This window comes from Columba livia, chromosome 1, assembly GCF_036013475.1.
Source record: "Columba livia isolate bColLiv1 breed racing homer chromosome 1, bColLiv1.pat.W.v2, whole genome shotgun sequence".
NCBI lineage: Eukaryota > Metazoa > Chordata > Aves > Columbiformes > Columbidae > Columba > Columba livia.
In genome coordinates this window covers 35,197,272-35,269,360 of record NC_088602.1, presented here as the reverse complement: position 1 = coordinate 35,269,360, position 72,089 = coordinate 35,197,272, and the positions used below count along the sequence as shown (strand labels likewise).

At 36.8% G+C, this 72,089-nt stretch overlaps 1 long non-coding RNA gene across 1 annotated transcript; it reads right to left on the bottom strand.

Annotated features, from left to right (window-relative positions):
* Positions 1-35,971: 35,971 nt before the first annotated feature.
* On the bottom strand, positions 35,972-59,942 carry LOC110358354 (uncharacterized). Its single transcript, XR_010470929.1, has 3 exons — positions 59,888-59,942; positions 56,811-56,866; positions 35,972-39,804 (listed from the first exon to the last, which is right to left on the bottom strand). It is a non-coding gene; the product is annotated as an uncharacterized LOC110358354 (long non-coding RNA).
* Positions 59,943-72,089: the final 12,147 nt, after the last annotated feature.

Genomic DNA, 72,089 nt, shown 5'->3' with positions numbered 1-72,089 from the left:
TGGCTACAATGATGTTTTCAGTAGACTTTTAGCTTCCCTCTTTTTCTCTGTGTGTGATAATTATATGCCACCCACAATCAAAGAAGAGAAAGGCAGTCCAAAGTTCACTTCTTAAATTTACAAAGCAGAAGTGAGAGAAGCTTTTTATAGTAAAAACCTGATAAAAATTATTTCAGCTATGCATCATTTTCCTCCAGTTGCATATTTGTCATATTATCACATAAATTTCCATTATTTGCTGTTCAAGGCATTTGGCTAATCACTGAGGCACTCTGTCACTCTGGATGTAGGTCCCTTACAACATGCTGGTTAGGCAGCATCTTTCCAGACCTGGTTTGTGGATCCAGAATGGTGTTTCTTGAAGAACTCCGGAATTTTTTTCACAGTAAGAGAAACATTAGTTTTCCAGTTGGAGATTTACTAACCTCCTCTTTAGAAGGTTTTACCTCCTTATATATTTGTCCCCAAAATTATGCAGTCCCTTTGAGCTACATTCCTGTCACCCTCAGGAAATAATCCAGCCATGTTCTGCTTGAGCACAAGTTGATTTGAAGTAATCTCTAGTGGAGAAGTGGGAAGGTGCTTTACTTGGACTGCCAGCTGCATTTTGGACAAAGGAAAAAGGGGATGCTGTCAAAATGCACCTGTGGCATGCCAGGCAGTAGAGACTTACATGGCTGTTGTGCTTCAGCATTCAACAAACACAACACTAACAGAGCTGGGTTTCATGCAAGGGAGTAAATCATTGAACCTGAAGTTACTTTTCCTTTTTACAGAAAGAGAAGCAGCTTGCCCAGACCTCAGCATCTGGCCAATTACCAGTCTCAGCAGAAAACTTTTATCTTTCTAGCCTTCTTTTCATTCGTATTGACCTTATGGTTGAAGTGTTTGCCAGTTTCAGAATATACTGAAATAGGCTGTGGCTATTATCAGTACTGTACACTTTATTTACATACCAGGGTACAATTTCAATGAAGGCTACTAGCTTGCATTCTTTTATTAAAGACAAAATACTTATTTCTGTCTTAAGCTGAAGGAAAGTGTCTGGCTTACCGTACTTTAAAGCACAGTGCTATATTGATTGTATTTTTTTATGCCACAGATCCAATTGTTTTAATTATGTGTCACTAAATGTGACTTTAAAATATTTTTATATTCTCTGATCTGTGCCTTTTCCCATCTTAGATAAGCTCAATATAACTGAACTGATAGATTGAGGAAATCTATTTTGTTAGTTTAAATGTTTAATGCCTTTTTTACTGACCAACACTGTAAGATCCTATGAAGCAACGCTCTGTTTAAAGAAAACTTGGAAGGTTTGTCTACATCATCCAGAAAACTGAAAGAAAAAGAATTGGTACAGATTTTGAGTCATAAACTGATGGTAGAACTGGAACTTAAAGCAGTTATATGTATTCAGAATGTATATTGTGTGGAGAAATAATTCCATCAATATCTCTTAATTCTGTGGAATTCCAGTATAGTGTACCTTATCTAAACAAACACTGGCCAGCTCCTACCTCTTAGCTCCCATTTCACAGCTACGTGACAGTGCAGACTATTTAATTTGCTCTTCTAAAATGTGCAATGTCCATGCATGAACATATGTCCATATGCTATTACAGTTCACTATAATTCTCAGCTTGTAGGGCACCTTTATGCTATACTTGGTCCCAGACAGTACACACCTCATCCTTAATTTTCTTCCTGTTTTTTTCAAATCCCTTAAAAATTACTTACTATTTTTTATATTAGGGAACAAGACCACATCATGATAATATTGATTTCTCTAGATAGTGCTTAGCTTAAGGTGGGGGTGTTTAGGTTGATAATTTGAAGACTCTTGTGGGCTCTTATGCTACTATACAGATGGCACACACATGGCCAAGTCAGAGAGAGCATTAAAACTAATTCTGTGCCCTACAGGCATGTGCACACTGTTATGACTATTTCAGTGGCTCCAGTTTGCACAGCTCATGAATTCAAGGCTGACATGGGACATGATTATCCACACTGTTTAATTGCAATCCAACTCCCTGCCAAAGTTTTGGCATATGCCAGCTAACATCATTCCAGAAATCCTTTGAGTACATTCTAAGGTATAGGATGATATAATGAATGTTTCCAACGTGTAGAATGGATTAAGTTATCCTGTTTAGAGGACAAAAAGATTTTAGTTGAATGGACAAAATTTGTATGTGTAATTTGCTCTCAGAACTGTTTTAAATACCCAAGCTGTTTCCACGAGAATGAGGGTAAGCACACAGTGCAGAAGTGTGCAAAGATACTGTACTGATGAAGCTGGTTTGCTTCCACTCCCAAAGACAACTCAGTGATATCTACACTGCTTTTTAGAGAGTTCATGAATATAAAAGGAATTTTTATTGGCTTTGTTTACGGGGTTTCCACCCCACCAAAAAATTATCCCTAGTGGCCTTTAATTTTCTTATCAAGCATATCTAGAAGTGAGGCAAACATCTAGCTTTATGTCTTATAGTTAAACATCTGGGTATTTGGTTTCCATTCTAGTGATGTCTGAGAGTTTGAGTCTAGAAAGTCTAAAATTCCCTTTTTTTTTTTTTTTTTAAATAGGATTACTATTTCTTTTACACTTTACCAGGAAAAATGTTATATCTTATCTTCCCTATGGAATAAAGTTTTAAAAGAAATAGAATTCTGCACTGACATTTTCAGAGGCACAAATGTATGAATCAAACAAGTTAAAGATAGGGTCATAGATAAAGAATCAAAATAAAGACTGTCCTGTCACTAAAGCACATTTGCCTTTCCAATTCTTTCATGAAGTGTAGAGAAGCAGAACAGTAATTAAAGTGTTTAGTCCACTACACTTGTCCTGGTTTTGGCTGGGTTAGAGGCAATTTTCTTTCTAGTATCTGTGGTTTGGATTTAGTGTGAGAAGAATGTTGATAATCCACTGATGTTTTGGTTGTTGCTGTGTAGTCAAGGATTGTTCAGTTTCTCAGATGCGCAAGAAGCTAGGAGGGAGAAATGTTGGGACAGCTGACCCAAGCTGGGCAAAGTGGTATTCCTTACCATATGACATCAGGCTTAGTACATAAACTGGAGTTGATGGGGGAACAATACTGTTGCTCAGGAGTAGACAGGCTAGCAGTGCCACAGGCAGTGAGCCATTGCATTGTGTATCACTTATTTTGTATATTCTATTATTATTGTTATTATTACTGTTATATATATATATATTTACTGTTCTATTAAATTGTTCTTATATCAACCCATGGGGTCCCCATCTCACTTGGCAGGGAGGGAATGAGTGAGTGTCTGTGTGGTCCTAGTTACCAGCCAGGGGTAAATCACAAAAATTTATTTTAGAAAACTAGTGTGTGTGTATACATTATATCTAAGCCTTCATCTACTTAATCACATTCTGTACCCAGGGTGTGTAAAAATCCCCAAATCATTAACTAAAGCCATATTTAATATTTAGACAATTACATAAAAGTAATCTGTTTTTCAGTTATGTGCAGCAGCAGCAGCTTGACAAGATTTTACAGATACCTTCACAGATTTTGATATACCTTAAAAAATATCTCTCTTTCTCCCTGATTTCCTTAACTTCAAGCCCTGTCCACCAGTGGGAGCGTTCAAATTATTGCCCCTAGCATATGGTCCCCATGTTTCATTCTAAAATGTGTTGGCAAGTTTATTTTAGGTCCAAAGCAAAGTACACAGACAGAGTATGGTGCAAAACCACATCCTGAAAAAGTCAGATTCAGAACATAAATCTAGATGTCTGTTGACACAAAGTCAATTCTTGCCTTAAAAATAAACTGCCTGGCTCAAGCTAAGTTATGAAAAATAACACAAGTTTTTCTATACTCACTACCACATCAGTTTACTCACAAGTTTTAGATAGGACATGAAAACACACAACAGATGATGATCATATATGTACTATTCTCAATACTACTTTCTTAATAGATCATTGCAGTGATCTATATGGTCAAAATATGTCAGTTTTCATAGGTGCTGCTCTTTAGCTAATATTATCTGCTGGAGAGAAGTACTCCAATAATTTTAGAAGAGTTATTGATATAGAAGGTAAATTATTTTACTGGTCCAAATGTAAGTTTTTTCTTAGGGCTTCAGACAGTTCTGGTTTCTCAGTATCTATCTCATCCAGCTTTATATCTTTTTTCCCTTTTAGTCATCTTTTTGTTGGCTAATGTTCATAACTTGATGTCACCCACCTAACTAAGAAATGTGTCTGTTTGTGGTTCCAGCTGGGAGTCTGTTTCAAGAAGAAATTAGTAAATTCCTTTATTCTCAATTATCTCATCCTGAACATGGGAGTGAAGGGACAGAAAGAACAAACAATGTTTCCCTATTCTACTATATTCAAGATAAAAACTCCTGAAGGGTGCTGTTGACTTCTCTTGGATTCACTACATTCCAAATAGTTTTTTCCTTGATCCCTTCACATCTGCTTTTTGCCCTCTCCACTTCTTCAAGGTACCACATTACTTTTAAAAGCAATGCATGGCCTTGTATTTTCATCCATTTTCAATTATAGGAATCTGTATTCTCCTCTGCATTGTAGTGAGGTTTTCTGCTCAGGGGTTGCCAACTTACCCTTAGTTTCACCTAAATTCTTTCAAAGCTGGTTTTGTCTTTTTCTTTTTATACTCTTTGATTGTGGGATTTACTTGCATCAAACATCAGAACTGTAAAGTCAGTACAGCACAGCTCTTTGGGGGAAAAAATAAACACACAAAAACTTTTCAATTTAATTTTAAGACTCACTTCTCCATTTCAAGTTCAGTACCATTCTAAGTTTTTGTTTGAGGTATTTTTAATATAAAGTGCTTTAAGATACTTTGTATGGGCAACATTGCATAAATTCAATTTATAGCTGTATTGCAAGGTGAACTTCGTCATTTCTAAAGCCAAAAATGCAGATTTTACTTGATCTGCTGCTATAATGACAGATTTTCTGCCAATCTTTGCATGGAATCTTAATACAACTTGTCTCAGAGATACTGGAACGATCTGGCATCTTCGATACACCTGTCTGATGATTCATAGGCATAAATTAGTCACAGAAAATGTCAATTAGGTCTCCTAGTTTGTCCAAGAGCCAATAAAATTATTTATTATAATCCATGTTTATTGCCTTCTAATTTCCAGTCCAGTTTGAAATTGCCCAAGGAGTTGTGAATCTGGAACTTCCTTTCAGCTCAGTTGTTGTTTTTTTTCCTGACACATACTGGCTCGTGCCTTTCACATAAAGTAAATTGATCAGAACCACTTCTGATAATGCTTAAAGGTGGCAGAGTTAACTTAAGAAGTCAATCAATAGCCTAATACTCTAACACTTATGGGACTTTTACATATACAAACACCTGTAAAGACACACAAACCTGTGGTAATAGGTAGGCTATTCTGTCTTAATTTGTAATTGTGTCTAATTACAGTCTATTTGGATAAATAATTTCAAACACATATTTATAAATGAAGGAAGAGTCTCATGCAAACCACATGTCAGGTTGCCTAAGTCCTCATCTGGTTCTCTCCATTTTAAATATCTATACAATCCACTATAATTCAGGTAAGCTGTCTTTTCATATTTTTTCATCTGTCTTTGGACATTTTCTTCACATTTCTAATCAGTGTAATCTAATCTAATAAATTCTATGCAAATAAATGTAAAGTGATACATGTGAGAGAAAACAATCCTAACCTTACATACAGAGTGATGGACTCTGAGATAGCTATTATTACTCAAGAAATACATCTTGAGTTACTATGTATGGTTCTATGAAAATATCAACTTAATGATCAGTAACGGCCAAAAAAAGCAAACCAAATTATAGGAATTATTGTGAAAGAAATACAGAAGAAAAAAGCATTGTTATACCACTGTAGAAATGCATTGCATGCTTTTATCTTGAATACTGTGTGCTGTGTGAGTCTTCCATCTTAAAAAGAATATAACAGAACTAGAAAATGGAGTAAAGGAACAAGTATGATCAAAATGTGGGATTCTTCAGCCTGGAAAATGTTTGACTGATGTAAAATACAAAGGTCTGCAAAATCATGCACAGTATGATGAAGATAAACTCAGAATGATTTTTCATTCTCTCTTCCAATATAACATCTAAAGAATCTAAACACAACTCGATCGGGAGGCTAGAGCAAAGGAGTTTTTCATAGTATGGCTAATTAAACTTTGGAACAGTGTTCCACCAGACATTGTGCGTGCTAAACATTCACAGGAGTTCAATAAGAGAGCAGACAAATCCATGACTGGGGGAGGAGGGAGGAGAAAGGAGATACGAAAACCCAACATCAAGAGCTATCAAATATTAAGATAATTTCTCTGTCTCAAAAAAAACCTTCCGTAGTAATTGATGGGAGCTGGGGAAATAAATTTAAGCAGCTTACCTCTGCTATTGCTACAGTGGAAGAGATAATGGGCTAAGAAACACCTTTGGTCTGAACCAAAATATGTCTGTTATGTTATGGTTTTAACCATTTATTTTCTTATTTTATAATTCCTATTTTTGGTATGTATTTCTATTAGTGTTTTTTTCTAGCATTGCAATTATGTATTTCTCATTACAATCTGCCAAGTAAACAGTCAAAATACTATGTTATTTCAAATAAGCTATTTCTACATTATCCTCTTTTAGACATTTCTGAATTATTTTGTCATTGTTCCAAATAGTGGAAACCCTGCTAGTTCTCATGGTTCCTGTGTGACTTGATAATAATTGCTGTGGAAAAGACTTAGGGCAAACTGTCCTTAGTAGCAAAATGGGAATTTAGTATGCAATGGCATGATATATAATAATGACTGAAGAATAGTGCTGTGGTGTGAAAGACATAGCAGTATTCTCAGCAAAGAAAAAGAAGACATACTAAAATTCAGAAGACGTTTCTGGGTAGCATACCTTAATACCACACCAAATTTTTGTTATATTGGATTCTCATGTGTCAGGATCTGAACTTTCTTTAAATTTGACAGCAATTGTTAAAGGCAAGCGGTTGCATCTGGTTTAGGTGAAAAAATTTGTATTTTTTTTTTATCCTCTTCCCAATCCACTTACACCAGTATAATTCCTTTGTTATTGCTCTGCACCAACACAGCATGATGTTCTCCCTGAGCAGGAAGTGTCATCACAAATGTGGTTACATCACTTGGAAGGGTCTTTAGTGCCAGGAAAATCTGACGAGCCAGTACTGTTCTCAGAGATAGGAAGGAACTCCATTCCTTTCCATTCCATTCCATTCCATTCCATTCCATTCCATTCCATTCCATTCCATTCCATTCCATTCCATTCCATTCCATAAAGGGCAAAGAAAATTACAGAGGATTTAAACTTGAACCCATAATTCAAGGATTTAAGAAATAAATTCAACAGAAAATTAAACTTTTTCTGAGTTACATGATTTAGCACCTGGTTTTAGTTGTCTAATTTATGTTGCAGTCTGCAGAAAATGAGTCTGCCAACATATCTTGGCCACACATGTGCAGGAACTGTTTCCAAGATCAGGTCCTAGTCTCTGGAGTACTCCGGATTAAAATCTTCATCATACCTGGCCTGTAAGTTGTTTAAAAACTGTGGCAGAAAGGAAGGAAGAAAGTACATAAGCTTTTGTCTCCAAATTTCCTTTGTTTTTCTGTGTGTGAGTGTAATTGTGTGTTTTGGGTGTTTTTTCAGTTGTGTTTGTTTGTTTGTTTTTAGCTTTCTCCTCAGTAGTATTATTTCAGTAATATATTACTTCATTATTTTACTATTCCTTCCTGAAAATAAAATTATTTAGGCATGTGGTCAGTTGCAAGAATGCAAGGAGTTATTCCGATCAGTACTGAATGCTGAAGTTACCTAAGGCTTCTGATAAGAATACACAAGTGATGATTTCTTTTCCATTTGCGAATGCAGCAGCACTGAAATCACTGATCTCCTTGCCTAACCCAGACTTATTTAGAGAAATAAAATTGTAGTCTGTCTCTTCTAATGAGAGAGTTGAATGCTGTCCACATCGTACAGTAATCCTTTTTAAAGAAGGGACACTGTGTATCATTTTCTACATAAATGGAAAAAAAGTAATCTTATCTACAGCACATACCCCGTTCAGTGTTATGTCGGTTTAGTCAGACTAAAGCTGTTGACAGAAATTTCTCCACTCAGATGAGAAGCAAAGATGAGAAGAGGAATTGCAATGGTGATAGAAAAGCTTTATATAATGAGACAAATCCCAGAATCTCTAGGGAGCTCATTCAGCTTGGAAACCATTTCATGTTTCTTTCATTACAGGAATGATATTCTAGCTATTAAAAGTACAGAAGTGAGATTGTCCATGAAGTTATTTTAATAGGATGATTCTGAGAGGGTCGTCATTTGGTTTTGAAGACAAGAGCACTCAAGCCTATTTTTCAAGTGCACCATGCTTCGCAATTCCAATCTATCACGAGATGGTGGCTTTAGAACCTCTGATTGTGTAAAGCTGTCAAAGCATTGCAACATAAACAGCACAATCTACCAAAGCCACAAAACTATTATTTGAGGAGTCCATTTAGTTTCATAAACTTTTCACAGTTCCCTGACACCTTAAACAGAATATGACAAGCATTTATATTGTGTAGTATACAAGAAAGATCACCTACTGCATGAAAAACAAAACAAAACAAAACAAAACAAAACAAAACAAAACAAAACAAAACAAAACAAAACAAAACAAAACAAAACAACTTATCTAGTGTCTTTAACAAGGAAGAGAGAAAAGACAAAGTAAAGAAAACCAGGAGCCACTTTGTGATACTTTGTATTATTTTTTGAAGTGCACCAGTAAGATCGTAATTCCCGTGATCTTTGCAAAGGTATCTTTGCTGTCCAAGTTCAGTTGTATGCAATATGCAAGGAGGGAGGTTACCTATCAAAGGTGTATAAAGTGACCCATGCTGCAGTAAGGTCAAGGCAAATCCAGTTGTTTCTTCTGAATAGTCAATTTTTATTTTTCATAAATTGAAGAGTTCAGCTTCCTTTTATTTTTTTCTGGTTTTTGTTTTGTTTATTTGTTTGGTTTTTGTTTGGGTTTTTTTTGTGTTTTTTTTTTTTTTTGTTTTGTTTTGGTTTGGTTTGGTTTGGTTTGGTTTGGTTTGGTTTTTTTGTTTGTTTTTTTTTTTGAGGGTTTTTATTACCTTATCTGTCCTGGGTCTTATTAGCTGTTATAAAAGATGTTGTTTTCAGTACATAGTCTGAAGTGTAATGTCGTAAAAAACTGGCATGTCATCCTGTGAGAAGAGAGAGTACTAGCTAATCTTTGGGAGAAAAAAAATTAAACATAAGAAACCTGAAGCTCAAGGCAAAACTATCCTTGGCTCAGACATCTATTTTCTATACAATAATTACCCTATGTAAACTGAGCCATCCTAACAGAAAGATAGCTTGAGGCAAATTTGAAAGACAGCATTGTAGTTTATAGAACTGGACCAGATTTCTCAAAAATAGACCATTAAGAAGTCTCCCCAAGTATTGACTTGAATAACACAGGCTGATCACACAGGAGAGCATGCTGATATGAAGAGAGACAAGTATACTTTCAAGGGACTGAGATTTGAAATATTGATTCAGTCACATTAATTGAATTTTTGCCTTGAGAAGTGATTACAAAAATGTTTCTCCAATATTAATTTGTATCTGCTTTGGATAAGATTAACATTAATTTCTTCACCAGTCCCCATTACTCTTTTATTATTCATTAGCATCTCCCTTTGCATGTGTAAGAGACCTTGATGAAGCATGTTTATTCATAGACTAACCTTTTTAAATAATTCTAACAGCTTTCTAACAGAAACCTTCCTGGCATGCTGAATATCTCGTCTTTCTTTCATTATTCAATCCTTGTGCTCTATCCTCCACTTGAGATGCTGAACATGAATCATACTGCTCTTCCTACTGCTCTCTTCCTCCCACTGAAACGTCCTCTGCAGCCTGATCCCACAGGATAGCTCTGTTCACAAAATACTGCAGCAAATTGTCTCCTGCTAGAATCTGGGACAGTGTAATTTCCACAGAGCTTGAGTGCAATTATTGATTTATGCTGTCCTTAGTTCATCTCATATTTGTTATCATGTTTTAATTCATTGTTCATTTACTTCTCATTAGAATATTTGGTGCGAGCTAGTCTTTGATGAAAGCTCTAAAGGCAACATTTTAGTTTTTTTTTCTTTGCATTTATGAACTTGTGGCTATTTTTTTCAAGCAGACAACAGTCAAAGAGAAAAGGAGAACACAAATAAAAAAAGGAACAAAGCAATTAATTTTTTCGCTCTTTGCAAAATCTATACACTTATCTCCAGCACTTGCTAGGTTTTAATGAATACGCACTTTAAAATTCACTACAAAAATTTTATTTTAAAATATAGAATGCGTACATGCATTCACATTTCTGATAAGCCCTCCTTCCACAGCATTAATATGTTGTTGCCTCCAGCAAAATGCTGTCATCCCTTGCATTATCTTTTTGTATTTATCTTGCTATAATACCCAAAGGCCCTAATAAAGATGATGATACAAATGCAAAGATTTGTTCCTGCTCTAAAGAGCTTAGAAATTTTAATTTTCCACCTTAAAAATAAATTACTGAATTATTTCTTTCCTTTTCCAATTACGTTTAGGAAAAACTCTGGAAAAAAAAAATGCATTGATAGTGTGTTTAATTTTTACAGATCTGGAAAACTAATTTATTTCATGGAGGAGAAAAAACATATTTTTATATAAATTCTAATTGTTTTTTATAATCAAGTAGTACAATTAGACGTTAAATAGCCATGATTGACATACCTCTTATTGCATTCAAAAGAATAAAAATTAGTTTCTAATATACATTGTTCAAATATTCTTGATGTTTTTTGTCTTCATAGGGGAAAGAAGGTTTCTTAAGCCTAATTATCTTTCCTGGAGAGGTTAGGGTGAGGAAAATAGGAAAGATTTGGAAATTATATTCTGAGTGCCTAAGTATCAGGCAAATGAGAGTCAGCATTTCAAATTTGAAATATGTGAAAACATGTATTTTAATTGGGGAAAAAAAAAAAAAAAAAAACAACCAACTTGCAAAATGGAAGATAAATCCTTTGGGGTGGGTGATTTGTGGGAGAATAGAGGAAGAGCCCAGGGAACATACTATTTTCACTCTCATTAGGCTCATACTATGTCAACATGCAGAAATTTGTATTCGTGATTCCCAGTAATGTTAATATGAACAGTAACTTCGACTACTAACCTCCCACAAGCTCAACAGTAAAATCATTCTTCCCACTGTCTCTACATACCATGTCACCAAACAGAAACAGATGTATAAATCTAGGCATTTTGTAATTTTGAAAATGAAAACTTAACTGAACAGACAGAAAACAAAAACCATAGCTAATGATTGAATTGTATTCTGTTCGTCCTTAAATTCAGTTACTGACACAGCTTTTCCATGAGTTTAAATGTGCTGACTTCTGAAGAAGGAATTAATAAATTTTATTAAATCACTTATTTTAATTGTTGTATGTTTTCAGTTGGGGACTGAAAGTGGCTTCTCCCAGGGGAAAAAAAAAAAGGGGGGGGGAGAGAGATCAAAATGGATAAAGTATTATTAATGCCATGGATATTTCTGTGTAATTCTCTGCTAAAAGAAGACCTTCACCCACGCCCTACATGCTCCAAGACATGGGTTTTCAAAAACTGTCTTTATTAATCCACTACCTGACATCTGTGATGCCAGTGGTAAGACATTTGAAACCTGTAGGGTTAAACACAGGACATCTTTTCTGTTGGGAAAGGTGAGAGAGAAAGGACTTGGTTTGTAGAAACACAGTTTTTCAGAACCCTTCACAGCCTGAGTCAAAGGCCACAGGAAGACTGCAAACCCATGGTGTTTGCAGCTGGCCTCTGCCTGCTTAATCACCCACTGCAGAATTTACATTTTGCCGTCCTGAACTATGGATTTCTTGCAACAATTACTTAGAGCTACTGACGGTCAATCTAACTTTCCTCAATTATTTTTTCTATTGCCAGAAGTAGCTTTTCTATGGAAGTACATCTATACTTTGATTTTTCACAGACTTCCTCAGACTACAATTTTTTGTTTTATTTTTGGAGTTTATGGCTCTTCAGTGTGGGACTGGTTTTATATAACAAGCAAGGAGGGAACAGAGCATATAAAGCAGGTGTTTTTGGCTACTGTGCAGATTTCTGACATGAGGTTTGTAGGCAATTGTTTTTTTTGCTGGTTTGCAGACATTGGTCTTACAAGTCTTTAACTTGTAAACTACACATTGCTGAGGATTCTTATGGACATACATATACTAGAGAATTAACTTTAATTCTAACCTTTCCTTTTATGAATAGAAGCCAGACATGTAGCAGTAAATTTTCAAAGCTCTGTGTAGGTTTTTCAGCTACAAGACTCACATTAAATTCAATAGGCCATATGTTCTATTGGCTTGCAGGCTGTAGAGGTTAGTTTCATGATGTAAGGTATTGCAAAAATTGTTTCAACAGCTCCATCTTTCGAGGAAGCATACCAATTTTGGATTGAGGAAACCTGAGTAAAGTTCACAGCTATTCTATGTTCTTGTCTCATCTTATCTTACATCTTCAAGGAACACAACATTTTTAATCCCCTTACTTCATAGTTTTTTGTTCTTACAGCAGCCCGTGAGGATCAAACAACATAACTACAACAATAGGAACCACAGGGCTAAGAATGTAGTAGTGTTCGAGTAGATAGCCTACATGTCAGAGGCATTGTGTCTAAAATGTTATCAAATTATATGTAAGAGTGAGTAATGGCATTATCGTTGCTTCATTAAAGTAATAGGATCACCAGTGTTGTTTCATAAAGCTTTGAGCACTATCATATCTGTAGGTAGAAACTGGGGAAAGGGATCAGGCTGTTTCTATAAATGTTACTTTACTTTTTTAAAAAATATATTTTATTTCTGTCAGCATGGTGTGTATTTGTACTTTTGCTTTGTTTTTAAAATCGGTGTAGAGTATATGGAGCCAGAGTGACTTGCACCAGTACTTCAACTAGGCACAGTTTTGGAAACTTCCAGACAAAATATTAAATTCTTAGATTGGCTTATTTTAGCCAAATTTTCTGTGAGGGCATAGACATGGTGCAAACTATAATGCACCTTTGAATGGGTAATCAATGGCTGGATGTCCCCATTCCTGTATGAAGGAATCTGACACAGAAAGGTAAGAAGAAACCTGCATGAAACAGAGAAAAAGAAAGTCAGCAAGCTGAAGAGGTACTTTGCTCCCTCCTGCATCTCCATGAATCTCAAGGAGACAAAATAACACAGGCTTCAACTTGAAACTCCTATAGTGGATATTATTACAGAACAGAAAATCAAACTGAACTTAAAACCAAACCAAAACAAAATAAAACCCCCCTAAATCAAACAAAGCAGACTCTTCACCTTACATTAAGTATGAAACAACAGGCTTTAGTTATTCAGACTGTCAGAGTGAGGAACACATGCAATATTCTCTTGTTTCATGAGCTGAGCCATTTCTTGCTACCAGGAAGGGGAATGCGGAGGCTATCGTAAGCAAGATTAGAGCTACCTGAACCACCCAGATGAGTGACTAACAGTTTTCATCTCCTAGGTTTTGCTTTGGGAGACAGAAAAAAGGGTTACAGATGCTTCCACTAAATTAATAGCAAAATTATTTTTGGTATGGAGAACAGAAGTCAGTGGCCTCAAACAGTTTCCAGAAGAACAGACCAAACTGGGCTCGGGATCTGAGCATGCAGAAGGTTACACAGTTGAAAACTAACAAATCAGCTAAAAAGAAAAAAAGAAGGAAAAAAAGGAAAAAAACAATAAGGGATCAGAAAGAGTGACAAAGTAATCAGTTGGGTGGGGAGAACTGTGGAGACCTGCACTTTTGTTCAGATGGTTATGGGAATAATAACTTGGAACACTCACTCCATCTTAAGTCTGTACCAAAACCAAATACTTCCTGACTTGAGGGGAAGCAGAGTGGAATAACAGAATGTATTCTTCAATCCCTGTTTCATTGTACAGGAACTTGGAGAAAAGAATAATTTTCCTGAGGATATCGTGCACTAAATGAATATTTATGCACTAATTCAAATATGATGTTAGAAGTGTTGAAGTCATCTTTACAGAATGAGAAGCAGTTCAAAAGTTGCGTACACCCCATATGGACTGCTGGGAATTAAACAAGCAGAACCAAGAGGTTTTGCTGTCTTCTCCTTGAAGACCTTTTTATACAATTGATTTCAAGGGTCACTTAGCATTGTAGACTCTTTTAAGATGTTGTCATAGCCAGCTATATGCCTGGGAATGCATATGCAGGAAGACCTTAGAGGAAATAAAGAAGGAAGCAACGCAATACTGAAAGAGAAAGCTGGAATCAGCTATAATTTTTAGAAGTGTTTAGGAGGAAAGTCAGTACAGCTTTGTCAGATACAATAGTTGTGTGTAAGGAAAGGAAAATGCAGTGGGATCTGATCAAGTTACGTGATCCTAACAACCACAGCAAGTGGATGCTGTTCAGGAATATTATAGTTCTTATAAGGCCTTTCCAGAATACAAGAGAGGGGAGCACTAGTATTTTAACAACAATGTAGATTTGGCAAAAAGAAGCTCTGACTAGAAGATTTGCTTCTGAGGCCAAATAAAAGAAGTAGAGGTTCCCACCCTTATTTTTGGAATAAAAAACAGATCTTTCCAAGCAGCTGATAAAATGTTTTAAAAAATTCATGGAGTCCTTCTTTCCAGGCCTGGAAATGTCTCAGCATATGAAATGTCTCCTTCAAGGAAGGCTCTCTCCAGGGTCTCTGAGGAATTATTGCTGTCTTCTCTCGCTTTCTTTCTCTCTTCACTTCTCTGCTACCTACTTCCCCAAAATAACATAATTGAGATAAATGATTAATTAAATTTAAGTAAATACAGAAACACAAAACATGGTGTTCTAATAAAAAATGTTTCAGTAATCATCATCCTAATCATTTGCCATACCTGAAGCAAGCAAGAACAGGCATTCATTGTGCTGTGGTATCAGGCAAAAGAGAATTTGTGACCAATAAACGAAGAAAGAAGGAATTATATGAGATTTCTGCCTCCCTTAATTTCCCTTTTACAAATAAAAATGTCTTGTTTTGTCCTTACCAGTTAAGGAAGGTAAACTTATTAAACAACACTTGAAATCAATTCATCTCCACTCATAGTTATTTTACATTTTTCTAAATGCCATTGAGTTTTTCAGCTTCTTTATAAGGAAAATGAATAGTATCAGGCTACATACATGCATTTAGCCGTATCTATAAAGACAAAATTTTACGTCTCTGAGCTGCGGAGCAATAAATAGCAGATCGCGATGAACAAGAAAATCTGGATTTGGCCCATAATAAATATACTCTACTATAAATTAAAAGAAATAGTTGAGGAGGAAGAGAAGGAGAAGAGCAAGCTTCTTCCCAGGATCAGAATTTATATGGGAATTTTCAACTAGTAGAATACTTTTTTAGATATGTTTTTAATTCTTGAAAGTAGGGGTTGATAATGGAAATGCTGACAAACCTTTTGGTGTTCATAGGACTGTAATATGCTGCTTAATGCAACCAAAATTGCAAGGTATGCTTTTTATCCTTTTCTGCTAAGAAGGCAATTACACAAGCATCTTGTTGAAGTGGTTTGTAACATGATTAAATAGGCAACATTAAATCAACTGGTGATTGAATCCTCAAGAGAGAATATTTTTCAGTTAAACTTGAGAGTTACCGTTCTTCTTTGTATTTAAAAGCCCTTTAAGCAGGACACATGATGATGTGATACCACTCATCCTGGGCTCAGGTTGAAAATGAAGGTGCTCAAAAATATAAATATTCAATTTTTTCTGCTTTTACTATCTTAATTTTAATGTTTACAGAATGTGATAAAAGCTGGCTATATTTCCATTTTATTTAATCTTAGGGAAGACTAAACTTCACGCATCTGGTGGAGGCAAACTTCTAAAGTGTTTACTTATGTAAATTAAAATAAGATTTCACCTGCTACACTTCTAAGCAATTTGTTTGTGCTCACAACTGTAACTGACAAAGATTACATTTTTAAATCCATATAATTCGATTTGTACTTCCCTCTAATTCACCCCATATTAGTATTTTTTTGTTTGCATCCACATAGTCTTATGTTCATAAATCTAAATTTAAAAGGGCTTGTTTGAAAAAAAAAAAAAAAAGAAAAACAAAAAACACTAGAAATCTCCCATAAATAATAATTCTCAATCTTGTGTTCCCCCTCTGGACTACAGACAGGATAAATCGCAAACTTCACATAAGAAATTAGCCATAAAAGTCTATATTTTTTTAAGAAGTTCTTATTTCAGGATTATGGTTCCAATTCAAATATTTGTAGTTTAATAGTATTTTGTAATATTAGTAATATTTAATCTATGTCTGATACTAATGAAAACTGCAATATTTAGCTCCATTAGTGTTTCATTATAAATCAGTTCCTGTCACCTTGTCCTAATTGTTGTTGACTTTCTTTGAATGTCCTTCAACTCATGAATCTATTCATTAATGCAATGTCCAGACCTCTAGGCAATGTTCCACATGAATAGCATTAGACTATCTGCACACACTCTTCTTACCTTCCTGAGCTGTAAATGAACATGCATTTTGAAATTAATTTAGCCTGATTTATTTATTTGCTGCTCAATTGTGTTATCAACTTATATTTTTCTGTCCCCAGACTGCCAAATGAGCATAACTCCTTACCTTTCACAGCGTGTCCTCATTAAATGTCATCTGGGCATTGCATTGTCTGCAGTTGATTTCCACCACTGAACTACTAAAGATATGCAGACCCAGGAGGTCTTCTGGGTAACCTCACAGAATCTACTTTGGCACCCTTTTATTTGCTGCTTATCAAAAAATCTCCACTCAATATTCTTTAGCACTTTTTCAACCCATGTATCAGTATTCGCACCCAAGCATCTACAAATTAATCTGAGGGTGAGATTTTACAAGAGATTTGAAAGCTTTACAAAAATCAAACTACAGTTCACCTGCCATTTCCCTTCATTCACAAAGCTGAAAATTCTGTGCAATACAAAATAAAAATAAAGTGAACGTTGTAAGTTCTATTATTTACAAATCAAGCTGCGTATGGTTATCTTTCAGAAAAAATAATTAGACTAACAGGGCAGCTATTGCCAAGAGTCAAAATGGTAGAAGTCTCCTGAGGACAGCTGTGAATGGCATCCCAGATTAAGAAAGTTGGCACTCTCAAATTTAAAGAACTGGAGAGAAATAACATAGAAAGTCTTGAAAAAGGTTCAAATAATAGGGTCACTATAGATGCAGTGGTATACCACCTTAAAGTTTCTGAACCTAAAAAAAAATCCAAATTCCTGACCTTATAGGTAAAATTCACTGCAACTCAGTTCACATGAAGAGAGAAGTTATGTTTTATCCTAGCTAAAAGCTGATTTGTATACTTCCAATTACAACGTAATCTTTGGACTTATCATTTTAGGCATAAGAATCAATATGTTTGCCTAAAAGTGGCTAATGAACCCTGTGGGGTAGATAACTGAAAAAAAAAAAAAAAAAAGGAAAAAAATCGCATTTACAAAGCTCTGAATTTGTCTAAGTTTGTTCTTATAAATGTCTGAGATAGGTGGGATCTGTACACATATCTATTGAATTTCCAATGAAATGAAATCGAGAAATGCATCTCAGACTAGAATTAGGCCATAGTCACATATCGACTAATAATTAACATGTGTCTTTGCTGACCTTACTGAAGCTTCTGTGAGTCCATTCCTCCAGCTTCTCGGAGTACCTCAGAATGACAGCCCTGACTTGCAGTGTACTGACTCCTTGCACTAATTTTGTGTCTGTCATGTGTAAACCTGATGATGGTACACTCCATTCCATTGGCTGTCCAGATCCAGAGTGCTAATGTTCTTCTCATTAACACTGCAGAGTATTTCAGAGTGAAAAGAAATGCAGATCAAAACTTTACCGTCTTTATCAATTTCATTCTGAATTTTACGATGTCATTGTCAAATATATAACATAAATTTCAAGTCAAGAGAGACTCAAAGGTTGAAAGCCACACCAAAATCACTATCAATATGGCTAGATTCAAAGCTAGAGTGATTTACACATACACAATTACAGAATTAAAATTGTTTATAGCAAGAGTTTCCTGGTTTCAAGAAATTAATCAAATGTATTAAAAAGTAGAAACATTAATCTTTGTAATGTTCAGAGCTGTGCCATATATTTGTTATTTCATCCCTTAGTAAATCATCTGCCCATCTGTGACAGGATTATTAAAACAATTTACTAGAAGTATTATTTTCCGTCTTCTCAAGTTTTATCCAAGTAGTAGCCTCTGGGTAATATAAATGAGCATAGCTCCATGGTTGTAGAAGCTTTTACAATATACATTAGAAGCCTCACAAAGAAAAAGTTTTAAATGGTTGTGGAGATTTTAAAGTTATAAAAGGCATTCATTCTTATACTGGCTGTGTGTAAAACAAAATGCAAATCATAATCCTAAAATACTACCACAGTAGGAAAATGTAATTGTGGAATCACTGCAGTGCTTCAAATGAGGTGAACAGGTTGTGTTTCAGCTCAGGGAAAGAACTGAATTTCCAGGCATTTCAAAATCTGTGTCTCTCTGTAGCTGAATGGTAGGTAAGGTAATGGTTTGTGGTCTTCTCCCTAATTTCTCAAAAACAGTCTTCGGGAAAGAAACCCCAATTGCCTTTCTTACTTTCCAGCTCAGACTTCTTCCTGCCTCCTTCTGTTGATCCTGGTGTAGGAACCACTTTTTTTTTTTTTCTTTTTTTTTCTTATCAGTGGCAAGGATACAGGTATGTCAACCAGAAAAGGTCAGAAGAAGCGTGCTCCCTAGATGAGAGAGACTGGCAAACTGGTAACAATGGACAAGGAGAAGGCTGAGGTACTCAGCAATGTTGTTGCCTCAGTCTTCACAAGTAAGCTCTCTTCCCACATTTCTCAAGCAGAAAAAGAACAGCAAGACAGGGACTGGGGGAGCAAAGTCCTTTCAACTGTGAGGATCTGGCCCATGACCACCTAAGGAACCTCAACATACATAAATCCATGGGACCTGATGAGATGCATCCCAGAGTCCTGAGGGAATTGACTGATGTAGTTGTCAAGTCACTCTCTGTGATAGTTGAGAAGTAATGGCAGTCAAGTGAAGCCCTTGGTGACTGGAAAAAAGGCAACATTGCACCCATTTTTTAAATGGGCAGAAAGAAGGAACCTGCGAACTACCACCTTGTCAGCTTCACCTCTGTGCCTGGGAAGATCATGGAACAGATCCTCCTAGAAGCTATGCTAAGGCACATGGAGGCCAGGGAGGTAATTCAAGACAGCCAACATGGTTTCATCGAGGGCAAGTCCTGCCTGACCAACCTAGTGACCTTCTGTGATGGAGTCACTACATCAAAGGAAGGGCTATGAATACCTGCTATCTAGACTTCTGTAAAGTCTTTGACACAGTCCTCCACAACATCCTTCTCTCTTAACTGGAAAGACATGGATTTGTTTGGTGGACAGTTCATTGGATGAGGAACTGGATGAATAGTCACACCCAGAGAGTGGTGGCACAATGTCTGGATGGACACCAGTAACAAGTGGTGTCCCTGAGGGGTCCATACTGGGACGGTATTTTAATACTGTGATTGAGTGCAGCCTCCACAAATTCGCAGATGACATTAAGCTGAGTGGTGCAGTTGACATGCCTGAGGGGTGGGAGGCCATCCAGAGGGACATGGACAAGTTTGAGAAGTGGGCCCATGCCCATGCCCATTCATGAGTTTCAACAAGGTCAAAAGCAAGGTCCTGCACCTGGGTTGGGGCAACCCCCAGTACCAATACAGGCTGGGAGATATGGGGATTGAGGGCAGCCCCGTGGAGAAGGACTTGGGGGTACTGTTGGACAAGAGATTGGGCATGAACTGGTCATGTGCACTTGCAACCCAGAAGGCAAATTGTATCTTGGGCTGCATCAAAAGGAGCATGACCAGCAGGTCAAGGGAGGTGATTTTGTCCCTCTGCTCTGCTCTGGTGAGACCCCACCTGGAGTACTGCATCTAGCTCTGGAGCCCTCAGTACAGGAAAGACATGGACCTGTTGGAAAGGTTCCAGAGGAGGGACACCAAGATGATCAGAGGAATGGAACACCTCTTCTGTAAGGACAGGCTGAGAGAGTTGGGTTGTTCAGCCTGGAGATAAGAGGCTCCAAGGAGACCTTACTGTGGCATTTCAGTACTTAAAAGAAGCCTACAAGAAAGATGGGGACAGACTTTTTAGCAGGGCCTGTTACAACAAGACAAGGGGTAGTGATTTTATACTAAAAGAGGGGACACTGAGGCTAGACATAAGGAAGAAATTTTTTTACAATGAGAGTAGTAAAATACTGGAACAGGTTGCCCAGAGACGTGGTAGATGTTCCATCCCTGAAAACATCCAAGGTTAGGTGGGATTGGGCTCTGAGCAACCTCATCTAGTTGGAGATGTTCCTGCTCATGGCAGGGGGGCTGGACTAGATGACCCGTGAAGGTCCCTTCCAAACCAAACTATTCTATGATTCTATGAAAACCAGAAGATAGTAGCTGAAGATTTATTATCACTTTAGCTGTTGAATTTGCCCTAGCAGAATTCTACAAAATTGTGTCATAAAATATAACATGTATCAGAAATAATCTGCTTTAGAAAACAAGTTTTCAAATGTCACACAGTGTAAAGGGTGGTAATACATAATCCAGCCTGCTTAATTGGTTAAGCAAGTTCAGGATAAGGGAGTCTCCACCCAGAGGAGGTTAATCACATTTCCACTTGTAACCTACCTCCTAGAATCATGGAATCATAGAATCATTTAGGTTGGAAAAGACATTTAAGATTGTAGAGCCCAACCATTAAAGTAATACTGCTGAGTAAGTCCACCACTAAACCACATCCCTAAGTCCCACGTCTACAAGTCTTTTAAATACCTCCAGAGGTGGTGATTCAATCATCATTCTTGCATATATACATAAAAGTACTTCCTCACACTAAGTATGTTCCCATTAATGACAGCTTGCATTTTCCTCCTTCCTATTAGATTGAAAAGTGAGAAGACCTGAGCCAACCAGAAAGTGTCTGAACACCTACAATGGTCCAGGGCTAATTTTCTCGGGCTTTTTAGTTTTAATAATGCTTTGGCAAACAGTTAACATATCCTACTAATCAACAGAATTGTATATTATCAGAAGTTTATGTGAAAATATAAAATATCTACAAGCCTTCAGAAAAGCTGTAGGGATGATTATAATATTACATACATTTTTAGGCTGTGGCATATTGGGAGAATATCTCACTTGTTAAATGTTTGACTTTGGTATATCTCAACTTTGAACCCTGTGATTTTTGCATTGAAAGAGCAAGAACATTTCACTCCTGAAATGGTTGTAGTTCTTTGTGGTGCCTAATGTTTCTTCCACACTTCATCTTTTGAATGTTGACAAATTGCCAAGAATTATAACAGATATTGCATATTGATGCCATATAGCCTTGTGATTCTGTTTGATAATTTCATATGTTATAGTGAAAATAAACTTTGCAGATTTTCTCTTCTTTGAAAGACAGAAAGAATCACCTATCCTGGTTTCTTGAGAACAGTTTGGAGATCAGCAATGTTCATAACCTGCTAAACTAAACCACAAAGACCCACAATGGAGTTTTAAACCTCTCTAATATTTTTTATCAGCAATATTCTGCCCACCTGAACAGAAGTTTATTTTTAATCTTCACCTACTGAGTTAATATGTCAAGTAAGATGATCAACAATTTAAGCACCAGAATGTTTGCTTACAAATAAAAGCTGACATATCAGATGTCAGTCTCTCTCTGATTCCCAAATACTAATTGCATTTCAGCCACAGAGTTGTCAAGGGCCTGCCCAATGGGCTTTCCTGCATTATCACATGGAAGAGGGGGCTGGGTCCTTTTTTCGACAAAAAGTAAAGGAGGACGTATTCATAACAGAAATGCTGGCTTCAGAAACTATTTTTTAGGATGTTTTTAAAACTTCTGTCTCTGGAAAGCAGAATTTACCTATCCAGTACTCCTCTGTTTTTTTCGTTTCAGCTTGTAGAACAAATTTCTTACAGATATGCAGGGAGACATAGAAGTGTTACTTATAGCTCTGTCCAGACACGTCTCCCTCCATCAATCACCCTTCCTCTGGTTTCTTCTGTAGTCTTTCATTCCCTAAACAGATGATGTCAGGAGTAATGGCTGATACAGGAGAGCTTTGAAAGTGCTTCATCTGAGCTTTTGGCTAAAGACTACTTTCCCCATGAAAAGTTATGTCTATATAAAACATACTGGAACACCAGTAGCTGATTGCATGAATCAACTGGTGATTTTTGCCTGAGAGATATAAGTTTATCTTCTACCTTGTTTGTTAGTTTTACTGCAGAAGACACACAAGCTTCAGCTCATAATTCCCTTTTAACATCATTACTAGGGAACTTACCAGTTGATTTCCTCTGAAGCCAAAAGTTGCATCCATGCATTATAGGCATCCATCACTAGTGGGCTTTATTTTTGTTTTAATTACCTTCTTCAAGAGCATCCAGTTCTAATATCCAGCAAGAACTAGACTACAACATTTATAATAATGCCTGGAAAACATATGTGTTTAACTCTGTTGTTGCTGTGCAGCAGTTTTCCTCGTGTAGCTGGTTAGTGCTCTTCCAGACAGCACAAAAACGTGCTTTGGTGGCAGCAGAAACAAGGTGAAACATTCCTAAGCATATAGTTTGGGTAGAGCTCCCGCATTGCAGGAGGTGAGGTAGCTAAATCATGCAGACCACAGCAGGGCCCCCAAATTGTTTTATTTGTTAGAATAACATACCCTGTAAGCGTATTTCTTAGTGGTGGGTAGGTGCAATGATGGAAACACTCAACTGTCAGGGTGCAGCATTGTCAGGGTCTCCCTGAGGCCAGGTTCCCAGGGACATTCCACACAGGTGCTCCCAATCAGGGCAGGGCCTGGCAGCCTGTCCTGTCTTGTCCTGTCCCACCCCACCAACCAGGATCAGGACAGCTTGGGGGAGCGGGGCAGCAGGGCAGTCCCAGTCCCGGGCATTGGACACCTCCCTGGGGATGGGGATGGGCTGAGAGTGGGCTGGGACATGGGCCCACAAGTGGGCTTGGTTCAGGTGGACTCATGGCCAGGCTGGGCAGGGCTGTGGGGAGCTGGAGACCAACCCTTCTGTGGCATTGCTGGTGCAGAGGTTGATGGCCCCAGCGGGCTGACATAAGGTCGTGGGCTGTGGGGAGGGTGGGGAAGCCCTGGGGGGCGGGCAGGGACGGTCAGGCCCATACGTGCCTCCATGGCCTTGGCACCATCAATAGGATAATGCCGTTATAGCTTTATTTCTGCAAATATTTATTTTCATAAGTAATTCAACAAGTTTGCTTCCTCATAATGTATGGAACTGAATGAATAGCAAAAGCCACAACAAAACTGCTGACATTTCTGCATGGCTGTGCAGCCTTCTATAAAGAAAGCTATTTATTCTGAACGTGAAAATCTATGAGTTCAAGTAAAGATCACCATAAAGGAGGTGACCTACAAGATACTAAAATTGCTTCTTCTCTGTTCTATTAGCACCTGAAGGCCTCCACCCTGAATGGTTTCCAGAATGACAGTGAGCGATAGCAAAATTAGCGTAAAACTGACCTTTCTTTATGTACATGCCATAACTTTTGATTGTTCTACTGAATCGATAGTTTGTGCCAAAGGCAGCATTGAGAACTATTAATCACGGGCTACCACAGCTCCTGCAGGTATTGGGGGTCTTATGATGTACCTTCAAAACCAAGGAGCAGACAATTCAGCAGGCAACATTTGTGAACTCTCCTTTTTTACTGTGCTTTTTTTTTGGTGGACTGTTTCTGAAATGACTGTAACTTGTCTGACTGTGTTTATTGTCTGAACCGTATCAATTTTTGACATCACACTTGAAATGTAAGCTATTTAAATAAAATTAAAATTAGCCTCTCACTACGATTTCTTCCCTCCATTTGGATGATGGAGGGAAGATGATGCCTCTTACAACCAGGAGGATGATGGCTCACATAGTCAGTGGGACTTTTGTTCTCCTCAGCACAAGAAAAGGAGTAGTTTAGGTGGAGATGTTAGATGAGGAAGATCAGGGACCCTCTTGGGAAACTTAGAAAACTGTAGCTTGCCCTCTCCTGGGTCAATAAGATTATGTCTGAGGTATGGATTCTAACAAATTTCCTGCAGCTAAGATTTTGGGGCAAAGAGTTGATTTGATACTTAATTTTGACAGTACATTCAAACTAAGTACACGGATATGAATAAATCTTCCTTGTTACAAAAAACGTGTATAAAATACCCATAAGTACTCTCAGGCACACCAACTCAAAACATTCTTTTTTGTGAGTATCGATGGCTGTGAATATAGGCTATTCATATGATTTTAAACAGAGTCAACATTAAAGGAACATAATCCTACAAAGTATTCTCACAGTTTTTATATTTTATCCACTTGCATATCAGAATGAATAGTCACACCAAAATTATACTGTGCTTTGACTATAACTCAAATAACAAGACATTATCATTACAACTGAATCATACATAGGAAAATGACTTCTAAGCACAACGGTAGTTTACACCTGGCACTGAAACAGAGTAAGAGCACTGAGAGTCCTCTGCTCAAGGTGGTAAATTTTGGGTGAGGATAATAATTTGTTAAGTCACCTGAATTACATCTCACTTGCTCATCTGAGCAAGCTCAGCATGGGTCAGAGATAGCAGCACAGTTGGACTGGCTGCCTACCTATAGCAATACATTTACAGAGTAAGGGTTTAATATTTCCCCTGACCAGAATTTCAATATTCACTTTGCAGCTTCATGAAACTTCATGAACTGTATAAATCTTCCAAGGATTTTTTCTACTATCCCCGAGGAAGTTGTGAGAAGTAATTCTGTTGCCTGAGAGAGGAGAAAATGAAGGCATGATGAAAGTTTGTCGGGGAGTTTTTTGCATAAAAAATAAGCAGCAAAATGTACCACTTTCTTGTTGTGGGGTGTTTTGTTTTGGGTTGTTTGCTTTTCTTTTTGTTTTTTTTTTTTTCCCTCACGGTTCACCTTTAAGCCCAACTACCAGTTTAACCAACCTGCCAAATTCCACTTCTGAAAATCTTTTAATTCCATTTTACCTCAGCTTTAATACTAAAGTACTGATTTCTCCACTGCTACCTTTATGACTATATATGAAAAAAATGTGATATTTACATATGCACATGAAGATTTAAATAAGATATCAATTATATATGCTTTTTGGATAGTGAGATCTGTTACATAGCTGACAGTCTCCCAAAATAGAGTTGCAATGTTATTTCTGTAGAAAGTTCAAAATTTGCACAAGTCAAACACCAGAAACTCCTGTATTTGCAGGAAGATGGACTTCTTGACTTCATGAGCCTTTTGGTTCAGTAACAACTTCACTTCTAAGAAAACAGATGAGAAGCTAATGTTCAGTGCTGGAAAGTGTGATATGAACAGAATCAGTTTGGGCTTTTTGTTGAATACCTCTGTATTCATAGGGAAGTAAGGTAATGTGCATATATGCATCTAAATATTTATCAGCTGCTAATCTTAATTGGTCAGTATCTCTGCTTGCAGTACTTGTGCTTGTAGGGAAAGTTGTTTTTAGAAATGGCATCACAATTGCAGTAAAACTGGAGTGATTCCTGGAAAACACCTCCAATATCTGTGATACCTCAGTCACTTTATAACATGTTAATTTATTTCTGGTTGGTAGCATTGCAAGAGAAAACACTATTTCCATTGCATTGCAGTGATTGCTGATCATCAGGGCAATGCATAGAATAGAAGTTCACTTCCGTGATAGATATGCATTTTAAAATATTAATAGCTCTGTGGAAGAAGTATTTTTAGCTACAAAAATCTACACAAGCATTCAGTCCCTAAGTTCTTGTGTATATACATGAACAAGGCCACCCATTAAAGGTACGTGATTTTTTTATGGGAAAATCTCTTCCTAGCTCTACTAGCTCCCAGGGACTTGTACAGACGAATCAATTTCATTTGTGAATATGTCAAGTGTAGCTAGGATTTCAAGACTAACATTTTACAAAAGATTTTGTTTCTGAAAATGGAGATTTTGGTGTCTGGAGCTGGGAATTAAATAGCCTAATTTTAGGCACTGAAATTAGAAGTTTGGATTTCCCAGTCTAAGTAGAAGAAAATAAATCTCTAAGGTGTACTTCAGAGAATCCAATTTAGAGTCCTATTCAAATTCTGTTTCCCTGCACTGAATACACTTGGGAAAGATGTGTATTTACTGAGTGGCTTCAAAAGAGTCCCTTGTTGATTCAACCCCTTCACTCTCCTGCCATAAAAACACAAAGTTGCACACATGCACATATCCATCAGAACCACCTCTTGAAATGTGTCTTCCTGTTGTTTGTGAGATAGTGATCACTTTGGTATGCACAATCCTCCATCTTCCCCAATACTTTCTTCAGCCTCTTTCCCTATCCCAGAACTATAGGAAAAGAGAGACAACATAATCTGAGGACTCTAAAATAGGTGAGCAAATAGGTACTTTCATCACAATTGGTTAAAAAACCAAACAAACAGACACACACCGAAAAAAAACCCGATACAACTCATTTTTGCTTAGGAAATTTCCACTCAGTTTCAACTGCAGATTGATGACAGTAGAGTGATAGGTGGGCTGTACACAGCTGTGTATGAGCTCTTTCTTCACCTCTTTATGTCGAGCCTCAGCATCTAGCTTTCTAATAGCTCAAAGTTGATCTGACACATCTCTTTAATCTCTTTAATGGGGAAGAGCAGCATAGCAAAAGTATGACACAGCCATGGGCTGTTTTCTCTAGTCAAAGCAATGACCAGGGCAGAGGCAAGTATAAAGGGGCCTTGCAGAATGAAAAACTTCAGGCAGACTCCTCACTGGTTCAGACTGAATGTTTGTTAATATTTCCATGCAGCAGCAACAGCTCAGCTGTCCTGTAAAATGGTTGGATGCCAACAACACCATGATTCACACAAGGAATTTCTGAGGCACCTGTCAGCAAGTCTACCAGCAACTAAATTGCAATAAGATAAGCATTAGGCATCTCTGTGGACTCAGTGGGAAATAGAAGAATTTCCCACTCTTTCCTGAAGGGCTAAGGAACTGAAGAAAGCACAAGGAAAGGGAACATTATAATGAACAGGATGATAAAAATACCCTAGTTTTCCCTAAATGATTTGGAAAACTGTAAGTCGTTGAGTCATGCCACTAATGTGTTTCTTTTGAAGACCCATCTTTAAAACCTATCTGTGGCTTTAATAAAAATGTGTATACTAAAATGTAAATTTAAAATATACCTTAGATTTCTCACGGATAATGTATGTAACAGTTCATATAACCTAGGCAAGTGTAACTATATCACCCGTTCCTCAAATTTACATCCTTCTGGAAAACGTAGCTGGATTGTTAACACCATAACTGACTCTGAAGGTGTTATTTGGCAGCAGCCTCAGCATTTTCATAAGAATAGCATATTTTAACATTATGCTCTATTCATTTTTCTGCTATCAGTGAAATTCCCCTCTATCCCCAAAACATCAGGTTTGAAAGTCTATTGGAAATGCTCACGTCAGCTAGCCAAATATTTTATGAGGTTTTCATTATCAGTGAATGTCAACATTATGGCATCATATTTATTATCTTGCCTTCACTTCTTTTGCAACTCAGGGGTTCTCCTTCAAACATTTTGACATTACAGAAAGTCAGATTAGAAGATGGATGAGTCTAAAGAAACGTTCTCTCTTCCTTTGTGGGCCTGCAAACTGGATTTGGCCCACAAGTTGCCAGAAATGAGATGCTATTCAAAATATACCACTTAACTATTCAATGTACAATTGTACACATCATTCAGCCTTTTTTCCATAGTATATATCCATAGCTAATTATGCTGATTGCCATAATTTCAACTAAGGAAAAATATATGCGTCAGTGATAACTCAAAGACCTCTCACTTCTGCAACCAAACTCAAATATATCTCACAGAAGTATATGAAGATTAATGATCATTCCTCTCCTTTCTAACACAGGAAACTGAAGTGTCATTTAAGGTGATGTTTAAATTATAACTAAGCATCAGAGATAAAAATTCACCAAGACAAATCCGAGACAAATGCTTTTAGGAGATATTTCCACACTCAAGCAATCTTTTATTTGTACATTGGTCCCTGAATCCAAACATAGAGACTTGGAAGTCAGTGACTCAACCTTTTTTCTCTCCAGCACCCTGCCACGTATCTATAGTGCTGTCTGCTGAATTCCACAGAGTACCCAGGGTGCTGCTTCCCCTGATCCAGCTCTGCCAAGAACACATTCCTCTTAGGGAGAAACACAGATTTCCTTGCCTAACTTTCTTGCACATGCTAAATAATCTGACAATGATAATCTAAACCACACAGAAACATCATACATTAAAGACAAGATTTGTCAAACCACAGAAGTTCCTACTCCCTCATAATTAATGGAAAACTGCAATTCCATTTCATGTCTTAGTCTAGCAGTTAAGATACAACCACTGACAATGACCTTCAATCATTGTCTTCATAGCTTCTCAAAAGCAGCTCATCAACACAGTGGTGATCCCCATTTTAGCTAGTTGAATGCCAAGAATACATCCATGTGATAGACCAATAAACCCCTAAAATGGAAGAAGACTCAGAGGAGATGGGCAAGGGCAATGTGCTCACAAAGCTCGGAGTATAATGCAGGGTGTGACTGACCACGTCCGTTACAAAGAAGATGACTTTTATTTCAACATAAAGGGTGTCTTTTGTTTTAGCTATCAACAGTTGAACAGATCAGCTGGTGGTGTAATTATTTCTCCCTGAGTTCATTAAAAGACTGTGAATATCTGTCCGAGTTAGGCAGAACTGAATACATGTCTTAGCCCAACATAGTATATGAAAAGTAGTTAACTAGTAAAAGAACTTTGAAGAGAACAAGAGGCTTGGCTTATCTTCAACCTACATATTCCTTCCTGGCAACTGGTGTCATGATACAGAGGATTTTATAGAGAGCAGTAATGAAAATCACATTGGTAGTGTAATTGAGCTGTATATTACAATTACTGTATTTTTATAAGCGTAACTTATATTTGTCATTTGTATTTTTATTTCAGTGTATTTTTTATTACTCTGCTAAATCAGAAATCCCATGTAGCATTAACTATTTTCAAGTAAGTAAATTTGATGATAAGCTTTGCATCCTCCATGTGTGGAATTCTTAAAAGAAGCTGGTCAGAGTGTATTGGACTCTGACAGCCAGTCACGACCAGGGCCCAGCTGTACCTGAGTTCTGTTCACTGCTCCACTAGAGATGTACTATTTCAAAATGGAGTTATAGTAAATGGGGATATAATTAACTTGACCCATTCATTTCTTTCTCCTTCAAAGCACTTTTGCAACAGAAAGTAAAATTTAACATTTTTTTTTCCTTCAAGACTTGTTTAGCTCTTATTTAAAGCACTTTAAAATACATTCTATAAAGGCATTATGTAAAAAAAAAAAAAAAAATTTATTCGGTGCAGGAATGGTAAATCAAAAGTATTTTTATTTTCCCTGGCATGTTTTCTCTGGTTATCTCTTTTTATTCACAGTACTGACATTTCCTTTCCAAATAAATAGAGGTTATGTAAGGAAAAAAGAAAATATTGGAGTGTGCTCTATGGCGGTATCTCTTAATACAAAACAGTAGGTATTGTACAAGCCAATGTGCTACTTAAGCAATGTGGGATGCCAAATCCATTTGGTATCACACAGATCAAACCTGGGTGATTAATTACAGACCTAATAGGAAAGGTAAACAATCCATCCTCGTTGCAGAGCAGTAAGCATATATCTTCTTAATCACAGTGGGATTATAACACCCTACTCTCCACAGGTGTGTAGCTTTGTGTCACCAGCCTCTGCTATGAATCATATGGAGTTATTATTCTCATTTTACAGTAAATACAGAGATAAAAATAACTATACAGTTTTCGATTCCTGATTGCACAGAGAGAAAAAAAGTTATGTGCAATTTGGACTGTAATATCTCTTCTTAGTTGACTTATTTGGCAACATGTTTTTTTTCCAACTATTATCATCTGTATACTACCCATAAAATTGCACTTATCACTGGCACCTAAGCTTATTAACTAAACAGCAATTATGCTGCCATTGAAGAACTACAGTAGAGCACACAAGTGAGTATCACAATGTGGTTTGGCTTTTTTTTTTTTACTATGTTGCGGTATTTTTATCAAGAACGAAACATAAGCTAAGTAATTTCTGCTTAAAAATTTAAACTTCAAGGTTTTGTTTGTTTCTTGGTTTATGTGTGTTTTGTGGTTTTTTTCAGCCAACTGTAACCATTTCTACTTTACCCTGACAGATGTTAGTGCAAGACACCAAATCTGAAGTCGTATTCTGCTCTAGGCGCTCAACATGTGTTAGCAACTGGAGAAGAACTTGTTACTTGGGGTCCAGGCCAGTTCCCATTTAAATCAGCAGAATAGATCCCATGAACTTCAGGACAATTCAGATCTCATTCTGAAGCTCTTTCCAGAGACCACATAGAGTTTGGCTATATCACCTGAATTTCGTTTTCAGGATGTCCAGTCGTGTTTTCTGCTAGGTGATTTTTTTTAATTAGTTTACTTATATTTTAACCAGAATGATGAACAGCAAAGAACATCTGAATTGAAAATGGAAATAAATTGCAGTTCTACTGTAAAATTACAGGTCATAATTAGAAGAAAATAGGGCTGGAATGAACACAGAAATCATATACTACATTCCTCTGCCTTCAGGCAGAAAAAGATATATCTACATCTTTCTTCTCCTAGTCATAATAAATGTAATTAAATTTATTAGTATTGGACAAGAAAAGAAAACAAACAAGATTTCAAGTTAAAAAGTCAACATTTCCTTCAGATACCTTTTCACCGGCCTTTGCTGAAATTGCATCTCTAGAATCTAGAACTGAGTAAAGCCGCTGTTCACAAAGGCTTTGTTGCAAATGTGGAAAAAGTATAAGCTATCTTTTAACTCTCCAAGAGGAAAATGTCCATTATTGGGTAACAGTGAGATAATCTTTGGCAAAATAATGGACTTCTCTCATCACTGCTACACTGCCATTTTTGTTACATTTTGTAGAGGAAAATAAACCATGACAGGTCCAAGAGCGAGAGCAGGGAGGCTGCTGCAACTCTATGCCCCCAAGGCCAACCAGTGGAGAGAATACAGATATATTTCAAGTAAGCACACACACAGGGAACACTCATTCGGGCTCTCCCACTTGCCATTGTCTGTCTGTGCTACTTTGTGGATAGGCAGTTGAGCTTCTATCACATAATAGATCTGTTGTATCCCTGAATTTTATTTAGGAACATTTAAAACCGGATCCATCCAATGCAAGGCAATCAGCATGTGACATGGACCCAAACTCAAATTCTACGCAAAGTATTTTGTGTAACTCTGGGTAATTCAGTGACTTGGGACCCAATCCAAAGTTCAATTAAATGTGTGAAAAAACGTGTTCTCTATTTTGTCATCTGCATTTGCATGTACAGGACACAAAAGTGATTACTTCTTTGTGTGAATCCAAATCCATGAAGCAAAAGTGTTTAGTCCTTTAGCAACAGCTTGCTTGATTTTGACAAAAACTTTTAGAAAAATTGTGTTTACTGTTCTTATTCATTCCAATACAGGATTATCATGTATTGTGAGTAACCAGTGTAACCACTGTGTATTTAAATACATATATAAATATGAAAGATGTAAGTTCTTAAAGATCAGATCTGTACTTAAACAGCTGCTCTCTTTAAAATAAACCTTTGTAGAACAAGAGTTCTTGACAATTTGTCTATCATTTCTAACTAAAAGTGAATGATAATTTACTCAGAGGAAGACAATTTCATGTGCTGATTCAGGTAAAAGAAATGATAAATGCCAAATCCATCGTTTTTGATAATGGAAAGCCAACATTCAATTAGAGTTAGCTGGTTGCAGTTCTGCAGGTTCAGCTGACATTGCAATTATTGTTGTTTCATTCTGTTTCAAGTGAAAGAACATGGTGTCTAGTTGTATTTTAAAATGAATCTTTTCTGTCAATTTTGCTTTTCCTGCTGCAGAGGTTCCTAATGATAGGTTGTACTAAAGTGCAGAGAAAGATATATACTGTGTTTGGGAAGCAATGCTTTTTCATACAGTAAGATTCAATATTCAATATGAGGTGCATGCAATGATCCAGACTCTACAAAGTTAGTATAAGTAGAATTGCTTCATGCAACAAAAAGACACCCAAAGCTTCTTTTCAAGTGGGTGTCCATCAATGGCTCCATTTTACCCTCATTAAAATGGAACACTAAACCCTTAGCATATGTTTCAAAGCCTTGGATATACAGAAAAACAAGCTCTTCCACATAGTTTACTCAGCACAGTCAGGTCACTTTTATTCAACATCTGAGTTGGGGAAACCCTCAGATTTTCCTTTTGTGAAAAGCTCATAAATGTAAAGAAAAATAAATTATTTTAGGAGCTGTAAAGAAGTTGAACATTTGCCAATTAATAGAATGTGTCTCAAGCAAGAAGGACACCACTGTGCATGCCAACAGTTTTCTAAGCTGACCTCTTCATTTTGCATATACTTCTGTCCACGTAACTCCCTTTCTTTCCCCCCTTCTCATACATGAGACAGGACTATGCCCCTGCCCTCAGGCAACTGTGTAGCAGCACTTTGTGGAGAAACCTTGTCACTAACTGGCTGCAAACCTGATTAAATTCAGATAGATCCTTGGGCTAGGAAGGAAGAAGTGTATTTTGTGACTATCAGATTACAGTTTATTTTGCTCTGCTGCTTTTTATATATTACATGCCCTCTTGACCTGCAACTCTTTAGCTACTTAAATCAGGTTGAGTCAGCATTTTTTAGATATATGCACCAATAAAAAGAACCTCTTTACATAGGGGTTATTTGCATCATGACTGAAGTTTTTATTTATAATTATAAAATGACAGATATTATTATTTTAACAAGGTTTTGATACTTCAAAGTAGGGTATTACTTCTCACATCCTACCCCTTTATTTCACTGCTTGTAACATAACAAAATCAAAACTTAATTGTAAGTACTTACCTTTCATAAAACAGATCAATCTAATCCGCTAAATGTGTCACATGAGAAAAGGAGTCAAGTCTAATCGATTTCAAAGTTATGTGGCACAGCTACCATTATAGTATTTTCCCTAAGATGGGCTCAGTCAATATGTTTACTACTTACTTTTTAAAAAAGTTTTCTCTGGGTTGATTACGTTTTTTTTTTTTTTTCAGCAGTTGACTCATGTATATTAGAAATAACCTGGAAATATGTGGTTTGAGTCCATCAAAAAGTATAAAAATTGAAGTATGTATTCTTCCTGGAGTTAGAACTTCTGCTTATGCCTTGAAACTACCTAGCCTATGCTCACACTCAGCCTATCAGTCTTACTACCAGCCCTAATAGTTCCTGAACTGTGATGTAGACTTGCATGAGCAAATGATTATATACAAGTTCAAACAAGATAGTCTTAGAAGGATTAAGTTATTCTGTATGTTATCTCAAAGACCTGTAGTTCAAGACAGAACAGTTCAAACAATTCATTGCTTTTTGCTTTCGTATAAATGTAAGTTTTAACCTTTTGGGAGGTCTTTTTCTACAGTGTCAGCAGCAACTCCAACCTACCAGTTCAGCAGGACTTTACAACTACTGCGGTTCACTTTGTGTGTGACAGGGGAGAGAGCAGCAAGAATGATACCCAGGGTCTTTCAGGACTCTGAAAATGCAAGACATGAGTGACCAGTTATAAGGGTAGTTTCAAAGTATGGTTGAGTGAGAACAGCTTCAAGGCAGAGCAGGTAATAAATATAAAAATGAATACAAAATGAAAAAAGTTCCTCTGTAATGTGAGAACTGGTTCAGGGGACATGGGCTTAATGACTTCCTCTGTCACAGACTGCCTCAGAGACTTTAGGAAAATCATTTAATCTCTTCTGAGCCATGATATAGAGATAGCAAGTTCCTTTTCTTTTTTTTTTTTTTTGCCTTTCTTTTCAATTTAGATTTAAGAGAAGGGTTTTTTTCTTACGATGTACCTGTACCTTCATAAGTCTTTTGGCATTGTCTTCCATAACTTCGTTGTTATTTAACTTCATTGTTATATAACTTCATTGTTATATAACTTCATTATGGACTAACTGAACTGACAAGCATGGTAAGCTGAGATCAGTGGCAGAAAGTCCTGTTGGTAGTCAGTCACAAGTAATGTCCCTACTTGAAGGGGAGGCAATATTGGGGCCAATAGTATGTAAAATCTTCATTAACAACCTGGCTGATAGGACAAAGTGCACTGTCAACAAGTTTGCAGATTATAACAAAACTAAGAGGAGTGGCTGATGGTGTTAAGTAAGGTTGGAACGGTTTGGTAGTAGTAGGGCTACAGTGGTGTCCATTATGAGAACAGGCCAGGGGCTGCCCTGTGCTGGACACAGACAGTTCCAGACAGTTTCAGCCAGCTCCACAGTGGTTCCACCACAGGATACAGTTGAGCCCATCGACAAAGTTGGTGGTGCCTTTGTGGAAACATTTAAGAAAAAGCAGAAAACACAGGACAGAGAGGAAAATGAGGGAACTGGAGGGAAAAAATGGGGGAACATCATGGTCAGAGGAGCAGGAGGTGCTCCATGGCAAAGCAAGCATGCCCTAGCAGGGACTGCAGCTTGTAGAGGACCCATGCAATAGCGTATTTTATCTAAAGAGAAAATGCCACATCCCACGCCAAAGCAGGTGGGATATATAAAGGACGCACACCAGTGCACAGGAAAAGAGTGAGAGGGAAGGAGTAGCAAAGAAAGACAGCTACCACCTCTGCAAGGTTAGTTGTCTCACTGAAGGGACTGGGTATAAACTGCTTCAGTAACAAGGTGGGAGGAAAAGAATTTGAGCCTGAGAAAGATGGAGGAGAGGTGTTTTCCCTAAAATTGCTTGTTTCCTTTTTTTCATTTTTGTTTCCCAATATCCTAATCAGTGTTAAAACATTTATATTAAATGGAAACAAACCAAAACAAAAAACAAACAACAAACAAACAACAAACAAACAAACAAAAACCAACCAAAACCAAACCTAAGTCAAATTCCCCAAAGTCGAGTATTGACTGCCTACATCAGCAACTGACAAATGATCTGCCTGTCCTATGGATTTTCTCACTTTCATTCTTCCTATTTACTTGTCAGCATTCAAGGACCATCTAGACAATGCTCTTAGTCACATGTTTTAGTTTTAGGCAGTTCTGTGGCAAGCAGGGAGTTGGACTTGATGTTCCTTATGGGTACTTTCCAACTCAAGGTACGCTGTGATTCTATTTTATCCCTCATCCTGTTGGCAGAGACTGTGTGGGCAGCAAGCAAGGGACTGTGTGACAGCGTGGATGTGAGCTGGGCCAGTCCACCATGTTGATGGACCAAGTTGTTGTGCTTAGCTCAGAGTGACCTTGACAGGACAGATAAATGGGCAGAGAGGAAACTCTTGGAGTTCAACAATGAGAAATGCCAAGTTCTGGTTTTGGAGAGGACTAATCACATGTACCAGCACAGGCTGGGGGCTGACTGGCTGGAAGGCATCTTTGCAGAAAAGGCTCTGGGAATCCTGATGGACAAAAAGTTGAGCACTTCCAATTTGGAAATATTTCTTTATTATCAGAAAGAATTCCAAACTTTTATACATTAAACCAAAGGCATCCCAATAAGCATGAGTCAAAAATATGGAATATACTTCAGATAAAAGGAACCTTTGTTCTCTTAGACACGTATACAAATCTTCTTGTATAGTTACTGCCTACAGGTGTACTGATGTCAAAATTAAGGTATGCTAGCCAGATATCTCCTAGAATGTTCATCATACAGACGAGGTATAAGTTTGAATTTCAAAGAGTGAAATACTACATTCTACAGACTTATTTTATTCACTTGTTGAATATTGTCACAGATATTTTCAATGGATTAAATCAGCCCCTTAAAACTGGTTCATTTTTCCCTATGCTCTGTAGGCATGTTTGGTGTAAAAACAGAAGCATTATCAAACTAATGCTGTTGACTCTGTTCAAATGCTAGAACTCATCCCATGTAAGAATACTGCCATACTGTAAGTATTATTACAATTGCAATATCATTTGGAAAATTTATGTATCTGCAGCTTCTTGTATTCTTAGCAAAGACGTGAAATTTAGCTTCTGTGTTAGTTACTGAATTCAGTAATCTGTCCCTATTATAACTCTCATTTCTACCTGTATCAACTAGAAGCAAAGAATCAAAAAAAGTTATTCCTCTTGCTATTTATGTCTGAACAAATACAAACCAATTGCCTAGAGATATAAATAGGAATGACTTGCAAAACATTGGCACAAGTGCAGTAGAATTTATCCAGTTGTACTTTACAGAGCTGTTCTAGCTGAGATGGAGTTGACTTCCTTCATAGTAGCACATAGGGTGCTATATTTTGAACATGTGACTGAAATGGTGACAACATATCTGTGTTTCCACTATTGCTAAACAGTGCAGCCTCAAGGCTTCCTCTGCCCATTCAGCAAGTAGGTTGGGAGAGGGCAACAGGTTGAGAGGGGACACAGCCAACACGACTGACCCAAATTGACCAAAATTGAGCACACTGCATGGAATCATGCTCAGCAATAAAAGCCAAAGGACAGGAGGAAGGGAGAGATGTTTTGGGTTATGACATTTCTCTTCCCAAGTAGCTGTTATGTATGCTGTGATCCTGCTTTCCAGGAAGTGTCAAAACATCTGCCTGATGATGGAAACTAGGGAATTAATTCTTTGTTTTGCTTTCCTTGTGCACACAGCTTTGCTTCACTTACTAAGCTGTCTTTATCATAGCTCATGAGTTTTCAGCTTTTGATCTTTTGATTCTCACCTCCATCCCTCCAGAGGGTGGGGAGAGTGAGCAAGTGCTTGGGTGGGTGTTTAGCTGATGGCCAGGGTCAACAGACCACAAGAACCCACATCCTCAGAATCATTGTGCCTTGGCAAAAAGGATGGTCCAGTGAAAAACAGGGCTTTTCCAATACATCATCCTAAACTTGACTTGAAGATGTCACATTACCACCATAAACAGATGAGAAGTATTCAGTGGTAGTTAAGAGCATAAAAGGGTTGGTTTTTGTTTGTTTGTTTGTTTGTTTTTCCAAAATGAAATAAGTAAATGAGAGATATTCTATGAGCAAGTTTCACTGAACCACCATGCTAGAAATTGGATTGCTTTTGAACAGACTGCAGGCTGAAATGCAATAAAAATTTAGAACTGGGACAGCATACACATCAACAAAACAACTTCTTCCAGCTGCCCCCAGGCTGGCAAGGAGTAGCTGATAAACCTGGGATGCACTCTCATGGGGGACAAACTCTTCATATGGTTCTTGATCTATGTGCTACTCATGGCTTTAATAGGGATAATTTCCTGCTAGAAACTCAGCTGAGAAAACATGCATTTCATATGAAGTATTATATTTTTTGCAACAATTTAGTCTTCCATTATCTACTTCCAATCCCATAGCTAATTTCCTTTTTATAGCTCTCCTACTTCCTACCTCTATCAGAAATTTCAGGAGAGGAATTAAAAAAAAAAAAAGAATTAAAAAAGCTTCCTTGGAGTATTGCTACTACTCTGCTTCATATTCCGATCCTAATAAAAAATGTACCCTTCTCCAGAAAACAGAAAACATATGACCTACTCTCAAAGGTATAAATTGGGCTGAAGATTTAATTTAGTTTCTGTTTTGTCCTGATTGCATCATTGCTGCTCTTTTCTAATAAGAACAAAGTGTTTAGCCTCTATATTTTCCCTCTTCATTAATTGTTTTCTAATTTTTGACTGCTATGTGTTTTCTAATCCTCTGACTCTATTTCTCAGCGTTAGCTTTTTTTTACCCTCTCTATTCCAATTTCATCTCACTATATCTTCTCTATCTGGTTTGCTCCTCTGTATTTTTAAACAACTCATTGATAGATGTCTATTTTCCTTTCTCTCCTTCTCATTTCAGTGTTTTCCATCAGTCAGTCATCTTTTGAAGTGTTCCTATGTTTGCTTAAACTCAAGGGCCAATATTTTAGAAGTAAATATAAAATTCTGTCTGCCTTCTTCGTATTACAAAACTGCCTTTGACTTTTGTAACTGTTTTCTGGTTTGCATTTAGTTAAGATTTAGGATCTGTGAATATTTCAAAACATTTAAGTTAATTGTAAACTTAGGAAAGAGTATAAATATAAAGCACCTAGAAGAAAGAAAAATGAAGGCCTAGATTCTGGGTTATGCAAAGAAATTTTAAGGAAAATAAGCACAGGAGAGAACTCTGTGTGATTTCAGGTATGCAACTCCCACTTCCTACTACTTTGTTCTGTGGCAAAATTTCTGCATTGTGAAGTACATTTACTACTAAATTAAGTTGAAAACATAATAGGGAATTTGAAAAGCGATTCCTACATCACACTGAGGTCATTGTTTTTGCTAGCTGATGACCAACCAACTGCATTTAGCTATTTATCCAAGATCGCATTCTCAATGGGTACAAATCTTTAGGGCTCAGCTGAAGACAAAAGAACTGTGATATTTTACACCAGCTGAGTAGCTGGCTTGTATAGGAGGATCTTTCATGTGAGAGCTGGGGAGATTTAGGTAAAATTTGTACAACTTTACTAAAGAATCATTGGCTAAAAACTAAGTGCAGCTCTGGGATGGAATGTGAACCTCAGCAGGGAGATGAAACAAGTTAAAATACATTATTTATGTGTATCGGCACTATCTGCATTCAGTTATTATTGATGGAAAAAAAGGAGAATAGGGCAAGACAAGAAGGGCATGCAGAGTTTGTGGCATGAACTACTAAAGCAAAAGCAGTTGCAGCCTTCAGAAACTAGGCTTCGTTCTATTCAGCCTCCACTGTCTTTCTCCTACAAGCCCACTTTTGCTCCATCTACTGTCAATAGGTGCAACATTCAGTATGTGCTGCAGATCTGTCAGTCTAGGTGAGTCTTTTTTTGTTTACTCTTTTTGCACCACTGAAAGCTTACAAACCTAATTTCAAAGCTAAGTCTATCTCAGTAATATTTAATTATCTCTGATGTTCAGTCTTTTTAAAAATCATATATTTAAATTAAATGACTGAAAAATAATCCTAAACAATAAAAGAAACAAAACCAAAGGCTCTCGCAGCAAGAACACTCTATTTTTTGGTTGTGGGATTGTTGGGGTTTTTGTTTGTTTGTTTTTTGTTTTAGGAAGTGCAAATTATTAAATTCTGTTATTCCTCAATTTGAAGAGTAGGACAAATGCAGTTTTACTCTTTGAGTAGAGATATGCTTAGTTTAACTAGTCTGCTTTCAATTTCTTTGACTGAGTCCAAATTTCCCCTTCTTCACATGATTCTGTAGGAAACAGAGTGTCCCACCTGGGCTCCAATTGCTCCTCTAAAATGCTACAGGACTTGCACAGCTCCTGTGTAAGCAACAGATTTAATCCTTCTTATTTCTCCTTCTTACTTCAATTTTCTTTCTTTCTTTCTCGTATTTTTCCTGAAAAAAAAAAAAAAAAGGAAATATTTGTTTAAAGAGCTCTATACACGGCACATGGCAAACTATTTGATCATATAATTCTATGTAACCCATAAATGTGAGACCTTCAGGGGAGTGAAAATAATTATTTAAATGCTGATAGATATATTGTATTTTGAGGTAGGGGTTAAAAACATTAGGGTTTTCTGTTTTGCTTTGTTTTGTTTCTTTCCCCAAATATACTCTCAAACAAATCAGGCAAACAACTCACCTTCCCAAGCACCACAGGGAAATGAATACAGGGATTCATAAGTACTCGCCTAGTTTGTATGCATGACTCACTGTCTGGTGGCAAAAATCAATTTGCCTCTTTAAAAAGGCCCCCTTGGGGACAGAAGAATGCAGAGCTGTAATGCTTTACTGTCTTGAGTGTCTTTGTCTGATGACAAAGAGAACTGGAATTGACAACGGAGAGTTATACTCATGACTTCAAATGATTCATGTGTTGTGACTTTTTCCCTCACCTGGCTTTGCAAAACTGCACCTGCAAAGCAGTGCATCTATGTCATTCATGTAGTCACCTTGATTGCACGCTTCCCTGGTATTTACAGGCAATGACAGTGCCTTGCATCTCGCTAGCTATTTACATGCTCTCATATCCCATCACAAATCAAGCACTCTGCTGTCTTTACGAGTATGCAGGCTTCCTAAATAGGAGTCCACGCACAACTGAGAACTCCATTGAGAATGTTTTAACCTGTGTGCCACTCAGTGAAGCACATGAAAAAAAAAGATGGGGGTGCATATCTACACACGTTACATTAGCTTGCAGACAGCATCAGAGGGTGGAGACAGTATTTGGAGGTAACTCAGGAAAACCAGATTATATTCACCATTCAGGCCTTGATTTTCTGTATGACCTTGGACACAAACTTTTACCTGTGTGTGACTGCTCCCCTTGTGCTCCATCTTGCTTTATTTATTCAAAAGGTATAATCGTGAAACACCATACATTTGCACTGTAGCCAGTGCAGAGGGGTTTCTGTCTCTTACAGTCACCAGCTGTTTCCGTATTACAATTAAGAACATGCAATAATACCTTTCCCTGTTTAACCTGCATCTTCCAAATATCAGTAGAGCATTGCCAGTTGATACCACAAGAAGCTCTGGCCCAGTACATTTGGATTTTTTAAAGCATCTATCTCGTATAAAAATAATGTCAACTGTTATATTTCAGTGTGAAATTGATTAAGGCTTTGATATAATAACAGGACACAGGAAAACACAGTCTGCAGAAACAAAATGCTGGGCTGGTCAGGAAAGCTTTCAAATTCATATTTTTTCTGCTTGTAAATTTTGCAATCACCTGTAGGCTTTCTAATGAAGTGAAAATAAAAATTAAAAAATTTAGTAAAAGGAAAAAAGGAAGAAAAAGATATGATTAATAAACGTTTTTTTCCCAAAAATATGAATTTGGTTTTGTAGTGAAAGCAGAAGCATACCAATTCTATAAAAATGGAAGCTCTGACTTTAGAATCTTGTTTCACTTGAAAAACAGAGAAATACAGTTAGAAAAAAAAAAAAAAAAACGTAAAAATGCATCTGTTGTATATGAAGATACTCAGGGAGACAAAAATATGTCCCAAGTTCACATTATATGCAGTGATAGGCTGTCAGTGTACAGATGATAAGTTCTGCTGGCATTGGAAGTAGACAAGTAATTCAATCCGGAGCAAGCTAGTATTATGCATAAGGATATTCTGGATTGATTGTGCAAGCAGATGTTCTCTAAATTCAATCAAGAAGTGGTTTTTGTCACTTCTGTTCGAACAGGCAAGCCAGCTTCATTCCCAGTTGAGATGAGAACAGGAATCCATTGCTTACTCTATTAACAATAGACAATTTTTCTAATAATGAATAGATTTTTTCCAGTCCTCTGATGAGATTGTTGAGTGCCAGATGTGGCTGTGAGAATTTATTTTTCTTTCTCTGGAGAGAGAGCAACAGTTTTATTTTGGTCTGGAGTGCTTATTTTAAATGTATCTGAAACAGTAGTAAACTGCTAAGTAGCCTGTGCCAATAGGTAATGTTATAACCCTCTCTAACAGCGCAATAAATATATCCAGAATATAGGATAGGAAAGAAAATGGGTGATAAGAGAAAAAAAATCAACATCATACAAGCATATATTTGTGCAATGAAACGTTACTTGAGTCCTAGATATCATTGGTGGGATACAGTGATAGCACCATGTTTGTATACTCATGTGTTTTCCTTGTATACTAAAAAATGTGCACTGAAAAGAAATATTAAAAAAAAAAAAAGTTAGATTTTAGGCCCAGACATACTTTTCCTAAATTGTTTAATATTCTTTTATCAAAATTTAAAATTTTATATACAACCTCAGACCCTCTGTGGAGGATCTGTGGAGCTCTCTTTTCTCTAAAGAAGAGACCAGTTTCTCTCTTTCTTTCTTTTTGAACAATGTGCATAAATCAAAAGCTTTTTACCATTACTTACAATTAGAAACAAAAGCGACAGTGTCAGGTATTCCCAGAATCTTACTCCTAAACCTGTAGCTTTGCCTTTACATACAACTGTAATGAACTGGCATTACATTATTTTACATGCATTCGCTTGAGGAAGGTTTCCACATGTGCTGAAGTAGCAAAATGAGTCAATAAACTTCTTATGACAGAGTTGGAGAACAGAACTTTTGTTACACAATCCCCCACCAATACCAAAAACAGTTCCACTTTTTCTTTTTTTTTTTTTTAATGCCTTTCTGAGCATAACCTATTGGCATCCTGCTTAATACGCACATCCCACGGCCTACTGGGCCAGCATAACTTAGTAGGAAAGGGAGCTGCTGCTGGGAAAATGTACACAAGAGAAATGAGTTGTAAAAGTGTAATTGGCACACACACACAGCAACATATCCCAGACAACCCAGAAGACATCTCAGTCTTGAAAACATTTACAACCAAGCATAGTGATTTACACCCCGATTCCAGTGAAATTTCTCTTGAGAGCAGGTAATATGCTCAGTAGTAATTAACAAGCCAGAATTTTCTCTGTTATTTTCACTGACTCTCATGCCTCTCTACACTGTCAAAGAGGTGTGAAAGAGAAAGGCCTGAGAAGAGGGTCTTATTTCTGATTTTTTACCTCAAAGACATTTTAATGCTATCAATCCATCTTTGGAGAAAAAATGTTGCCAATCAAGTAGAATCAACGAATGTGTAAACCCACGTATCCCCATCTCTTGCATCTCATCATGTGTGCTCTGACAGTTCCCCAAAACAGCATTCATCTAAGTAAGTTGTGAACTTCAAAGTCTTACCAGCAAAATTTAAATGCGAAACTGAGCAATTTCTCTGTCTATTTAGTTCTTTCTGCTTACTTTTGCTTTGTAGTTTTCTCCAAAACACATGTACACAAACCAACAAACATGAGACTGTCCACAGTTTGCTGCATGAACTCAGGTAGCCAGATGTGGTCAGCAAATCAATATTTGTAACTGTTAAACATTGGCTCTACCAAATGATAAATACCCCTCCTCTTCCAGGTTTTAAACAAGCAACTTAACATTACCTGTTCAAAAAGACACTCAAATACTTGTTGGGCTTTCAAACTTGTGCTGTATTTTCAGTGAAGTCAAGGGGACAAATGTGTGCTTAAGCAATGTCTTATTCGAGCTCCCAAAACCAAGCTCTGTTTTAGCTACCTAAATGTGAATTTAGGGTTAAAGCTGACATATAAAATGAAATATGGTAAAATTACTTTTCACCCTGTAATCCAAAGGGAGAGTGCATGACAGAAGACGTTAAATATTGCTCTGTGCTTCTATTACTAGGCAAAATAAGTGAGGAAGCTTTGGCTGAATTCAGGCAATATTTTATGTGGATTTGTAACTCTAGTTTTCTTTTCTGTAGATATTTGAGTTAGAATGGTATCACTTGAAAAATGTATTCTTCCATTAAAAAAAATATTTTATTCTCAGTCTTTTCTCAGAACTTTAACCCAACTTTAAAGCATCTTTTAAAAAAAATATATATATATATTTTTATGTGAGTTATAAAGCTTTTTCCTATGATCACAAACACGGTTGTGTATGACTGATACACATGACTAATGATCAAGTGTACAGTATGCATTCCAAGAGGAATCTGTGTGGTATAGTTTTTGTCTTCAGGATACTTTTGGATTTACGACTTATTAATTAGGATCAAGTAATCCTCTATTCTTTCTAAGCTAAGTTAGTAAAATATTTCTCTTATATTTCTCACGGAGGTTGAATATTAACAAACATTTTTCCTTCAAGAATTTTACCAATTAATTTTCCTTAGTAGAAATAGTTTCATTAAATCATCCATTTCACATATCTCAATATTCAAAATCAGTACTGTAGGTGGATGAAAAATAATTAAAAAGAAGTGTTTTTCAGCAACCAGGGGTAAAATCTTATTTATCATTCAGCTCCATGGCATAATGACCTCTGATTTCACTGCAGCCAGGATTCAAAATAATTTCTGGTATTTCTACTATTCCAGCCAAGATCTCATTACTTTATTTAATAAGTAATGAATCCTGGATATTTTCCAAAGAAATCTGACACAGCAGGTTATTTGGTTTCAGCTGATACTTTCTTCCTCCTCACAACGTTTGACCCTGAAAAGACTAGCTGAAGCAGAGGTGTCGTTGCACCACCTGGATATAAGAGAACAGTTCTGAGAGAGAAGAAAATTTAGGGTTTTAGCTTCCAATAATTTCTGAAATTCTCTTTTTCCCCTTCTTATCCCTACTATGCCACCCACTTTTGCCTCCCAGCCACACTCAGCCTCCCAGACCCATCACAGCACTGTTGTAACTCCAAGGCAGAAGGGGGGTAGCTAGAGCACTTGGGCAGAGGTGCATGGAGGCAACAGGGCAAAGCAGGGCCCTGTGCAAGCCTGCCGAGGTGAATTCCTGGCTCTCAGCTCCTGCTGTCCTCACTCTTCCTCAGCTGCTGCTGAGAAGCCTTTGCCTGACAAGAGACACCTTCACATGGGAATCATTGGTCCAGAGAGTCGGGTGAGAAATGCTCAGGTAGGACCTTTCATTTCAAATAAACTCAGCGTGTATCAGCACAAGACTTCCAGCTGTGCTGTCAGACTCTGTGTGTTCAGTATCATGAAGGCCCACATCATGAAAAAGATTTTAGAAAGTGCTATTTGGAACAAATTGCATCAGGTTGCCAGACCGATCCTAGTGTAGATAACACTTGAGGGAGAAAGCCTGAAGGGAAATGCAATTTGTTTTTGTTTTCATTCTGAATGAAACCTCCTCCAGAAAGGAATTCTAGCTAACACATCATCTTTATTCTACCACAAGGTTAGAAAGACTCTTCACCACTTTTGTCACTCGTTCGTGAACTTAGACATATTGATTTCTAACTTAAACGAAAGTTCTGCTGTAGCCCCATGGAATACCATTTCACAAATTCTGCCCTTATAAGTTGTGTAGCTACTTCTAAGAGCAGAATTTACCAAAAGTATTTCAATTTTTGCTTTTCAGTGACCTAATATTATTTCACTTGAAATAATCTGAGTACCTTTGGTAGCACTAGATTTTGATAAGAAATGCTGTTTGAAAAAAAAAATATTTTATGCCTAAGTCACACTGTCACTTTATATTAACTTTCTTATCCATTTCACCTTTATACTGTCCTCTGTATTCATTCATTTTTAACTAAGTTATCCTTTTTCAGTCCTGAAATAGATTTTAAAAAGACAGGAGTGCCCATCTCAGTCTGAAAGGAAGCTATTTCCCTGACGATTAAATGCAGCTTGAACTCAGTACACAGAGAAAAAAAAATTCGGAGCCATGTTCATACTGTAAACTAATGAAGATAATGTATATCTCTTTCACATGCTTCCTGTCCTTGAATCTTCAAATGCTTCACAAAAAGTAAGTCACTTCAGTACTTTAATGTAAACTTGTTCAGTGATTAGGTACCCTGAGTGGTATTCTAGTTCCAGTAAATCCTTAGACAGAAATGTTACTTTGTATCAAAATGAACATGATCAACTGAATATAGTTTAAATATCAGATTTTGTAAGATAATTTTTGTGAATTTCTTGTACTGCGTTTTGATTCTGAAAAATTAAATGTGACAGTTCTGTAAAGAGACAAACTGTTTTGCTCCACATTTCCACAAGCACAGTCATAATCTTAACTAAAAAGACCTCCAACCTAAAATTAGTAATGACAGTACTCAGCATCTTTAAATTCCTGCTGTGATTTGGGTGTTTTTTGAATTTTTCATTTTTGATCTGATATCCGATTATAGAGGCTGTACTATGTCATTTCTTTGTCTATAACAAGTAGGAAGGTATTTCATTAACTTCCTTTCTGTCTTCAGAATCAGTAAACCTCAGTCCCTGCTGCTGTGTTTATGTACATATGTAATTACAGCACACTTCCTGAAGGTTTCTAACTGCTCTTCAGAACACAGAGACCTTCCCTATCTGTATGTACCAGTCCCAAGTAGCGCAGTATATAGTAATACATGTACACCATTAATGCCTTTTGGAATGATACTAATGATTCTTAAGTAGCATATCTTCCATTAAGGTAATGTAGTTCATTACAAATGTTCTTGTAACACTGTTACATATTTCTTGCTTTCATGAGTGCCTATGGTATACAAAAGGTGAATCAGATGCAGACATCCAAAACGTATCTTCTGGGTAGTTCCTTTGTATTCTTGCAGTAGCTCTACTCCCTAGGCCACCATATAAAACTTTTAACAGGCTGCTGCTCACCCTCCCAAAATTTTCTACTGTGGGATTTTAAACAGCAACATAATAATTCTACCTGCAAGGATGCTACATCCACTTTCATTAGCTTGGCTTTCAGTAAAAAATTTAACTCTACAGAATGCATGAAAATCCCTACTGTGAAACCTGCCGTCTTCTAGGTGTGGTCACAAAAGCTCTATAATTTCTTACTCTTTTAAAAATCAAACTTATTTGAGGCTCTGATTTGTCCCTCATTTTCTACACGTAGTCTTGGTGATTTTATAAATACTGAATAAAAATAACACATCATGCTTTGGACAGATGAACACAGATAGTCTTCATTATTCAGAGTCTTTTGTAGTTTTCATTAGCATACACGGAGTCACCAGCCTGCCGAATAAACAGAACTTATAGGTTAGACATGTATTTTTTCAGCTGATTTATTTCATGATGCAGAAAGTACTTAAGTTCTGTTTCAACCCTTTTCTATGTAAGAACAGAAAGCTCCAATTAATAATGGCAAATTACAGCCAGAAACCTGTGCCTGAATGAGCTTGTCAGGACAATGAGAATTTTCTGCTTATTATTTTGAAAAAATTCAAGTGAAAAAGAGAAGCTGTGAGCAGTTGTAAAATGCTGTCTCTTGTCAGGGCTACACACATATGTGTGTAAAACAGTTTGCAGGATTAGGGCTTTAAAAGTCATTTAAAAAATATATGAATGAAGCATAAAGAAAAATGCCAAGTTATTTAGCAATTAATTTAAAACGTTGAAATTCCTCTTAGTATAAATCACCCTCTTCCCCTATTCCACTTTTATTAGCAGTATTACAAGGACATGCTAACTCTAAGAGAGGGCTAGAAAATCTGGGATTTGATGGTAGGAGTCACCAGGCTTTGCCTGCTTTTCCAGAATAGCACAGCTGCCCTAGAGTCTGCCTGGATATAACAGACAGGAAAGGATACACTACACCTTACAGCTGTTTATTTATCCCCCAAACTCTCATACAAAATATACTGACTTAGGTGTTTTTAAGGACTGAGGGGATTTCCATCGCAGAAAATGCACCAAGTTTTATTGAGTTGTTGCTGAGAGTTACAGCAATTACATACTAGACAATGCGCACACTAAGAGAGGAGATAAAATAAGTTCAATAAAAGCAGCCTTATCCGTTGTGCTATGAGCTCTTTTTCTCCAACCAACCTCTAACAAGTCCATCCGAAGTCAAAGAGCTTGTGGGTAGCTTGTTTGGCAGCTGGCTGAGCTGCACAGTCACTGGATTAACTCACCCACAGCTGCCTGTGTCCACCTTCCTGGCAGCAGCCAGGTTTTGGAACATTCTCACAATGTTTACAGCACGAAATCCTGCAATGAGAACCTACTCGTTCCCTGCAGGCTTGGTGTTTCATCCAGACATACTACAGCCATTCTCTTTATACTGGAGGAATGCTTACAGTTAAAATAGTAAACAGTTTAGAAGTATTATTATAACATGTGTACTGTGTAAACAATAATAAAAATAACAACAATAATGTTCCCTACTCAGTGGGAATAAATGGATTCTTACTTTATCTTAGCCTACCAAATGAATGGAGGAATCATTTCCTTCCTCTCAGCCAGGACAGCCAGTACAAATAATTGTTACATGGGTTAGGGATAAGCACAGGACATAAAGATGTCCAGTTACCTGTCATCAGCTAAACTGTAGTAGCTGATCTAACTGTGGGCAGTGTCTTGTGAGGGCACTTTTTAGCTCAGCTAAGAGCTGATAACCCAATCTTCATTTAGATCAAATCACTGTGTATCTTAGAAATAATACATAATTACAGAATTTTTTCCTTTCCTTCATGTATTTTTATGCCCCACTGTGTTCAAGAGATTTCTTCAGTAACTGGAAAACCTGGGAAGGCCTCCAAGGTGGCTGCATCTTTGATTACATGGAGTCAGGTCGTGGCTGACAGTTTCCCTTAGGGCAGGTCTGTCAGGGCACAACTATGCCTTCTCATGGTGTCTTTTAGGGCCTTTCTTCCATACTAGGATAGCATCTATGAAGCACTGAATCATGGCAAGATAACACAAATGTCACATGTGCAAAAGATGTTTGTTCAGATGAGGCCACAAACCTTCCACTATACATAACTTAGTATAGCTACTGCAATTTCTTCATTAGTTACCTTGTTCACAGCTTTTTCCTAATTGTAAGAGGAAAGATAGTACAAAAAATTATAGGGCAGCCAGTTCCAGCAGTTTCCCTCAGAATGAACACACCTGAGTTTATGAGACCTTTTGTGAACAAAAAGTTTTCAAACAAAGACATGGGAAGGGAGGAAACAAAAGAATAGACAAACCTTTTAAAAACACTGTGGGATCAAATCTGAACAAAATTTTATCAAAATAATTTTATTTTTTTTTAATTCAAGTAAGCGATAGTAGTTGAAAGAATAATTTGGGTTTATTTATTCTGGTGTGCTATTTATTGTGGAGCAGATTGGCAGCTGCCCATCTCCCCTAGAGAAAGGGCTAAATACAATTGCACTGCTCTTAGGAACTCCAGCAGGGAAGAAACTGATGCCAGCCAATTTTTTGTTGTAACTTATTTTCTCTCACTGGTCAACAATTTGGAGGCCACTTGCATGGAAAAAGGAGAGAGCAGGTTATTGGCAGCTGTTCTGCTGCCATGGTGATTCCTACAGTACAGGTGAATAGTGCATGGAGGATCATAGGGGGATACTAGTAGGTAGGAGTCATCTTTTTATACAGAACAAGAAATAATAGAGGAAGAAAAATAATGTACATCTGTAACAGTGAAAAGACACAACTTCTGATATATGAAAGAAAGAGAAGGCAGTAAAAGGGATCTAGAGAGAGAAAGAATGGGGATGACTGGCAAAGTTCATTAAATTTGTTTTATATCATTTTAAGAAGCTGTTGTGCGACTGAGGAAATTTTCCTTTGCTTGTTTTTTCTGCTTGTTTTTCTCATAAACTTATACACAGAAAAATGCTGGCCAGCTCTAAAAAAGAGGCATCAGTCATGCAGGCATTTAGCCAACATCACCAATGGGCCCTATGAATGTCAGGTGCTGTTCAAAAAACTAATTAGTGTGTTTTCCTTCAACACTTTGTTAAAGAATGTTTCATTACCATGCAAATGGCATTAACTCACAGCACAAGCTAATTGAATTCTTACAAAAAATCCCAAGCAGACCCTTATCATAACCTGCTGAACAATAAATGCTAAACTCACTTTAGAAAATAGAATTTGTATTAAGTAGCAGGACACTGACTGTCAGACTATTACAGCCTTTATTACTTCAGATACTTTGAGTCCAAAAGTAATTCATCTTGTTACCTTTGTTAACAATGGATTGGCACTTGCCACTGTAACCAGCTGGACTGATAGCTGAAAAGTGAACTATTATACTGCCTTCAGTGAAAACAGCATGGTTCATACACATCCCATCAAGTGTGGTTTAAGTTGTCTGCTTCTGCTGCTGCAGCCCCCATCCTTCCTGCCAGCAGCAATTATAGCAGGGCCTCTGAGCAGCGAATGGCTTCAGAAGAGCAGCAGCCACGTGCTCACACCTCTGTCCTCCTTGCCAGTGCGCTTATACGTGGATTCAGTCTCTGTAGTGGACTTTCCTGCCCTATGGCTTTCCCCACACACATTTATATGTTTTCATAGGTGGGTGTTTTCATTCCTCTCCACTCTTGCATTCATTTTGGGTGGATCAAGACATTTCAAAAGTCCGTTTGGATCAGTTCCTACCTACTCATTAATCGCTCATTAAGGCCACCTTATTCCTGGCCTTTCACTTAGCAAGTTTACTGATTCAAGCCATAGTGAAGCACAAGTCCCAGCTGGGAGACAAAAGCTACCATGGATGCTGTGCATGGAGTTTGCCATTGGCACAAGATTCTGGTATCAGAGGAACAGCAGTTTATAGCACTTCTGATTCACTGAGAATAGACTCTGCCTTGCACAAATATAAGGTAAAATATTATGACTTAGTCTGAATTGGACGACATACAAGTACTATCTTCGAGGTGATAAAAAAATGCCCCAACTGAAGATGCAAAAGAAGCAAATGAGAGGCTTGATCAGACAAAACTCATGCACTTAATACAACATATAAATGTAAATGTGGTTGCTCTGCTGTCTATATTTGGAGGGCTGACATTCAGTACCACTCTACCTTAGTGCTTTTGGCTAGTAGAGTTGATCCCTTAGAGGTACCAAAGTGCAAGCTCTGGAAGACAACTGTTGGTGAGTAGAAGAGAGTTTCAATATCAAATTGGAGAGAACAGAGGGTAGGAATTTTTTTTTTCCTGGTGTCAGTCATGATTAAAACAGTAATACTCAGAGGTCCTGAAATGGCAGTAGGAACAGTATTAATGTAACTATTTTATCCAGATGAAAGTATTTCTCCCAGCTTCAAAATAAGATCCAACTTAAACTTTTATTCAATGCAAGGATTCAACCATTTTCCAGGCAGGAAGAAAATAATACAGATATTAACCAAATACCATATTTTTGAAGCAAAGTAATTTATTCTCAATAAAAATGTGCAGATAAGCAGATGTGCTTTGAGATAGCAACAGTTTTGAGTCCTTTAAAACAGAAATACCCACTGTAGAATTTCTTGGTTTGTCCTTGTCTCAAATAATCTCAACAGTAGGTTAATAGACTTAACCTTGCCACTGGAAAGCATGCTCATATATGTGTAAAATAAAAGCTTTTAGAAGAGTGATGGCAGAAATGAGATGAAAATAGTCATTCTTGTCCACAGAGATTTTTAAGACCTGAAGAGAATTTTTAATCTGATATTATGATAAAAGAGTAATCATTCATAAACTTCTGTAACAATAAAAATTTGCAGAAAGACATTGGTTTGGGTAAATCAAAACACTTAATTTTTTTGTCATTTCTAAAAGTGTTATTACAATTGAAATAATTTTCTCTTACGGTGCTCTGTTTTTTGAAATAACTATATTTTTTTTATTTCTGGTTCAAAAAACTTACATACAACTTTTAATACAATGGATTTTTTTTTTCTATTGTTTGAGCTTTTTACTAAGATTGAAGGTTGGTTGAACTGACCACTGATTCATTACTCTTGTAAACTAATATGTCTTTGGTTTTCTGTGTTTCCAACCCACTCTAATGAGTCAGTGACCCCTTTAAGAAAGGCAAACATCTCCTACTGATCCATCTAGGTCTGAAGCCCACCCTCAGATCCTGGTTTGAGTATTCTGTCCCTTTCTTGCAGCCCATGATATTGGGATTTCTTCCCCTAATCATCAGGACTGGGAAGGTATTGGTGTACATCCCAGTCTGCGCTGACACAGAATGAAAATTTTGCCAATCAGAATGACTACTCAAGGAGAAGGCTGGCTTCACATCTTCATGAAAAAGAAATCAATTTTTCATGAAGTTCTATTAAGAATGTTTTATTTGGATCCTCCATCAGACATTTATGAAAATAACAAAATGTAACAATGGAGCTTGAGCTTTTCTTTGCACACCTCTTGATCATTGCAGAACAATGCTGCAAGGACAAAAGGAAGGGAAAAGCAGAGTGTGAAGGTGGATAATGTGCAAAAGTAAGAGGAGGAGCAGAAAGAATCTGCAGGATCTGAGAAATGGGAGATCTGAGGCGCTATTGCCAGACAAAACATCTGTAAACACACCTTCTCTGCTAAGTGTTTTATACTGTCCTGGAATGAAGTAAAACAGGGTCTGTGCATCAATGAATCTGAATGGAAGAATAAACAGAGAAAAGGGTTTCATTTAACTTAAGATCATTAGCAATATTAATTATTTTTGCCACATCTCATTTTTAATTTCTAAAACAGAGAAACGAAGAAAAAAAACCCACTACCTCACCAGAATAAAATGAAATTCACCTCACAACTAGAAAGAGTATTTGCTTTGAAATGTAATTGAAATAAGGACAAAGTAAAATTACAGAACAGCAAGGCAAGCACCCACTACATTTTCTCTATGTGAAACTGTTCCAAAAACTCAGTGGTGCAAGATGCACATACTGTGTAAAATGTTAAATTATTCATTCTGTTTGTATTTAATGGTTCCAAAAAAAAAAAAAAAAAAAACACAAGCTGGTAAAACACACACAACATTTAACACATCTTTATTTTATTTTTTTTTTTAACTTTAGAAGGCTCTAGTTCCCACACCACCTGTGTGAAGGATATATTATTTGCCTCTAGTTTTATCTCCATCCAAGATTAGTGGAAAGGTGGAAAGGTGTAGAGTCTTCCATTCCCATGAGATACACATACTTTCACACCCCCCCAAGCATGTTGCATTCAATTGCTTGTTAAACAGAGCTGATGAAACTGAGAATTCTTAAACAAAACACACATTAGCATGCCTCTTGTTTTCTTAGTTTTTCATTGCTCCATTTGCTATTTAGAACTTCTTCCCACTTCTATTCAAGTGAATAATGAAACTCTCATTGATTTCAATTTGAAAGCCTCTCGATAGCATTAATTAACGTCTAACTGTTGAAGAAGGAAAATCAGAGCTGCGTAGTGTTATCAGCTGAAGTTTTGCTCCTAGATATGCCCTACACTTTAGCTCGTAGAAGTTTCTGCTGAGTGTGAGATATCTCCTGCTTATGGTCCTGTTGGCATCTCTTTTGCACAGTGCCTCAAATTCTATCTGAGTCATAATAAAGATAGGGATAAAAGGAAATATAGAGCACATATCCCACCTTTAAAATCATGCATGGCTTGTAGTAGTTAGCAATTATCATTTAAACTTTTGAAGCAAAGGGTGCAGAAGAGATGTTAGTCAATTCCATCTTCTGTTCTATAAGAAGCCTCACAGAATAGAAAAGATCAAACACTGGCTACTTCAAGCAACAAGGCTACTCTGTGTGTATTTCTGAAGTGACTGAAAGGCTGGGAATGCTAATATCACTCCTCAGATTCCATCAGCTGCAGAAGTAACTGCCCTCCTTCCAGTCCCAAACACCTCTGTGACTCTGGGACTGTCAGCAGACCAGATGCTTCTTCTGTCAGCAGAACAGATCCATCTCTTCTTTTCCCATATTTTCAGAGTGCTCTTACCTTTTTCTTTATAACCTGCTCCACTAACCTTCACCATCTCCCTGCTTTTTCATCCTTCATCCTTGAATGATTTTAGATGTTCCAGTTCATCTGAAGAAGATGATGATGATGATGCCAGTGAAAATGTAACCATTAGGAAAGAGGCATCCTGAACAGTCAAGCTTTCGATCTCATAGATAAATTGGCTGAGATCTTTCAGAATAATGAACAGTTCTACAAAGCTGGCCTCCAAAACTCAGTCCTGTTTCTCCATTCTTCCCATCCTATGTACCATCCCACGTGTTTAAACTCTCTATATTTCTCAGTCTCAGCCTACATCCATTCCTATAGTAATTCCTAGCAAAAACAAATGCTTTGAAAGGAACATATCTTTCAGAGATCATGAAGTATGGCTTGTTTATGTTAACAGGCGTTTGTTTATAGGCATAACTAGAGCTGCTTGCATTATTTATTTTATTTGTTTAAAATGACAGTGGCTAAAATTCATTTCTGCTTTTTGAGAAAAATGCATTTTGAAGCTCAACAATTTTCATATCTTCCTACCTTCTCAAGATGTATTTAAGTAAAGTTCATCAGCTTTATTCTGAAGAAAAATATTTCACTGAGACTAAGAGCATATTTTAAAATTATGCATTGCTGATGGATAGTTTAAGTGGCAGTGATTTTTCTTTTTCTGGTATTGCTGGCACTGGTCTGCTAAGATCAACAGAACTGTGTTGATTTACAAACAACTGGAGAGCTGAAACATCATTTCGGGCCATTATGTATGTGTATATATCTATATACATAAGGAACTCTGAGCTGCTTCTCATTCAATTTAAATTAAAAAAAAAAAAAAAAAGAAGAGAGAAAAATAAAAGAAAAAAAAGTGGTGAGATTTGAGCAAGGATTTGAATTTTTTATTGTAGCACACATCCATGAACACTTTTTCAGTGTAAAGCAGGTATGCTTTTTTTAAAATTAGTATTTTTCTTCCAGACCTCATCATCTCCACGGGAGGTAGCTTTTCTTTCTTTTGAATATAGGCAATCCTTGGTCCCCAGTTTCTTGTGGTCATATATTCACTGAAGAAAAGATTCTTCTCCCTCTTGCTGGTGTTTTCAAGAGCGACTTGCAGAATGACTTACTATTCACCTTCACAAACGGTGGCACAAACTACCCAAAGGGAACAATCAGTAAGAAGCTATTCAGCTTTTTAACACTTTAAATCAGATAGTTTTGGAACATAGATATCACACATTTTTCAGTTGTTTTTAGTCTTTTTCTTTAATACTATTTGCAGCATTTGCACATTACTAGTTTCGGAGCCAAGAGGAGGTAGAAAGAAAGATGTCCGTACCTGCTTAGCCTTTACTTAATATAGCTTTTTTCAGTGTATGTTTCTGAAGAATGAACACTTTCAAACCATTTTTGCTTAATCAAAAGAGACCTTATGTAATATTTTATAGAGTTTCAACGGCAGAGTTTTCTCTCCTCATATCCTACTCAGAACATCACTTTGGATCACCTCCGACTGGATTTTAGCAGGTGAGAAACTACAGTGACTGTCAGTTCTGCCTGCAACCACAGACATACTTTGATGTTAGCAGACACATTGAATGACTGCACATCTATGAGACCTGTTCCTTTTAGTCCCTGTCAAAGATTCTTTTGGACAGGATATATATGTAACTGCTTGCCACCAACATAATCATAGTTTTTTCTGAAGGAACTTGGCTTTTTTCCTTTCCATTATCATGATGACTCTCTTCTACTTCTCTAAATCCTGTTCCCCACTGCAACAAAATCCACTCCAGAAAAAAAAAAAAAAAAAACAGAAGGAAATTGCAAGTAGCAGGAGTGAAGAAAATCTGCTTCTAATGATACATTATTGATTAAGGTGCTGTGAACAAACAGATCTATTTTCCCCTATCTAAACTCAAAAATTCCATCTTGAAGAATCCTGTTCTGGGTAGTATTTTCCAGTTTGGATTGTACATAATGGACTTCTTTCATTTTATAGACTTGGGGGAAATAAACATAAGAGAATGGAAAAAAAAAGATTCAAAACTTCCCTTCAGGTAAGAACTAACACAAATATAAAAGCCAACCAACAATTCCTGGCTGTTTCTATATTGCATGCAGACTGAGAAATTCATGCATTCAAAACTCTTCTGAGGGGAGGACTACCCACAGATACCTCAGCTGTACTCTTATTATACAAATGTGTGTTGACATAAAGTTGCCTAAATAGCCAAGAAGTGCATTTTCCTAGTGATTCCCACTGCACAGCTATAGATCCTGCCCTTCCATACTAACATCAGTGTGGTTCCATGGTGGGAGTTTTTGCCACATACTGAAGCAGCAGAGCAGAATTTGCTTAAAGTAACAGAGAGATTGACATATGTTTTCTCCATCCATTTGGCTAGCCTACAATAAAATGCCTAGTGCTCCATCAGAGTTTGTAATTGATTGGCCAGCAAACAGCTTGTTGATAATAACATATTCTAGCCATCTGATGTTTTGAACAATCCAGTAGCAATTTGCAGCAACACTATTTACACTATGTTCCCTGCACTGGGCATGGGTCCAGCTTTTACCACCACCAAGACGAACAAAGAAGCAGGAGGTCTGTCATAACCTTCAGAAGGTTTTGCAAGTAATTTTAAGATTTTTCAGAGGCAGTTTGACTTCTAGCAGAGTACTCAAGCCTGGAAATCTTTTTTATTTTCTTTGTTTTATGCATCACATAACCTTATAAATGGCGAGGGGGGAGAAAGGTGTATAGAACAACTTTTCATAAAAGATAAGCATTTAAAGGGCATCAGGTTTGACTGCCAGCAAAGACAGAGAGTCTTAATCATTCAAGGAATACTGGGGACCTCCCGTTATTCACGTTCAGTGACCCTGGGCTGATCTTGTGGGCCATGTAATGCAGTGCATCTCAAAACAGGTCCCCTACCTATTCAGATTGACTGCATTATTTTCCCTTGTGTCCTTTCTAAGGAATCCATTTCAGAGTGGGGGCTGGTCTATGTGTATGTCTGTTTACACATATACATTGAATGAGTATGCAGGCAAGGTAGAGAGACCCGTGTTTCATAATACCATCAGATCAAGAAACATAAATGTATGTATTAATAGGAAAGACAGGATTGTAAAGGAAACTTACATATCACAGGTCTGAGCACCAGAGGACCCCAAATCCTAATGCTCATTCTGCAATACCTAGAATAGAGAGATGTAAATAAGACAGGACTGCTTAAAGTCCAGGGGCACAAGATTAGGAACAACTTCCTGCATGTATTCATAGAACACTTTTATTCAGGTTTCTTCCAGACCTGAGCTTGGAAGCTAGATATCTTCAGAGCTGAGTGATCCCTTTTGTTTTAGGCTCTCTGTACCACAAAAAAAAAAAAAAAAAAATATATATATATATATATAAAAATATTATCTACGAATAGGGAGATGCAACTACTACCACTGACAGATGTCTTATTAGAAGCCAGGTCTCTCCTGGGGCCAGAAACATTCCTCAACTCTCTATGAAAACTTAATACATTGGACTCCACGGACAACTTCTATGGAGAACAGCTGAGGGTGTGAGCATCAGTGAGCTGAATTGTGAGACTGAGGAACATATCAAGATGGAGCTGTGTCTGGAACACAATGTAAAGCTTCTGGGGAACAGTTGATTGCTTTCAAAGTGCTGTATAAATTTAGGCACTTCCATTAGTATACAACAGCAGAGCAAGGATTGAGAAGATCTACATTTTTTACTTCCAATGTCCATTTCAAATCCTCAGTTCCATTTTAACAGTGAACATATATTTTCTTTAATAGAAGTGTATATTCTTCATGTAATCATAAGACCTAACAATGATCTGAGTTGTGATGTTATCAGTCATATCCCAGTGACTTAAATAGATTTATCTAGCCTTTTTATAACACTGAAAATGAGACTTTTTTTCTCCCACAGTGGCTATGATAGACCAATACTTTGCTAGAGTACATGTAGGATAAAAAACAAAAAGACATAACAGCTATTCAACACCTCTATGCCTAACACTCCTATGGAATCTTCTAAAAAAATCCTCAGTTAATCCTTTTTCTTGAATTTCCTTTTTAATTCTTATAAGCAAGCAGAAGACCCCAGTGTCACTGGTTATTTGGTTTAAATTATTTAGTGTAAAGATAATAAGGTCCTCTTGGCTAAAAGGAGATTTAAAGTCTTCTATATGTTTTAAAAATAATATAATGTAAGATTTTGTACAAAATGATCACCATGATGCATTTCAATGTGTTAAAAAATGTCTCCTTTCCCTAAATTTTTTCCTAATTAAATAATGACAAGAAAATAAAAAGCTTCAGAACTCTACTTAAATAAGTTCTTCTTTGAAGAGATCACTTTACCTGTGAAGTTTTTGTCATTTACACAAACTGAGAATTAACTCTTTTCCTAGTCACACTTTTTGTTTTGTAAATGTCTGAAATCAATCTTGCCATTTAATTTCCAATGGAGTTTTTTATTCTTTGGAAGCACATTGGCTATATACAGTCACCTTTGATTTTTTTTTTCTTTTTTTTCCTTTTTTTTTATCCATTTTACAGATTCTTCAGCTCAGCTGTTCCATATAGGCTGCCAGCATTTTCAGATGGTTGTTTTCATTATTATTTAATGTGCATGGGTTTCAGCAAATATTGTAAATACAACTGTTGCTTATTATAGGTCTTTTTTCCCCCTATAGTAAGTCAACTGGCAACATTCCAAACCCTTTTAAATTTCCTATGACTAGAAAACTATGCATGCAAGGTCTGTTCACTCTTTCAGATGTTTGACATCATTACTATTTAATATGCGCCTTCAAGAAATGGTGTTGCCACAGCATTTCCTGACAGCTTTACAGTTCTGCTACTTCATTAAATACAGCTGTAATTATGGTTTTAAAAATAAATAGTTTGTACAGAGACCTTAAGAACCTGAATTTAATTTGCTACAGAGCTGCTTCTCACTCTGTCCAGCAATATTATTGGAGACTGGGTTGTTATAAATTAGATATCTTCTCTGAGTTTCCTGAAAACAGCTGCATCCAGAACCCAATATAGTTCTCAGCACTTACTTAAAAATAGTAGTATTTACATGCCTAGCAAGAGATACGGATAATGAACTAAAAACTGAACAGAGTATAGACGAAATTGCTTCAGCATCTCTGGTTCATATTTACGTCTTCTGTTACAAAAACTTTAGCATGAACAGGTGTAAAAGGTCACTGAAATATTTCTTCAAACATTTAAGCAATTCAAATTTAGACAATTATTCCAATTCTATCTAAAATACTTAGATCTGCAAAGCCATAGTAGAATTTTCACATGGTCTGTGAACTTTAAAGATTTGTGGTTTTTTTCTACTCATGCTCACATAAACAGTAAATAGACTTCCTTATCAAGAATGCACCAAGGAAATGCAAATCCTTATATTTCCTAAACTCTTCTGTTGAATATCTAGCCCTCTGTCTATCGCACTAGTCAATTATTCTCTGTATCTTTAAATAACCCCACAAGCAATTTCACAAAATTCTATTATGGTGCTCAGTTCTGAAAAAAATATATACATTAAAAAAAAAAAAAACAAAAAAAAAACTGTTTTGTGCCCCTTCCTCACTCTTGATCCTCTGCCGCCTCCTCTTCCTCCTCTTCATTCAGGGCTAAAAAGAAAAGCCTTCAGAAAAAGTAAACCTTATTTTTCTGGCTGTGTCTCTGTATATTAGGAAGAAGAGAAAGGTATCTCTTAGCCTGAGACATTGAAAAGTTGATCAAGAGGGTGTTTTAATGGTTTGTCAATGGAAAAGAGGGCCTTGCAGACTGATGAAACTGGAGAAGGCCCAGCACTACGTGGTAGAGATGCAGAACTACAGCAAGATAGAGGTGTTTCTTTTTAAGCATTTGTCAGCCATAAATTATGTGGAATATTCATATGCAAGATTCTATAATGCTGTTTGTCCTGTGTAGCTGAAAGAATGTAATCCAGTTCTAAACCTTAACCACAGAAAATCTTTCACCATAGGGTAAAGATTTACCACACAGGGGAAGGATCTTTCTGAGGGAAGGGTGGCAGTCTGCCTTTGACTTTGGACTGTCACAGGAACTGGGGCCTTCTTAAATCCAATAGTATACTGTTTCAAAAGCAGGATCTCACCTTTTCTATTATAAATAGAATGAATGCATTTAAGACAGAACAGTGTACCTTACCAAATGCATTTTTATCCTGCCTGTTTTGTTCTTCCTCCTGGGGAGAAGAAGCATGAGAGAAAGAGAGAGAGAGAAAATAAGCCACATGTAGCAGATATTGCCAATGTTGTTCAATTCACTCTAAGAAGTTATTCAAACACTGTTTTAGTGGGCAAACATGATCTCATTCAGAAACATAAAGTAGCTCTTGGTACATTTCTGTACCATAGACCTTTGTGGTACCTAACCCAGGCATTTGCATTTATTACAATAAAAAATGAGTATTAATTGGCTACTACATTTCAAGATAGTATCTTTTAATCTTTATAATTGCACAATATTCATAGGTTTGAATTCCATTAGCTGCAGCATGCAAGCTGGAGTAAGAGATGGGTCATTTTGCATCAGGTAGCATCAGAGTCCAAGTCATCACCTGTAATCTGCTGTGACAGTTATGCCATTACACAAATTAACACAACATTTCATGAATTTAAAATAAAAAAAAAAAAATCTCATATCAGGGAAAAGTATTCAATCTGCATTTCTGTCAGATATTTATCAGCCTAGATATCTACTGGAAGCAATTATTTGAATTATGCATGATTATTTCCATTATTTAGTACCTACATATCTCTAATAAAACAATTAAGGTTTACCTGTCCAAAAGAAGCGTTTTCATACTTGACATGAAGATATAGAATAAGCAGATATTCACATACTAAGACCATATAATTGTTTGTTTGTATTTTCCACTTTCGGTTCACTAAACATTGTCCCATTTTCATTGAAAACAACATTTCTTACAAACATTCCATTCAGGTATACTGTTTAGTATTTAAAATTTGTTTTCATCTACAAAATTGCCATCAAATTTGTTTACATCAAAAGAGGAATTATATAAATGAAGTTCCTAACTAGATCTACCTTAAAAGAATATTAAGTTTGAAAAGTCAGGTGTTCAGATGAAGAACTACCACAACTAAGGATGCCTATGTAATTCACATGCACATGCATCTTACTTCCTTTGTGAATCTGTGCTGTTCTTAAATGCTAAATCCTTAAAAGCACCTTCTCAAATCTATACCCCATTTAATGTTCAGGAATAGTGATTCTGAAGTAAAATAATTATAGTTATGTAAATGTTATATTGCAATTTTAATTCCGTATTATAAATGCAATGTGCCTGTTTATCATCCAGTGCTCTGTTTGCCTTTTAGTACTTCTATTGCACCTAACTTAAAAAAACAAGATAAGTCACTCTAGTAAGTAACAAGCTTCAATACAGGAATTTTCTGTACCTGTGAGAAGGAGTTAATGGGATGAGAAGCAACGCATATGGACCAGTTGGCCAGAGAAGTAGCTTCTGTGGTAACTCAGATAATAAGGATCCATCTCCTTTTTTTTCAGTGGTGATATTTAAGGCTATGCATAAGAGTTTGGCTGAACTAAGAAGCAGATCTGATTTTTTACAAATAAGAGTGAATGTTTCCTTCTGAGAAAATTAATACTGGAAATCCAAGTGATCCACTCCAGACACCACACCTATATTTTCTGGTGGATCAAGAGTCAGAAGGATGAAAATTGTCTGCTGTGTTTTCCTTCAGATTCTTAATAATTCATTTTACTGCTGCATTTTCTCTTGTGTTTATCTTGTCACTGTTTTCATTTTCATTCAGATTTAAAGCAAATATGTAAATACAGTCCCAACATATTAAAAGGCACATAGCTTTAGAATGTTAAACACTCACTCTATATCAAAACAATACTCAAGAGTGGCTCCCAGCAGAGTATTCCTATCTAAAGTTAATGAGTTTTAATGTACAGTTTCTTTGTACCTTCCCTTTCTCTACACATCAATCTGTTCCTGACATCTGTCAAGCACGCAGTAACAGGGAAATATCCTCTGGGGTTGCCAGTGAAATGACACCTTTCTCCTTTACTGGAGTTTGAAAAAAATGTCCGTGTTTCTCTGAAATTCTCCAGGCAAAGTATGTCTGTCTTATAAAACCAACACCATCTGCACAGGCAGACCCTTGTGAGCCAATGACACATAAAGGATTTTATCTGATCTCTGATGTCAACGATGTTACATTAGGTTATCACACTTCCACTTAATAGATGACTTGACTTCCACACCTGGCATTCAAACGAGATGGTTAAATACAACAGTCACCGGGGCTGGTTCACTTAGCATCTGTATTATCACTGTCAATTATTATAATCAAGGAGTCTAATTTAGGAAGAACAACGTGATCAAATGTTCAAATAAAGGATGGGACACTTTGGCATTGGATCACTGCATGACAGGTGACCTTATTGAAACTATATAGATTTTAGCACTCTTTAGATATTAGAAACAAACATTGTATCTGTAGGCAACATATCGACCCATATTTACCCTGTAATTAATCATTGCACAAGCAAGTCCCCAGAGGTTTATATTTTGAAACTAGCAAACATTTTTTTGGTTTCCTGAACCAAAAAGCTCAGAAACATTGAAAATCAAGAACCCTGACTACTTCAGAACAAGAGACAAGTGAGTTGGCCTCAGTTCTTCAGTTATGCAACTGTAAAATAGGTATAGTAAACTATTTCTCTATCTCCCTTAGTTAATATGAGGATATTTAAACAAATTCATTAGTTCTTCTAATAAATTGTTCTTGAGTAATTCTTGAGGAACTATTCGTTACTCTAACAAGCTAAACAAAAATTAGGACTAATATAAGAATTTCAATTTAACCTAGACATAGTGTGAATTTGCTTCTGATTCACATATCCTCTCCACGCCAATTATGAAAGAACCAACTGTCAAGGCATTACTATTTACAGATGATACCAGAATTTTTATCCAAACAAGTCTTCCTTCTTCTTACCATTATCATAGGACCTTCAAGTATTATAACCAAATCCATCCTTATCCTTTAAAATTACTGACCAAGCAATAACATATATTGAGTGAGAGCTATACTCACATTAAGAAGACGTTATTTTTAGCTATTTTTTTTCCTGAGGATATGATAAAATTATAATCAAAGAATAAATGAGGATATGACATGGATGTCCAGTAGGAAACAAGTTAACAATATGCTTAAGCACCATTGTGTCTAATAGGTTTGAAATGTATTGGCTAAGTATTTTCCTGAATAATTATGATTGATTCAGTTGGTGCCAGTCTGTCTGATTTTTATTAAAGTCACAGCAATAGGTACACTGTTATCATTTTTTCTGAATGTGGTATAACTTAATTTCTCCAGGACTTTTGATGAGTAAGAACATCGTTTATAAAGAACTGATTATTTTTTGGTAACGTGAACTCTTTCCTAGAAGCAAAATAATTAAAATTAAATTCTCTGAACAGCTCAAAACGAAATCATTTGTGGATTTGGAATGTTTTCATACTACATGTCTGTTTTGCACCTTTATAGGTAATATAAAGGTCTGTTTCTGTTAGTACAAACATTTAAGCTCAAAATATATTTTAATGTTATTGCATACCAAACGAACTAGAAGAGAAGGGCTAATCTGATGGAAGTCTAGAATTACCATTTTGATCAGTCATTTGTAAAACAGTATCAAAATATCACTTCTGATCTCACTGCCAAAAAAGGTTTCAGCTTATAGTGCTCAGTACTTCAACAGAAAATTATGACCAGAAAGGATTTTTTTTACCAAGTGTACAGCAGTCTAGAAATATAAAGAAATAAAACCAGTTTAATGTCTATGCAGTAAAGCTTCTGCTATTCCATACAAAATAAGTTCTGTTGTATTTCTGTAGTTCCTTCTAATCTTCCTTTGTGTTACCTCTTAAAAAAAAAAAAAAAAATCCATCATTCTTATGCATCATAATAGCCAAGATTTTATTGAAAAATATTAAATCTGAGTTGGTTTGATTCTCCCAATAGCAGAGGAAGGACAAAATCCTACAGATTGCTTTATAAAAGCAGACTTTTACAGCTTATAACTAAGCCAAGGAGATCTCAACCACAATGTGGGTTAAACTACAAAGAAAACTTTTAGGGGATCAACACTTCAGTTCATCCCAAATAGTTTATCCAGACAGTATCATAGTGACCACACCAATTTCCGTAACACAGAAAAAAAACAACACAACTTTTTGTCTCATGTAGTTGTTGTTTGTTTGGTTTTTTTCTCTCTTGCTTTTCCAAATAAGAGTTCATTTATTGCTGGTCTGACCAAGGAAAATATTTTAACCTCAGGCTAACAGTCTGTAACTGTGAGACATGTGAACTCTTCTGTTAACCCACCTTTTAAAACTCCTGCATCTGAGACCAGGAAGTTGTCTCCCTGATTCAACACTCGAAGTAAGAAAGCAAACTATGTTGGCATAAGTCACTTAAAGAACAACATCTGTGCTTGTCTTGCTTGTTGTCCTCTCGTAATTCAGACACTCTGAATAATTGATCTTGCTGGACTTCTACCAAGTTATCTGTCTCTGGCAGCTGATGTGCTATAAATTCATATAGAAAACTATTATATTCCACTGAACTGCTGCAGCTCCCTAGATAAAATGGTAAATTTTCCACAGATTTTCCTGTCAGCTTCAACCTGAAGGCAGGATTTAGGAAGGTTACATTTCTCAGCAAACGGGCATTTGGAAGAGGTTTTTCAGCACCTCTCAGTGCTCTCTTCTAGTAAACCAAACTAGGTTTTTTTCAGCTCTTAAAGAAAAATAAAAATTGAACACATTTATTTTAGTTACAAGGCTTCACTGTAAGAGCTCCAGAAACATTGTCTTGAGGCCTCTGCATTGTCAAAAGACCTGAAGAGTTGCTTCTCTGCATCGAAAATAATGGCAGTTTCAGGTTTCAGCAGCCTTCCAGCATGCAGTGGAGGAATTTGGCAGATATTCCCTTTACAGGCTCATTATTTAATGTTTGCTCTTTCACTTTCTCTTGTTTGCTGCTTTGAGCTGAACTCCTTTAAAGAAAAGGATGAAGGAGTATCAGTCTCTAAAAATGATGTCTCTGAAAACAAATACTTTGTGGGCAAAAATCAGACTATGTGCCAACTTTTTTTCTAAAAGTCTAATGGGTGAATATGTGTATTCTTTTTGAACTTATACTGATAAAAAAAAAAGAGGTATTTTTATTCTTACTTTTATTTTGTACAATGTGAGAAGCTCAGTAGATGAGAAATGATACATAAGGTCTGAAAGGTCCAAAACTTGTGCTGAGTAAGCTTCATTCCAGATCTGCTGCTACAGCTAAATGGCCAGACACATGTTATTACAAAGTTCCTGATTCATCTCCTTTCATTAGAAAACTTTTCAACAGCAGCAACGAAAAAAGACACTTTTTTATTCTCTTTTTTTTTTTTCTTTTCTTTCCATACTAACACCCACTCTTGTACTACCAGTTCAGAGACTGCTTTTTCTGAGTCTGTTAGTAGTTCACACTGCTACAAACACAAAGCCATTGACTGGCACTTCAGAAAGTGATGTGAATAACTCACAAAGGATTGGTTTTGACAGCATAAAATAAAGGATTTGCCCCCCTGCTGTTATTGCCTGAAGGTGCACTTGTAGAAAACAAATAAAAATAGCTTCCAGAGGTAAAACTTGGAGGGGTAAAATTACACCATTTGTGTAGAGGGAAAATCTGTGAGGAAAAATAAAGTGAATCTGTAATATCAGGGCTCAGAACTACCACTGTTTTTTTGAATTGCATGGCCACCTGTCACAGTTTTGTTTGAGATGGCACTGAAATGTTAGGGGTCTGTCCTAAAAATGTGATGTGTTGCAGCTAAATTCTTTGACCACAGGGGGTCTTCACATCTGAATGTAACATTTTTCAACATAAATATTGTTAAAAAGTCATCAGTTTTCCTTCCTCACTGTCTCATAAAGCAATTTGGTAAATATCAAATTTACCTTTCAGTAAAACTATGCATAAACACCTTTGCTATTCAATCAGAAGCATCATTAAGTACTACACCAAGCACTAATAATCTGAATAAAAACACCAAAATCAGGCTTCACTTACATAGAGCACATGTAATCTGGAAGAAAATCTAATTGCATTACAGAGGTTATTCTTTTTTGTCTAGCACCTGTCATGGAAATGGATTTCAAATACACTTTCTTAGCATGCTGTATGGATCATTCAAAAGGCATACAATACCCAGGAACGCCTTCATGCATTATTGAACTGCAGCCGTCTCTTCAGCAGGATACAGTTGTTGTTTAACAATACACAGCAACACAATGCAAGCCTTACTGAAATTAGCATGAACATTTAAATAAGAATAATACTCTGATGGGAGGATCTTGTTTTTCTGTTTTGTCTTGAGTACAACAGCAATCCATTTCTTTCATGAAATTTCCCGGTAGTTAGATGGCTTATAAAGAAAAGAGCCAGTCCCAAATCTAGGCCCTTCTTAGCCTGAGGGATTTTGAGCTCTCTGCTCCTGTCTAATCGTAGAGGATGCTCAGCACCAGGAGAACGTCACAAATTTGACAAACTATGGCACGCAAATCAGCTACTGATTGACTGATATATACACTAAGGTATCATGCAAAAATGGGCCCCACAACCTTCAGATACAATTGTGAATGAAAGGGACCAAAGTCAAAGGTTTTGGCATGGATTAAGCATCCTGCTCAGCAGAAACAACAAAAGCAACAGGGACAAGAAGAAAAATTACCTATGTAGTTCTTGCTCCTTTGCTCTTGTCTTTCAACATGTCTGCCCCACCACTTCTGCTCCACATGCATTTTGCCAATGGCAGCAGCCTTGGCTTTTGTTGATTACTTGGCTCAAATGTGCCTTCTCATTTTCCTTCACACAATGTGCTATGGCCTTGTTACTCCATAAAACCACCTGTGTTTATTTCCTCATTGCGTCCACAAGATTCACTTCTGCTGAGTTACCCTTGGATAGAGTGATCTACAGCAAGGTATATGTCACCATAGAGCTTCCAGGTTCCCGAATCTGCTTATGTACTTATGCTGCGTCACGGCTCAACGTCAGATACAGATCCACGTACCCACAGACAAATACATTCCTTGATTCATTTTCCTTCTATTCCTCCATTGTATTTGGCCCAGCTAAGTTGTTCAAATAGGAATGTCAGTTCACTTCAAAGACATTCTATATTTGGAAGTCTGAAAAAAGGACAACTCTGAGAATTCTCAGCTTTCTATGATGTTAATGTTTACACATCTTCCCCCCACCCTCACTGTTTTCTTCCAGCTGTGTTTTTCCATGTGCACAATTATGTCGTAAAACATTAGGGGTAAGGGCCACAAGCCCTCTTCTTGTATGAAATTCCTCACAGAAATAAGTATTGTCCCTGTGTTTTACATATTATTTTTTCGTAAATAAAAATAACATACAATAAAAATGTTGAGAAACTTGCTTTCTGTTCCTTGTATGAACTTCTAATACCTAACAGGGAACAGATTGAGGGAAGAGGGGGGAAAGCAAGAAATATGTCTACCCAACCTCTTACCATAGCATCCAAAAAATTTAACTGATATAAAATTATTTGTAATTCTAAACTATCCTTAGTATTTCCATATGCTGAAACTTGAAAGAGAAGAAAAACAAAGAGCAAGGGATGCAATACACTAACTAATGACACAGATCAGCTGTTGTCTCTATTGTTTGTCTTATTTTTCTTTGTTGCTTTTGTTTTATACCTGGTTTCCATTTTTTTTGGAGTCACACATTGTCATGATGACTTCTAAATCATTTTCCTTTCATTAGTCAGGGTTTGCTTTCAAATAATTTCCAACATGGCCCAGTGCCAGCCAGTGTTGAAAATAATGTCTGTCTGGTATCTGTTTTAGAATGCAGAACAGGTGAATGTTTGTACACCAAATGTGTGACAGAAGAGGAAAGGTTTTGTTACAGGTTGTCTGATTAGTAATAGTTCTACAAAATCGTTTCCTCATTTAACACCAAATGAAAACAGATAATTATTTATTTCCTTTTGGGATGCAGTGTCACTGTATGATAGTTTTTGTTTGTTGATGTATTCCATCAGCCTCTTAGGTTTATGCATTTATGTGTATGTAATGTTTTTCTTTAGTACTTTTTCCCCCCCTTTTTTTTTTTGTTGGTGTGAGAATTTGATATTTTTCTGGGTTGTTTTTCTGTCAGTGTTGCTTTTACATTGAGATCAAAGGGGCTTTTATTTTTTCTTTACTTATATTTTTTATCATGCAAATTTAAAGTTTAACAATAGTGGGGAAAGATAAGAGGCTCTATCTAGAGTCTTTGCAAATTCTTTGTACAATGCTCTGGAATTTAGGCAAAATTGCTAAGCCCTTCTTCAGATTGCTATCTATTTAGCCAATGAGAACTTGGTTAAAAAGGGCACCATCGAGCAGCAAGAAAAATTACTTACAGATTATATTGAAAAAGTAAGGACTGTAGTTTTGAGATGTTTTAAATAACTTTAGGGTAGAACATGAAATTCTTAGTTATTGGTAAAGTATTAACCATTAGAACAGAAGCACTAGAACTATGTTTGAGAATTTGTATAGGTGTTCTTCAACATGAGAATCCAGACCATCAATTTCTTCCTGTTTTACATTGTGGATGATGCATGTAAGGCACTAAATTTGGTCTTGAGTACAACACTTGAACAATATCTTATTCTTCAAGTGGATATTCATAGTTTGTGATTTATTTTACCTTTTTAGGACACTTAGATACACTGAGGAAACTTGCTGTCTCTTCACTCGGTAGAGAGAGACGAAGCTTCAGAGGAGACACATTATTTTTGATTTAAACAACAGTTGACGGAAAAGTTACCTTACATGTAGCTGAATTCTTCCAATGAATAATTAACAGAGGTTCTGGTGTTTGTTTTTTGTTCTGCTTTTTTTTGTTGTTGTTTTGTTTTTTGTTTTTTTAAGAAAAAGATGTCCCTTATTTCTAGCCTGCATTTTGTTAGCTCCCTTAACCAACTATTGGATCCCAGAATGTCTTTTGCATAGAATGAAGAATAATCTGTCATCAGAAATCTCTTTCTAATGCACAAGGTAATAAAACCACCCTTTAAAACTGCCTTTTGACAAATTGAATAGTTTTTACTCTGTAAAGCACCTGTTTTTTTTCCAAGACTTCTCTGAAACCTGTAGTTAATCTACTTTTTTTTTTTTTTTTAATACTTTGATGTTTTTATAAGAATTTGACTAATACACCAGCAGCAACAGTTAAGATGCTGTCCACCTAATGAGCTTTGGCAGAGAAACTACCAATGACTTGCTGGATTACTCTAAGAATGTTGGATCTTAAACCAGCTTACTTAGAGTTACAGCAGCTGTTTCTCTTACAGAGAGTCCAAAAATATAAGGCAGGAATTAGACTGGGTCATATAGTTATGAATGTCACCTGAAAAAATCCAGAAACACTGAAAATATTAATATTTCATCCCTATAGATTTAAAATATTACAAACCATACCAAAAACTATTTATTTTAGGAAATATTATTTTCCACTACCCGAACACAGAAATTAAACTTTGAATTCACCCATAGGAGGATCAATGAATGTTATTATTTGGTAGTGCTAGGAGAGAATGGGGGGAACAAATAAAAGACAAAATTCTGCTGATATCAAAGAAAATAAACGAGGAGCATGAGTCTGATTTTCTGTCATCTCCATGAGAGAAATTCAACCTAAAACTATAAAAACACACATATGTAAATATACTTACATAAACCTACATAATGAAAGCTAACCTACTTAAATACATATGCAAAAATATATTAAAAAATAATACCAGAATCACCTACAATATTATGTTACCAAACATAAACATATTTAGAAACTCATCTTTCAATTAGTACATTTTAATAAAGTATGTTGCTAACATTACAGTGTTTACACACATAATTTATAATTAAATTTTAATTTATTTGATGTCGTCTATAAGGAATAAATTGCAATAACCAAACTAATTGTCATGCCAGGAATTTCCTTCTCCATCTTCAGCTTCTTAAAAAAAACCCACCTTATACTGTCATATGGATACAGAGGGACATAGTTTACATAATTTTATACTTGTGTAATGTAATGTAATATTTTTCCCCTCAATATCACACTGTATATAAGTATCAAACTTGATGCAATCTTGCTTTAGATAATCTTCATTGCTGGGAAGATGTAAGGGAACTGTAAGGAAAGGAAGCATGGACTCATTCTACTCAATAAAGGAAGAATTAAAGAAAGCCAGTGCAGAGATCATGACATTTCTGTTAGGAACCTGTAGATGCACTAATTATAAGCAATCCTACTCTATCTCCTGATTCTGAATGCAGTTGCATGACTAGCTGAATACATGACATTCTCCTAGTTAATTATATATGAAGGGAAAAAAGAAAAAAAAGTTTTCAGTAGCTACAATTTGAAAATAAAGACATATGGGAGACTCCAGGAGAAACAGAGCAGGGGAAGAGTAGGGTCTGCACAAAGGAGAGGCTGTAAAAAGAAGAGAGGAAGACACCAAGCTAAATGTCATAAGATTATGACATTTTGAGAGTGAGTAAACATTCACCAGGTGCAAGAGAGCAGGAAGAAGTTGCAGGGGTTACATAATTCTGAAACAGAGGATAGTAACTGACAGGTGAGAAAAGTTTGGCAGGGAACAAGAGCAGGTCTAGACAAACAGGTATCACCAAGAGCAGGAAAAACAGAGGAGGTTTTCTATGCATCAGAAAAGCAAGCATGAGAGTGAAATGAAAGTGGTGTTAGTAGTGGCAGAAAAAGAGAGGAAAGGTAAAAGGATGAGAGAAATAGAAGGAAATGAAAGAAGGTTGTGTTTAAGAGAAACAGTTACATGATGAGTTTGAAGAAAAGTATACTTAAGATTCAATTTAGGATCAGGGAAAGTTTTATAGAAGCACAGAGAGATGCGAATAATCAGTGGATTTAACAAGAACAGACCAAAAAGGGAACACCAAATCATGAAATAAGCTGGATTAATTCAAGAGGTAGAAGAAATTGGATTGCAAGTAGAAATCACTTTGGAACCATTCTTCAAAGGACAAATTGTGTTAAAGTGGACCCAGAAACTGCATTTTCACAGGTACAGCCTAACCCTTAAAAAGCACCTGTAAAAGCACTCTTCTCTCCACAAATGCATTCAAATAACCTGTGGATTATCTAGATACCTCACTTGGATACAAAACCAGCACTCAGGGCAGCAACCAAACAGTTGTGACAGCACATTCTCTGCTCCTCACCACCCTCCCACCCCAGCTGCACACCATTCCCTACATTTTGCAGTTGATAGATCTGAGACTGTACATCCAAGCCTCCTTGTTTCTAATTGCTCTGCCAGAATGCACCAGCCAGCCTCTCCACAGTGTAAAGCCCTGTTCCTCTCCAGGTCCAAGAGTGGGCCGGTTGAAGGGAAAACAGACAGTTATACATGCTCCTATGGTAGCAGCTGCCACCTCCACCACACGGGGTCTTCCCTTCTACCTGCCATCCACTGCCTGCTGTTCCCAGAGCCACCAGACCTGGTGAGGAAGGTGGAAAAGGAAGAACCATAGAGGGGTGGGAGTCAACCCCTACCTTCTAGATGTAAAGTGCTTATAAATCTAAAAGAAAAGTCTCTGAGAATAAACTTCCCATTTATCACCCACATTGTTATACAAGCCACAGTGCTACCCAGTGACATTTCAAATGGATCGGCCACAGGCTATGCATGTAGAATGATGGATTACGGAGCAGGAGGAGGCAAAACACCTTGCAAGAAGAGCACAGAGAAATGGACTGGGGCTCTGAGGAAGCGTCCCAAGGTGTGAGAAGACAGAGCTGCTCGCATTTATGTGTCTTCTGCCCAGCCTGTGCAGTGATGCCTCCTCTCCTGACTGTAAGCTGACAGAGGTGGCAGTACAGACACTGGGTGTGTATCAAGGGGGACAACTGGGGAAGCAGAACAGCTCAAATCAGAAAACAAAACAAAAGAACAAACAAATAAACAAACCACCTGGCAGCAGGAGATTGGGCAGGTGCAGGAACTACAACACGGGATTGATCAGGGCCTCAGCATCACCACCTGGAGGCAAGGGGAGGTAGTAGGGCTGGAGCCAGCACTGCTGCCCACAGAAGTCTTCTTTGTCTTCCCTGCATCAATACATACCAAACTGACATGTCAACGCCTCCTATACATCCCCTAGAATACATTCTAACTGCATATCCCTGTTGCAAAACATAAACCAATTTGCTTTGAAACATGACTGTGA